This window comes from Phascolarctos cinereus, unplaced genomic scaffold, assembly GCF_003287225.1.
Source record: "Phascolarctos cinereus isolate Bilbo 61053 unplaced genomic scaffold, phaCin_HiC Scaffold_726;HRSCAF=1367, whole genome shotgun sequence".
Classification (NCBI taxonomy): domain Eukaryota; kingdom Metazoa; phylum Chordata; class Mammalia; order Diprotodontia; family Phascolarctidae; genus Phascolarctos; species Phascolarctos cinereus.
This window is the reverse complement of record NW_027556098.1, coordinates 326,234,527-326,306,615: the sequence shown is the minus strand read 5'-3', so window position 1 is coordinate 326,306,615 and position 72,089 is coordinate 326,234,527.

Below are 72,089 nucleotides of genomic sequence, written 5' to 3'. Positions count from 1 at the left end.
TTATGTTTTCTCATCCTCCATTTTCTCACCTGTAAAAGGGGGATAAAAATAACTGTAACCCTTAATTTGCAGGGAGTGTAAGATTATGTATTAAAAGTATTTGGCAAACATTAAATCTACATAAATATCAACTAGTGTTATTACCTAGATAGGGTGATATTGTCTGATGAAATGAACTTCAAAGGAAGGTTGCCAAATGATGGTAGTGGAGGACAAGATTGGAAGGGCAGGAAGGAGGACAATGCTTTCCACTCTTCCCACTGGCTCACTGTATCAAGTGGCATGTCTTTTGCCTCTTTTTGTCTCCCCAGCTCTTAGCACAGCGCCTGGAACAGTAGGTGCTTAATAAATGTTTATTGATTGAGATGAGAGAAAGGGTAGTTAGCATTGTTGAAGATGATCCAAGCTAAAGTGTCATCCAAGGAAGAGACAAGCTTCAGGGGGCTCAAGAAGATGAAGTGAGTATGAGACAAGGAAGTTGAATGCAAGAGAGAATTGAGCAGCAGCACTCTCTATGGGGTTTTAGAGGGCCCAGTGAAGGGCAGAGCAAGATAGGGACTTTGGAGGTACTAGGGCTGGGGTGAACAGAGAAGGGATGAGGGTTTGAAGAGTGGAAACACTGGGAAGAACATTTTACTTAGGTAAATTTTTGCTTAGGAAGTTTTGCTTTTGCAGCCTGCAATTCTGAAACACAAGGAATCAGAGAAGAAAGTTTGCTAGCCATAGGACAGTGAATTTAATCACCTTTTCCCCATTCTTAATGAATTTGCCCCAGATTTGAGAATTCTTCATTTGGGCTCCCATTCCTTCTCCTATCACCACGCCTTTCCATAGACAATGCCCTATACCTGAAATTCACTCCTTCCTCACATATACCTCTTAGATTCTTTAGCATCCTTCAAGATTTATCTCAGGGACTACCTTTCCTTCTCTTTTTAGGTATTTATACTCTGTTATCTCTGAAATTTGTATTTACTTTTCTGAATGTATGTTGCATTTCCCAAATATGATGTAAAGATAAAGACTATTTTTGTCTTTTTTATCCCCAGAATGGACCACAGTGCTGTACCCATATTTAGTGCTTAATAAATGTTGATGGAATTTAACAAATTGTGGGCCACTCGAGGTACTTCAGTGAATGACCACTGCTGGGCAGCCAAGAACCAAGGACAGGTGTGAGGAAAGCCTTCTTACGGCTTCTTTCCATTCTCACTAGTTGAGGGAAAGAGCCAGATTGGACTTTTAGGGAAGGTAGGATGAAAACTGGGGTAAAGCATGCTCAACATCAATGGAGATCGTGAAGGAAGGGCTGTTCTGGGGAAAACTCATAATCATAGCTTTGAGTTCAATTGATGATAATCATGGGTCACATTCATGTAGTAATTCACTGTTTTCTCAAGTGCTTCACTCATAGCACCCTTTTGGATTGGTAGCACAATGTGATGGGGCTTTTCCCCAAACTGGGACATTTTGCATGCTCCCATATATGAGACATGACCCTGGATTGGTGGAACCAAGGCTGAATGCCTCATCTAAACAAACATTATTATTCACATTTTACAGTTGGAGAAATAGAGGCACATGGAAGCTAAATAACTTGCCCCAGGTCACACAGTGGCTGTTGTTGTTCAGTCGTTTTCAGTGGTGCCTAACTCTTCATGACCCCACTTGGGGTTAAAGCTACTGGAGTGGTTTGCCATTTCCTTCTCCAGCTCATTTTACAGATGAGGAAACTGAACCAAACAGGGTTAAGTGACTGGCCCAGGGTAACACAGCTAGATTTGAAGTCAGGAAAATAAGTCTTTCCGACTCCAGGCCAGCAGTACTCCACTGTGCCACCTAGCTGCCCCGGAGCATGCTTGTAATCTCTGCTGGAAGGATGGCTGAGGTTAGCAGGTTGTTTAAGCTGTGATCTGGCTAAAACCACTTTTAGAGACTTAATCCACAGTAAGTCTGATAGGCTTCTGGAAGACTTTTTCTTTTTCCCCCTCGGAGGAGGATCCTAGGCAAATAGGCAAAGCAGCTCAGAGAAAAACAGAGCAAGTCAAAGCTTTTGTGCTAATCAGAGAAGGAGACTCAGCAAAAAAATAAAATTAAATAAAACAAAATCACCCAGTGAGTTGCTTACCTGCCCTCAAGTGACTTACAGTTTGAGGTGGAGGATGCGGGGAGAGATATCTGTCTACCATAGCATGAGCTTTTAAAGTCAGTAATTAGAGGTTCTTTCAGATGTGGTAGGGTAGGGGAGTGAAGTAAAAAGTGTTTCCTCTTCCTCTTTTCCCAATTCCTCTTCCCTCATTGTTTTCTAGTGCATTTTCTCCAATATTCTTCTCTTGGATTCTTTTCTCTCCTTTCTTGACACCTCCTCCTTGGGCAATCTCATTCATTCCTACTTCATTGCCCTGTCTATGGAGGTGACTCCCAAATACATATCTCCAGCCCTGACCTCTCTTCTGACCTCTAGTCTCATATTTTAAACAGTCTCCAGGACCCAGATCCTTGCCCTCACATTCAACCCTCTAAAGCTGAACTAATTGTCTTCCTCTGGTTCTGCAAACTCATGACTCCTTGTGAATGTCCTGTTTCTGCTGGTGATACCACCATTGGCTCAGTGTCTATGTGGAACTACTAATGTTACCTAAAGCTTTCTTCTCCCTCTTCTGCCTCATCCTATCAGAAAACAAGGCCTATCTTTCTTACCATTCTTTTTTCTTCTTCATTCTTTAGGCAGCTAGGTAGCACAGTGGATAGAACATTGGGCTTGGAGTCAGGATGAACTGAGTTCAAATCTGCTGTCAGACATTACCCTGGGCAGGTCACTTATCTCTCTCTGTCTCAGTTTCCTTATCCATAAAATGATGGTAATAACAGCACCTACCTCTCATACATATAAAGTAGCACCTACTTTATAGGATTGTTATGAGGATCAAATGAGATAATATGTGCAAATATGGGTTATTATGAGGGGGGAAATGAATTAATATTTGTACAGTGCTGCCTATAAAGAACTAAATGAATGTTAGCTTTTACTATCATTCTTTATAGATGTTTACTGACTTTATTTTTGTTGCCCTTGCCATAATCTGAGCAATCATTACTACCTGGCTGGACTATTAAGACAGCCTTCTACTAATCTCCTTGCCTCTAGTCATTTTATTCCCTCCTCAATTTGTCTTTCACAGAGCTGCCAGTTCAGGATCATGGGGTCATGTATCTAGAGCAGGAAGGGACCCTCAGAGACCATTCAGTCCACCCTGCTCATTTATCAGAGGAGGGAATTGGGGCCTAGGGAGTCTATGTGCCTTACCTTTGCCCAAGGTCACACTGGTAGTTATCATTATTAATTCTCCTCTCATGGACAGATCTGATTATTTGTGGAAGAGGGGAGTGTCAAACAACATACCAAACTTTCCGGTGTAGTAGATTCAGGACAGCTTTCAGGGAATACTGTCCTTGTGGCAGTCTTGGTCAATTCCTTGTGTAAGGTCAGCATTGGTTTCATCCCCATTAGAGGGACAGCTCCAGCAAAGCAGGGGTGGAGGGTGGGGGGAGTAGACTTTGTTTGTCCTTTTCCCTGAGGTCCTGACATTCTTTAATTTAACTGTTCTCACATGGATCTGGTAGAGATAGTTTGACTTCACTGATGATGGCAATTGAATCTCTTCTCATCTCCCCCACCCATGGTTCAGCAGCTGGGGATGTAAAGGGATTACAGGAAGAACCACAGAGGGCCCTGTTGGTTTGAGCTGTTTTTTAATATCTCATCCAAGTTAATGGGGTTTTGATTCCAAATCGATATGACACACCAGGTAAATTCTCAATAGAAAGGAGAGGATTTTAGGGAGGGTTTATAAGAGGCACCACAATTCATTTCTCTTCCAGCAGAAAGAAGTGACAATGCATGTATCTCGAGGTTACCTAAATCTGGGTTAACAAACCTAGACTTGATGTGTTTTTTTTTTCTTCCTTATTTTCTTGCAAATTCCACATCATCTGATTACAGGGGCAATTGGATTGCCTTAAAAATAATTGTGTGGCCTGGTTTTCAGCACTCAGCGTCCTGTTTGCCATCCTCTGGGTGTCTGCCTTTGTCAATGTCTCTCTCAAAATGTGACAATCAGATTTGAACACAGAACTCTGATGGGATGTGACCATGAGAGACGAGAGTGCGGTTATCACTTTCTTCGCTTTGGAGACTGCGCTTGCATGAATTTTTTTGACTGCCGTACCGTAATGCTGATTCATATAGGGCTTGCAGTCTACTAAAGTCCTTATTTTATTTTTTACTTAAGCTGTTTTCCCATAGTATCTTCTTGTTTTATACTTGTATAGTGAATAGGATTCATATAGTGGAAGGACCATTGGCCCTGGAGTCAGAGGGAGTTGGGTTCAAATCTTACATCTGACACTAGCTATCCAGAACTAGAAAGTTATTGAATTTAGAGTTAAGAGGGACCTTAGTTGCCCTCTGGATGAACCCATATAAGAGAGGCCCCACTATCACATACCTGACAAGTGGTCATTGTCCAACATCTGCTTGAAGACCTCCAATGGGTGGAGGGGAGATCCACTACCTTATAAGACAGCCTATTCTATGGTTAACTTCCCTGTGTCTCAGTTTCCCTATCAGTAGAACAGTCATAATAGCAGTACCTACTTTATAGGATTGTTAGGAGGATCAAATGAGATAATATGTATAAAGTACTTTGTGCTGTAGAAATGTTATCTATCTTGGGACGGACAGCATGGTGTAATGGATAGAGCATTAATCTGTGAATCAGGTAGACAGGTTCAAATACTGTCTCTGAGAGCTACTAGTCGTGTAATCAAGGATGAGTTATATCACTTCTCTATGCCTCAGTTTCATCATCTATAAAATGGGTATAGTCTTCCTAGGGTAGTAGTGAAGTTCAAGTGAGAGAAAGCATTTACTTGTTTTGGAAACTTTACTATACACATGCTAGTTGTTATTAGTTCCAAAAGTCATGATTTTTAAAAAATTAAATTTCATTTAACAAGTATTTATTTTTTCTACCTTCCACCTTCTTCTCCTCTCCTATTGAGAAAGAAAAAAAAAGTCTTTGTGTAGTTAAGCAAAATTAATCTCCCCCCCCCACCTCCACATACACATTGACCATCTCCAAAAATGTATGCTTCATCCTGTATCTCTCCGGCAGGAAGTGGGTGGTATGCCTCATTACTGGTCCAGAGAGCCACAGTTTAACTAGAGTGGACACTCCCTTCATTGATATGAATCTCAGTCTTTGTATACTATCTTGGCATGCTTTGCTCTAGGAGGTGGTCCTTTTCAGTTTCTGTGACCATAAAAGTTAGTCAAGTGGTGACTTAGAGCCAACCTTCAAGTGACAAGGTTCTTTGGTTTTAACTGGGTGCGTCCTTAAGTGACAGACACAGTCCACTGCTGGGCTCCTAACCAAAGCTGTCACCCGGATTGGGCCTACCAGTGCTTATACTGCTGCTCAGGGTCACCTCCAGTGCCACAGTGAAGCATCTACTGAGGCCTTCCTCTCATATTAAAAAAAAAATTATTTATCAAAGATTTTGACAAGCCAAGTGTGTTAAGCACAATTGCCAGTCCTCAAAGCTTGAAAAGTCATAAAGCCCAATTTCAAGCTATGGAGCAGGATCCCATGGCGAACAGGTTGTAAAGTGAATTTGAGCAAAGCAGAATATTGAAGTGAGCAGCTTAATGTGTGTGTTTTAAAGAGGGGTAGGTAAGGCATTCACTGATCATTTGTTAGAAAAAAGCTGGGCTTCAGATGCATTTTGATTTACAACAGAGGCAAATTACAATTCCACTTTACATCTGATGGGCAGAAGATGGGCTCTGCCTCATTAAATCATGAGATTAGTCCCCTAACTTGGTCCTCATTCATGTGAACAGAGGAAAACGCTACAGGCAGAGTTACTGGAGTTTATTTCCAGTGTTAACTGACTTCCTATTTGAACAGCCTACCATGTTGATCTTCTCGCTGTAAGGTCTCTAGTGAAGCAGTTGAAGTTGGTAGTGAAATGAGCACAGAGTTTGGAGTCAAAAGACCTACATCTGAATCCTACCTCTGCTGATGACTACTTGTGTGGCCTTAGGCGAGAATTGGGAAGAACACTGGACTTGTGGTCAGGAGACCTGGGTTTGAATTCCACCTCTGGAACCAATCCCCTGTGCAATAGTTCACAAGCCACTTAGCCTCTCAGTTTATTCATCTGTAAAACAGGAATAATAACTCTGTCTCACAGCATTATTATGAGATAAGTGAGATTATTATAAATGATGCTGGGTCTTACAAATGTTTAATGACCTGTGAGAGATACAAGATGAATAACAGCATAGTTACTACCCTCAAGAAGCACATATTTGAGGGGAGATAAGACAAAGATAGAATGCTCAATCAAGGGTGTGTAGGTAAATATTTAACAAATGGCTTTCAAAAAGTGTACACACAGAATACTTTTAAGTTTAATCTTCATTATTAACATTCCTCCCCCCACCCCATCACTTTCTTAAGTCTAAATAATCAACAAAAACAACTATCCTTGATTTGTTTGTGGATATCCAATTTATAAATGCTCATACTGAAAATTTAACAATCAACTTTTTTTGAGCTGACTCCAGAACACTCTTGCTTTTGGTAATAAAAAACAAGAACCAAAAAACCCAACTACATTATCAGTGTGTGAAAAGATAAAGAGAGAATGTCTATGGTACTTAAAAGTATTGAGAGACTACTGGAGGGGTCAAGGGAATGCTTTATTCAAGACATGGCCTTTCTGTGGAGGTTATTTCCAATTGAAGATTAAATGAGAATACAAACACTAAGTGTGAACTTTCAGTATCATCATCATTATCATTGTAAGGTGTCATTGGAACAACCCCAGTGGAAACTCTTCTATAACACTGATTTTCCTTCTTCTTGATTTTCCTTTTCTCCTCCTTATTTGTTTCCTTTGTTGAATCTTCATCTACCAACTATGGGTACCTCCCAAGGGATATTTTCATTTTCACTGCCCTTTGATTCTAAGGGTTCAAGACTGTTTTCTCTCATGATTTCTTGAAATGTTATATCCAGGCTCTTTTTTTGTCATGGCTTTCTCCTTCATATGCTTTTGTGGGCCATCTTCTCTCTTGTATCTTGCTTAGTGATCTCATTAGCTCATGTGGATTCAATTGTCATCTCTTTGCTGATGATTCCCAAGTCTATATATGTACCCCTAATTTCTCTCGTGGGCTTTAGTCTTTTATCACTAACTGATTTTTGGATATCTCTAACTGGTAACCTCAACACATCAATGGGGATAAAAATTATCCAACCTACAATAAGAGAAACTGAGGCAGAGATCTGAGCCAAAGGCACTTTATTAAAGGGTCCATGGTCCCCTCTAATGAAGTGGAGCTCAGATCTTCCTCACAATCTGAGATGTCCCCTCTTTCCAGGCTCCAATTTTTATAGGGTTAGATATCTAAACATTCAAGAACAGCTGTAGCAGATACAGAATAATTCCATTGGTTAACATATGACACATAGACTAAAATAAGTAAAAATTATCTGTCGGTGAGGTCACAAGTTGGGTGAAGCAAGGAATATCTCCATTGACTATGTGGTCATAAGATGAACAACTGCTCATGTTGGACAAGAGAGAATGGTCTGGAGGTACTAAAACAATTTTGGGGGACTACACGCTAGGCTTGATCACCATGACAAGGAAAAACAAGAGTGGAGGGCCTCTGATTAATTTCCTATGATTTCACAAGTGATCTTACCATCTGTAGCTCACAGCTCTGGGGCCAATATACAGAACTTATAATCATATGAAATTGATTGATACTGATTGGAATAGAGTAGGGGTCTTCAATGAATTGAATTCCTCACATCCCAAAGAGATTTTCATTATCTTTCCTCACCAATTCTCCCCTTATCCCAACTTTCCTGTTACTTTCAAGGGCACTACCATCTTGTAGTCACATAGGCTCCTGACCTTGGTGTCATCATTCAAGTACCCTGGCTCCATCTGATTAATTTCTAAATTTTCATTTCTGTCACCAGACTATCTCTTCATTATCTCTCCATTAACACAACCACCACCTTAGCTCAAGCTCTCATCATCTCTCAGTTGGATGATTGTGATGTCCTTCTATCTGATCTCTCTGCACTCTAGCATGTCCTCTACTCAACTGCCTAAGCGATTTTCCTAAGGTTTGTTTGCCTATGTTACCCATAAACTCCAGCACTCCCTTATTACCTTCAGGAACAAATAGAAAATCCTCTGTTCACCATTGAAAGCCATTTGCAGCTTGTCTTGTTCTCAATGTTCTAGTCTTTTTTACTCTCTTTCTCACATTCTGAGATCCAGCTACACTGGCCTACTCACATATAGCCTCTCATCTCTGTGCCTTTTTACTAGCTATTTCCCATGCCTGAGATGCTCTCCCTCTTCACATTTGCCTCCTGGTTTTATTTGTTACCTTCAAGACAACACAAATATTGCTTGCTGTGTATATGTGCATGTTTGCATGCATGTCTTCCATTAGAATGTAAACTCCTCAAGAGTTTACTCTTCTTTGCATCTCCAGTGCCTGGCATATACTAAGCATTTAATAAATGCTTTTTTTTGCCGACTGGCTTGTGCTACTATCAGCTCTACTGTGATCCTTGACCACCATTGAAGGGTGGACAGACCAGATGAAATAGTAGAAACCACTGCCACTATGATCACTACCTTCCCTCAGACCCTGGTAGGGAAGATTGAAATTGCTCCAACCAAGGTCATTCACCCCGACTCCATGTAGGCCTGTCCATTTTTTTCAAATTTAGACTTTTTTGATTAATAAGGAGGTGAAGCAAAGGAGAAAAAAGGAACCCTATAACAAATATACAAATTCAAGCAAAATTTATTCCTACATTGTCCACTCCAAAATTTTGTGTCTCACTTTTAATATTTAGTCTATCATTTCTTTGAACCAAGGTTTTAAGGCTTTCAAAAGTCTTTTTAGTGTTTTTATAATATTGTCATAGTGTAAGTTCTTCTCCTGCTTCTTCTTATATCACTCTGTTATCAGTTCAAAATAATATTCAAGTTACACCTGTTTCCCCTATCTCTTCCCATTTGTAAGAACTTCTAATTGTTTCCCCAATTATGCAAGATAATAAATCCACCATTCCTTCTATTTTTTCCTGACTATATCTTTCCCAGACTCCTTTTACTTTCTTCTTTTAAGATCAAAACATAAAAATCACTCCTAGGCCCTCCATTTTATTTGACTCCCCCATTACCTTTCATGACATCACAGTTCTCAAAGGATGCTTGTATTATCCTTCTCTCCTCCCCCCCTTGCCATAGGATGCAAATATGTTATCTTTATAAAGTCTTTTCTGATTACCTACTTTATTATCTTTTTAAAGTTTCTCTTTACTTCTATGTTTGCATTTCAAAGTTCCTACTAAGCTCTAGTCTTATCAAGGATCCTTAGAAGTCCTCTATTTCATTAAAGACCCATTTTAATATTGCTTGCTCATAAGTTAATACTCAGTTTTTCTGGGAAATTATTTTTGTTGGAATATCATAGGCCATATTCTCTTCTCCTTTAGAGGACTAGCTACTAAATCTCATGTGATCCTGATTGTGCTTCCTTGGTACTTAATTCTTTTTTTCTAATAGCTTGCAATAATTTTTCTTTAATCTGGAAGTTCTGGATTTTAGCTTTGATGAATTTTAATTTTAGGGCTTATTTCAGGAAGGACCAGTGGATTCTTCTATTTTCATTTTACTCTTTGCTTCTAAGAGTTCAGGACAGTTTTCTCTTATGATTTCTTTTTTTTTTTCCCAGCCAAAGACAAGTTTATTAAAGATCCGCCATATTGCCAGACTCTTGAGGAATCTGAGAGTTTGTGAGGTATTGGCTAGATTCTAAGAATCTGAGCAGTGGCTAGATTATAAGAATCTGAGCCTCTCTTATGATTTCTTGTGATGTTATGTTCAGGCTCCCTTTTTGCCATGGCTTTCAGTTAATCCACTGATTCTTAAACATTTTATCCTTGATGTTTTCAGGTCAGTTTAAAAAAAAATTGAGATACCTTACATTTTCTTTTACACACACACACACACACACACACACACACACACATTCAATTTTTAAATTTTGTTTCAGTATTTGTTATTGTCTTATAGAGGCCTTCATTTTTGTTTATTCATTCTAATTTTCAAGGAGTCTGTTACTTGGGTCAGATTTTGTATCTCCCATACCAAGTTGTTAACTTGATTTCCAAGTCTTTTCTCTATAACTCTCATTTCTGTTCCTATTCTTTTCTCTACTACTCATTTCATTTATTACACCACTTAAAAATTCTTTTTAAAATTCTTGCACCCTTTCTTCTAGGAATTCTAGGCAATCTTTTTTGTGAAAGTAGTGTTTTTCTTTGAGGCTTCGCTATAGACATTTTGGAAGTATTTTCCTCTTCTGAGTTTGTGTCTTGGGCATCCTTGGCCTCATAATAGTTTTTTTAAGTCATTCTTCAGGTGATCTCAGTTTGTCAATCAGTCAATAAGCAGTTAGTCAGTTTGTACTGTCTGTTGCTATACTCTAAGGACCATTGGATCTTTCTATTTGCATTGTAGCTTGAACCCTCTTGGATTCCTAGATCACCAATGTAGAATATCCAAGAAGCAATTGTTTATGTCAGATTGAAATTCAGAAACAGTCATTAGTATAGGGACTATAATTAAACATATGGGTCCTGATGAAAGAGAGAATGAAGAACAAGAAGAGTTGGGGATCTAGGATGGAGCTTTGGGGGATGCTCAAAAGTAGGGGAAATGATCTGGATGAACTTGCAAAAGAGACTGAGGAGTGGTTGGATAGGTGAGAAGAGAATTAGGTGAGAGTAATTTCTTCATAGTCTGGAAAGGAGACTCTCAAGGCAAAAAGGGTAGTCACTAGTGCCAAATAAAGCAAAGAGTAGAACAGGATGCAAACTGAAAAAGAACATCAGATTTGCCAATTCAAAGATCATTGGTTACTTTGGAAAAAGCAGTCTCAGTCAAATGATGAAACTTGACTTTTCAGTATGGTTGGAATCCATAATGCAAAGGGTTCAGGAGTGAGTGAGAAGAGAAATAAAGGCAATACATATGGACATCTATTTCTAAGAATTTGGTTGAAAGAAAAAACAGATAGATGTAGGATAATAGTTTAAGGAGATGGTAGGATCTAGCAGAGTACTTTTTAAGGACAGGGGAGATTTGATCATGTTTGAAGACAGTATAGAAGGAAATGGGAAGAGTTTGGAGATTAGAGAGAGACAGAGGATGATTGATGTTGCTATCTACAGGAGATGATGGGAGAGGATTAAATCAAGGGCATATGTAGAGGGATTGGCTTTGGCAAGAAGAAAGGACACTTCATTGTCAGAGACTGCCGGATAGAATGAGAGAGTAAGGGGATGTTGTCAAGGAATTTTGAGATTTGGAAGGAGAGAAGAGAAACTGATGTCAAAGTATTCCTAGTAAATTGAGGTGAAATCCTCTGCTGAAAAAAAGGAAGGCTTGAGGAAGGAAGGAAAAGTTTGAAACAACTTTTATGAGGAATGAGATAGGGAATCAATTTAAGAAGAATGAAAGGATTGCTTTGCTACCATGTGGGCCCAGTTGAAGTGGATATCTATTTATCTATTTTAAATTTTAATTTTTTGTTTAATGAAAATCTGCTTTCTACTCCCTCCTGTTGAGAAAGAAAGAAAAACAAAACCTGTTAGTCAAGTAAAATAAATTCCTATATTATCCACATTAAAAACAAAAACAAAAATAAAAGTCTTAATTTCTACTCTGAGTCTATCACCTTTGTCAGGAGAAGGGTAGCAGATAACATGAATTTTTAATATACTCAGTCAATATAGCTATGTGACTTCTTCCAGTTTTGTTCAACAGTACATCAGCAGGTGGATGGTGAGAATATCCAGAGATGAGGATAGGTAAGAAATCGGGGTCAGCTGGATAAGAGGTCAAGGGATTCAAGAGTGGGAGACAGTATAGAGTTGAATTTGATAAAATATAGAGTCAAGATTAGGGAGGATGAGAGGTGAAGTCAAAGCAAGAGTGTTGTAGTTCAGTCATTTCAGATTCTTCAGGGCCCCATTTGAGCTTTTCTCGGCAAAAATACTGGAGTAGCTTGCCCTTTCCTTCTCCAGGTCATCTTACAGATTAGAAAACTGAGGCAAACAGGGTTAAGTGACTTGCCCAGGGTCACACAGTAAGTCTCTGAAGCCAGATTTGAACTTAGAAATCTGAGTTTTCCTGACTCTTGGCCAAGGGCTCTATCATGGTATGGGGCTACTTGAGAAAGAATGATCTCACCATCTCTATACAATAGTCATAATCTCTATTCACTAGAAAATTTTGATACTATGAACTTCAAAGGTTTCTGAATCATGGTGGTAAGGGGAGAGTCAGGAAGGTGCAGTGGGGAGCAAGGACACAATTAGGGCTAGGGAGGAGAACCAGGGATGTAGTGTCATGAGTGGGGAGCTTGGTCTCTATGAAAACTAGTAGATAGAATTTGTTCACTATGGAACAGGAATTCCAAGGGGCACAATAGAAGGGGTGGGTAAGGTTGGAATATGACTTGGGTGGAGTAGGGTTGAAAGGATGGACGTGAGACAACAGGAAATGGGGATTAGAGATAGTTTTTTCATAAGTGGTTGGTGATTTATTAATACCCTTGTATTAATAGGCTTTTAAAATACCCTTGTATTAAAAGGCTAGGGAGAGAAACAGGTGTTTGGGAAATTGTTAGCTATAGAGATAGTAGCGAGTGTAGATGAAAAATGAAACTCACAGTCCCCCAGGAGCATTGTAGCTGGAAAGGGGCTAAGGGTGAAGGGCTTTAGTCTTTCTCATTTGTGAGGGAGTGAGTGAATACATCCAGGGAATGAGTGTTACATCCAGGTCCCAGAAGGCAGTAAGATGTTACTGGGGTCAGCTCCAGATGGCTGCTGCTACTTTTTCTCTGGAGTGGCTAGAGAAGAGACAGGGAAGAGGAAGTGGGTAGGTAAGCTTCTTGAGGGCAGAGACTTTTCCCCTCTTTTTCTATTCATATCCCTATTGCCCAACATAGTGTCTAGCACATGACAGAGTAGTGAATGTGATTAGGATTAGTTATCTTTGTGTGTAACTCACCTTTCTGACTGGCGGGTGAATGCAGCTACTTTGTCCCTGCTGGTATTCTGAAGGGCTGGAACCTTTGTGGGTGGAAAGGTAGACTAGAGGCACATTGCTTTTATCATAAGCAACACAAATATGGTCTATTAAAGCATAACCAAACCTCTAGCCCCCAAAGTAAATTGTTACGAATAGTATGTTTTTATTGTTAGACACACAGGGAAAAAAGATAAATAATAATTACTTGTTATTTTATCCAATGTAAATGTTATGCCTATGAATGGACACTTTCCTTCTTGTGAAGAGGCTTTGAAGGGAGACTCATATTGACAATGAGACCTTTGCCTTTTGCTGTCCAAGACATTCTTCTCAAATCTGAACCCCACCTGCCAGGTCTGCTTACTCTGATGAAATATGAAGTTGCTTCAGATGGAGAATCTCACCCCTACACTCTTTTCTGCTGATTAACTTAGTGGCGACATTTAAGCCTGAATGCATCCTCTTGGGAACTGGCGTAGATTTTAGGCAATTTCATCATTTTAATTTACATTTTTGTGGGAAAGACTCTGGGAGGTGATGGCTTTTTAAATCGAAATCGCTGAATGTCCAGGCATTCATATGATAACTGATCTTTCCATTTTTATTTTGCTTTCATGAGTCAAACTTATTAAAATATGAAAATAAAGGTGAAGAAATCCACCATGTCAAATAAAATGCTCCACTGCCTTCTCACTGTCTGTATAGAGATGTTTTCCCATCATGCCTCCATGGTTTTTAAATTAAATGTCAAACATTAGGCAGCTGCCTCAAGAGACTGGACCACTTGGTACAAAGTTGGGACTTGTTGAGCCCAGAATTATATTTGGTTTTAATGTTGATTACCCATAAGATGAGTGTGCTCTCTGAATAGCAAATATTGGATATGAATGTTGAATGAGTCAGGATGGTTTTCACAGGGATCTTGTAATTATTTTAATTCACCCACAGCTGTAATGGGAATAAGGAGGATCTATGCCATTTTAGAATCTGGCTGTTAGAATTGAAGGCATCAGGGAGACTGATCACATAATTGAATAATAATCACATAATCTACCTCTCTCCTTTTACAGATGGGGAAGATGGGACCCAGAGAAGGGAAGTTACTTACCTAAGGGCATGCAGCTGAGTTAATAAATTAATGAAGAAGCATTTATTAATTGCCTACTATGTGCCAGGGGAGAGGGGGTGGGGTTATGTGCACTATAGCAGGGCAGATGGCAAGATGCCTGGGTTGGATGTCTGAATGGGATATAAAACACAGTTGGAGGCAGCTAGAGATAGTTAGGAGGGATAGTTATTTGGTGGCAGAGCTGGTACTATGTCCTGAGTTTCCTGATTCCCAATCCACTTGGAGGACTTCCTCTGGACACACATCTTATCTCTTTAGTAGCCAGCTAAATGTAATGCTTCAAAAATCATAGAGATTTTAGGGCTGGAAAATTATTAAACTTAGGGATTATTTTTCTAGCTTATCACTACCACCACCATCACCACCATCAATAACAGTGAAATTTAGTGAACATCTGCTATATAAATGAGAATTGGTCCCTGCTCTGAAGGGACTTACACTTTCATTTTGGAAACAGGACATAGGAACCATAATATTTTAATGTAATTTTTTAATAAATAAAATTTTTTATTTAATTTTATTTAATAATAAAAAACAAAAAAAATTATTTAATATAAATACATTTATATTATAAATATAATAAATTTATGAAAATAAATTTAGATTTTTACAGATGAGAAAGCTGAAGCTTTGGGAGGTTAAGTGAATTGTCCATGGCTAATTAACTAGTAATTGTGAGATTCCATAATTCTGTGATGTAAATAGGCAGGATAAAAAATTGGAGGCAAGATGTGGTGGTGAGGGTACCAACAGCAGAAACTTATACAACTGGGGGTGGAGCCAAGATGGTGGAGTGAAATCAGTGACTTGCTAGAGCTCTCCTCCAAACCCCTCCAAATACTCATAAAAAATGGCTCTAAACAAATTCTGAAGCAGCAGAACCCACAAAAAGACAGAATAAAACAAATTTCCAGCCCAAGACAACCTGGATGATTGCTGGGAGCTCAGCGGCGTGGGCGCGCAGGCTGCAGCGAACCTGGAGCAGGCCTTAGAGGACTGAATCTCAGGCAGCTGTGGAGGTTTCCAGACTCCTCAATCCACTAATGCTAAAGACAACTTAGAAGGTCAGTGGGAAAAGTCTGTTTCTGTCAGTGCTGAGAAGGAAGGCGGGGTTTCAGATCCATTCCCCAAGAGTGTGGCCCTGGGGGGGCAGCTGCTTCCCGAGCTTCCAGCCCACAGACTGAGGGGGAATCCAGTGGCTGATCAGAGAGGGATTGCAGGGATCTCTTTGCCAGTGCTGAGGCAGGAATCTCTTGCTTTGCCTGTGTTTGGATCTGGGTCACAGTTCTGGGGGTGGTGGGGTGAGGAGGAGCACTGGCATGGTGGAGCTTGTAGTGGCTGTGGAGAGGAACCCTCCTCACAGTTACAGGACAGAAAGGAGTACTTGTGTCACAGGCCAGGAAAGGAGTAAACACCTCACCCCTTATCATACCACCTTGGAAGAACTGAAAATTTACAGGTCCCTACAAGTATCTCTGAAAACAGCTATACAAACCCCTGAAGCTTGGGACAGTACATTCTCCACATTGGAAGCAGACTCTTACCTTAACAAAGAGTTTAAAACTCAAGTAATTGGCTGGGATCATGAGCAAGCAGCAAAAAGAGTCAGACTATATCATCTTACTTTGTGAAAAAGATCAAAATATACAACCAGAAGAAGACAACAAAGTCAAAGCTCCTACATCCAAAGCCTCCAAGAAAAATATGAATCAGTCCCAGGCCTTGGAAGAGCTCAAAAGGGATTTTGAGAAAAGTAAGAGGAAGTAGAGGAAAAACTGAGAGTGATGCAAGAAAATCATGAAAAACAAGTCAACAGCTTGCTAAAGGAGACCCAAAAAAATACTGAAGAAAATAACACCTTAAAAAATAGCCTAACCCAAATGGCAAAAGAGGTCCAAAAAGCCAATGAGGAGAAGAATGCCCTAAAAAGAAAAATTGGCCAAATGGAAAAGGAAGTCCAAAAGCTTACTGAAGAAAATACTTCCTTAAAAATTAGAATAGAGCAATTGGAAGATAGTGACTTTATGAGAAATCAAGACACTGTAAAAAATCCAAAAGAATGAAAAATTAGAAAACAATGTGAAATATCTCATTGGAAAAACAACTGACCTGGAAAATAGATCCAGGAGAGAGAATTTAAAAATTATTGGACTATCTGAAAGCCATGATCAAAAAAAGAGCCTAGACATCATCTTTCAAGAAATTATCAAGGAAAACTGCCCTGATATAGTAGAACCAGAGGGCAAAATAGAAATTGAAAGAATCCACAGATCTCCTCCTGAAAGAGATCCCCAAAGGAAAACTCCTAGGAATATTGTAGCCAAATTCCAGAGTTCCCAGGTCAAGGAGAAAATATTACAAGCTGCCAGAAGGAAACAATTCAAGTACTGTGGAAACACAATCAGGATAACACAAGATTTAGCAGCTTCTACATTAAAGGACCGCAGGGCATGGAATATAATATTCCAGAGGGCAAAGGAGATAGGATTACAACCAAGAATCACCTACCCAGCAAAACTGAGTATAATCCTTCAGGGGAAAAAATGGTCATTCAGTGAAATAGAGGACTTTCAAGCATTCTTGATGAAAAGACCAGAGCTGAATAGAAAATTTGACTTTCAAATACAGGACTCAAGTGGAACATGAAGAGGTAAACAGGAAAGAGAAATCATAAGAGACTTATTAAGATTGAACTGTTTACATTCCTGCATGGAAAGATGATATTTATAACTCATGAGACCTTTGTCAGTATTAGGGTAGTTGGAGGAAAAAAATTATATGTATGTATGTGTAGATAGATAGATAGAGGGCACAGGGTGAGTTGAAGATTAAGGGGTCATATCTGGAGAATAAAATTAAGGGATGAGAGAGGATTATACTCGGAGAAGAAGAAAGGGAGAGGTAGAATGGGGTAAATTATCTCACAAAAAAAAACAGAAAAGAAAAGTCTCTTACAGTGGAGGGGAAATGGGGGAAGGTGAGAGGGAATGAGTGAATCTTATTCTCATAGGATTTGGCTTAAGGAGGGAATAACATACACATTCAATTGGGTATGGAAATCTGTCTTACCCTACAGGAAAATAGGGGAGAAGGGGACAAGAGAGCAGGGGGATGATAGAGAGGAGGGCAGATTGGGAAAGGGGGTAATCAGAAGGAAATACTTCTGAGGAAGGACAGGGTAAAAAGAAAGTATCGAATAAATGGGGGGGCAGGATAGGATTAAGGGAAATAGAGTTAGTTTTTCACAACATGTCTACTATGGATGTGTTTTGCATAACTGCACATGTACAACCTATATGTAGTTGCTTGCCTTTTCAATGAGGGTGGCTGGGGAGGGAGGAAGAGAGAAAATTTGAAACCTAAAGTTTTAAAAAAAATGTTTAAAAAAATGTTTTCACATGCTACTGGGAAATAAGAAATACAGGAAATGGGGTACAGAAGTCTGTCCTGCCCTACAGGAAAATAGAAGGGGAAGGGGATAAGAGAAGGGGAGAGAGATAGAAGAGAGGACAGACTAGGGGAAGGGATATTCAGAATGCATGCCATCTTGCGGTGAGGGGAGGGGAGAGATGGGGTGAAAATTGGGAACTCAAAAACTTGTGGAAGTGAATGTTAAAAACTAAAAATAAACAAATTTATATTAAAAAAATAAAATAAAACAACAACAACAACAACAAAAGAAACTTATACAACCTTGAGTTTGAAAAGTAAAGAGAAAGTAGCTTATTTAAGGAAAAACATTTTTAAAAGTATATTTGATGCTTATTAGGGGTAAACATTTAGCCATCCAGAAAACAGAGAGGAAGGGTGTTAGAGTGAACAGAGTGGGGGACTTAGAATCAGACCTGGGATCACATTCACCACTGACATGTACTAACTATGTGGCCATGAGAAAGTCACTTAACCCTCACCTTCTTCATCTGCAAAAAGGGAGAAAAACAATAATTGCACTACCTCCATAACTAGGCTTTTGTAAGGGTAAAATGATATAATGTATTTAAAGTACTTTGCAAAACTTAAAGTACTATATAATTGCCAGCTATTATTAAAACAGCCATCTAGAATAATGATCCAAGAAACATATTATTATATAGGAGATGAAAGCAAGAGAAAATCATTGGGAATATGGATACAAAAGAGTTGAAAGTCCCTGTAAGAATAGTGTTAGTACCGACTAAGACAAACCTGGGAAGTGCATAAACATAATTATAAAACTTTTATACAAATGAAATCTGATTTAAATAACTGAAAAAAATATGAATTGTTCATGGGCATTCCAAACCAATATAATAAAAATGACAACTCTATTTAAATTAATCTACTCACTCAGTGCCATCCCAATTGAATTACCAAAAAACATTATTTTATTGAGCTGGAAAAAAATAACAAAATTGATTTAGAAGAACAAAATGTTAAGAATATCAAAGGGATGAATAAAAAAAATATAAGGGAAAGAGGTCTAGTAGTGTCACATTTTAAACTGTATTTTAAGGTGGTAATTATTAAAACTATCTGTTACTGGCTAAGAAATAGAATGGTGGATCAGTGGAATAGTGTAGATATATAAAAACTAATAAATGATTATAACAATCTTGTGTTTGACAAGTGTAAAGATTTAAGCTTTTGAAATAAGAATTCATTGTTTGGTTGATTTATAATTCTCAAATTGTAGTACACACAATTCCCAAACTAGGTACAAACCAACATCTTACACCATTTACCAAGATAAGGTCAAAATGGATACATGATCTAAACATAACGGAAAATATCATAAATTAGAAGAACATGGAACATGTTACCTATCAGATTTATTGATAGAAGAAGAATTATGAGTAAAAAGAGATGTACAGCATTGTGAGATATAAAATGGATAATTTCGATTACATTTAATTAAAAAGGTTTTGTATAAACAAAACCAATCTAGTCAAGATTAGAAGGAAAGCAGAAAATTGGGAAAAAATATTTAGAGACAGTTTCTCGGAGAAAAGCCTCATCTCAAATATGTAGAGAACTTTGACAACTTAATAAGAATGTGGGTCATTCCTCAATTGATAAATGGTCAAAGGATATGAATAGGCAGTTTTTGGAGAAAGAAATCAAAGTTATATATGATCATATAAAAATGCTCTAAATAGTTATCGATTAGAGAAATGCAAATTAAAACAACTTTGAGATGCCATCTCACATCTATCAGATTGGCTAGAATGATAGAAGGGGAAAATGACTAATGTTGGAGGGGATGTGGGAAACTTGGGAAACTAATATACTGTTGGTGGAACTGTGAACTCATCCAACCATTTTGGAGTGCAATCTGGAATTATGCTCTGAGGTATAAAACTGTGTATACCCTTTAACTTAGCAATACCACTCTTAGGTCTGTTTGCCAAGGTGATCAGGGAAAAAGGAAAAGAACCTATATGTTCTAAAATATTTATAGCAGCTCTCTTTGTGCTGGCAAAACCCTGGAAACTGAGGGGATGCCCATCAATTGGAGAGTGGCTGAATATATTGTGGTATATAATTGTGATGGAATACTACTAAGCTGTAAGAAATGATGAATAGGTTGATTTTAGGAAAACATGGAAAAACTTACATGAAATAATGAAGAGTGAAATGAGCAGAACAAGAGAACATTGTATACAGTAACAGCAATATTGTTCAAAAGTATATGTGAGAGACCAAGCTATTCTGAATTATATGACTATTCAAACTAACTACAAAGGATCTGTGAAGGAAGATGCTACCCACTTCCAGAGAAAGGCCTGACGTATAGAACTATGTATTGTATAGTTTTATGTATATATGTGTCAAATGTTGGCCTTTTTTAGTGTGGGGTTAGGAGAGAGGGAAGGAAACAACCTGGAACTCAAATATAATAAAAAAGAAGAAAACATTTTAAAAAAAGAATAGTGTCAGCAAGGCTAATGTCAGAATGATTGTGGTCTGTGTCATTGGAAGGAATTTCCACATTAACGAGATTATAGATCAGTTGGGATCTAAACTAGGGATGTTTCCTAGTTCAGCAATAATTATGATAACTCACATTTATAAAGCACATTAGACTCTCATAACTGCCTATACATAGGCTATAGATTTAGAGCTAGGAGGGACCATAAGAAGCTCCTGAGTCCAACCCTTTTATCTTATAGTTGAGGAAATTAAGGCACAGAGTCATTAAATGTCACCCAATTATTAAGTGACTAAAGCAAAATTTGAATTTAGGTGTTCCTGGCTCCAAGTCCAGCCCCTATATATATACATATATATATATACCCACACTCACACACACACACACACACACACACACACACATATATATATATATATATACACACATACACACACACATATATGTACATATATATAACTCTGCTTGAACAACAAAACAGTACTTTGATAAAGCTATGTTGGTATCAAAAGGAAGAAAAGGCAGAAATACATCTTGGGTAGGGGGGATGGATGGAATAATGGAAAGAAGATGGTATTGTTCAATTCCTTTTATATATATATATATATATATATATATATACATATATACATATATATACATATATACATATATATATATATACATATATATGGAATTTTGATATATAAATAGGATATATAATGCAATATATAAAATACATAAAAGAAATACATATATAAAAGAAATTGAACAATAATATATATAGTATGTGTGTGTATATATATGTATGTGTGTGTATATATATATATGTGTATATATATATATATATATGTATATACATGAATCTTCTATGTGAAAAGATAGCCTTAGCTCTCTTCTCCTTCAAAGCAATGTTAATAGGAAACTGAGACCCAAGATAAGCAAGGAGAGGGCAAAGAAGTAATTAGATGTTTTTAATCAATACAAATAACCAGGCCCAGATGAACCACACCCTAGGGTACTGAAAAAACATTTGTATGTTATTTCTGAATTTCCATTTGCTATTTCTGAGGAAGTCAGGAGAATGGGGAAGGTGTCACAGGACTGAAGATGAACAAATGTTCTTATTGAAGGTAAATACTCTAATATCTACTCTAATCTAGTTAGACTGATTTTGATTCCTGGTTATATTATGGAACATATTATTACAAATGTAATTTGAGAGCATTTAAAAAGGGAAGCCAAGATTCTTTCTCTTTCTTTCTTTCTTTCTTTCTTTCTTTCTTTCTTTCTTTCTTTCTTTCTTTCTTTCTTTCTTACAAATATTTGATGGACTGTCAAATGGAAGGGGGATTAGCCTTATTCTCTTTGGCTTCAGTAGATAGCCCTGGTAGAAGTGTGTAGAAATTACAGAGAGATAAATTTACCTTTACATTAAGGAGAAACTTATAGCTCTTCCAAAGTGGAATGATCTGCTTTAGCAGGTAGGAGGTCCTTGCTTGCTGGAGGTCTTCGAGCTGTGGCTGGATTACAATTTGTTGGTAGATATTATTGAGAGGAATCCAGATTGGATTAGATGGCCCTGAGGTACCTTCACACTCTGAGATTTTACAGTTCTATGATGTTATTCTAATTTCCACAACCTTATTCTGATTAGATACCCTGCCTAGTGTTGGCAAATTGAATATTTTATCTCCTATTTCCTTGTATAAATGGTATGTATATCTGAAAAAAGCAGTACACATGGACAGCAAGTTGGGTACAAAGTTGTATAGGAGGAGGAGAGAGGGATGGATTATTTTGGAGAAATTGCAAAACTCCTTTACTGATTCTAAGTTTCCTGTGAAAGCAAGGGACTACCTTTTTGATGCTAATATTCCACCAGTGCATCAAGACCTGGAATACAACTGCCTCCAAAAATGAGTACCATCCAAAGGGCAATGGAAAAGTGCATGGTGGATGCGAGCAGGCTGCTTAATAAAATCAAGGAATGCTAAAGAAGAGCAGGAGGAAGAGAAGACATGTTGGTCACGTGTCAAGGATGAGGATGAGATGTAGACAGTGAGAGTGTTCTACTTGTACCCTTGCAACATCATGAGAAATTGAGGAAGGCCTCCAGCATGTTGGATAACACCATGCCCCCACTGCCACTTCTCAAGGGTAAAGGCTTTTGCTTTGGACATTTACAAGAGTCATTTGGGATGGGCAGGCATGGATGGGATGTGATCTGCCTTAAGGGGGAAAGAAAGGAGAAAAGGAGCAAGCATTTATCAAGCATCTAATACGGGCCTGGCATTGGCGTACATGACTATCGCATACATGACATTCCATTTTCTGTCTTTATACCTTTGCCTAGGCTTTCCCCCATGCCTATAATACTTAGTTCCTCAGTATTTGGTTTCTTCTTCTTTCTTTTTGGAGGTGGTAGAGGTCCTTACTTTTCCATTTATGTGGCTAAAGTCATTTTTACATATTGTTCTCCTGATTCTGCTTACTTTGTTTTGCATTGGTTCATATGCCTTATAGCTCTTTATTCTTCAGAATTCTTGAAATGCTATTTTCACAGATCCTTTGAAATATTTTGGGCTTTGATTGGTTCAGTGAAAATTATGATAGTTCATTTGTCAGTCAATGACTCAATTAACAAGTGTGGATGAAGCACTTATGTCCGAGGCTTTGTGTTTTATACACACATCATAAATAGAAGGTGAATAAATACAATTATACACAAGATGGTAGTGTGGGAGGGAGGGAGGGGGGCCACTAGCAGCTGGGGGAATTTCCTTAATTTCTTCATGTAGAAGATGGTGTTCGAATTGCATCCTAAAGGAAGATAGGGACTCTATAAGACAAAGATGAAGAGGGAGTGAATTCCAGGCATGTACAAAGAAAGGCACAAAGAGATGGGAGATAGAGTGCAGTGTGAGAAGAACAGAGAAAAAGCCAGCTTGGCTGGATCACAGAGTCCAGGAGAAGTAATGTCCAGTGAGGCTGCAAAGACAAGTCCAAATTGAATCAGGTTTTAAAACACATTAGAGTCTGTAAAACTGCTTGTACTATACCGTCCAACACTATGAAGAGGGTAGTGACAATATTATTATCCCCATTTTACAGATGAGTAAGCTGTGGTACAGAAAAAGGTTAACTGACAGGATCATTTAGCTACTAAATAGTAGAGATGAATTTCCAACCTAGGTCTGATTGCAATTTTGGTACTTTTCCCACTGCTCTGAAACAGTTTATTTCTCACAGTGATTGTCTTACACTTCGCTTGGAATAAATCCTCTTCTTTGGATTTATTGCTTTTAGGGCATTTCTTTCTAAAAACTTCTTTCATCTGATCTGATTTCTGATAATGAAAAGCCGCACATAGAGTAGAAATTCTATAGCAAGAAATCATCAACTGTGATTATAGAAACTACTCTCCCAGTGGGAGAATTATGCAGCTATTACCAAAGAATGGCATAATATAATTGCTTGAAATATAAGGAGAAATCAATATTACTTCATAGTTTTGATACACGCATACATACACATGCCTGTTGCATAGAAACCATAGGTCAAGAAAAGAGAGAAAGGACTTAGTTGTGAAACTAGGATACAGGCAAAATAGGGAAACAGAGTCAGTACTTAGTATTGTGCCTTCTAGCTTCCTTATTTTGCCAATTGATTGGTTAATTGCCAAATGCAGATTTAAGTGTACAGTATGTGCCAGGCATTGAGTTAGAGACAAAAAAAATAAGACGGTTCTTGCCCTTGAGGAAATGACATTCTATGAGGGCATTCTTAGGTTCTGTTGAAAGCACTGCCATCTTTCTGGTCATCCAAGATCATGATCTGAGAGTCACCTTTGACCACTCACTGTTCCAGTCAGCTGCTAGGCTCGCTGATTCTCAATTCATAGCATCTCTTGTGTTTGTCCGCTTCTTTCTACTCCCCTCACTACTGCTAACCTACAACGTTGCAACAGTTTCCTGATTGGGCTGTCTGATTCAAGTCTATTCTCCTCTCCAATACTTCCTTCACAAAGTGGCCAAAAAGCACAGCTCTGTGTTACCCCCTTTCTCTAAAACCTCCAATAACTCCCTATTGTTTCTAAATACAAACTCATAGATTTGGCATTTGAAGTCCTTTCAAAATCTAGTCCCTGGCTTCCTTTACAGACTTATTATACATCACTCTTCTTCACATGCTCTGTGATCTGGTACAGCTGCTGTTAGTCAAACATGACATTCTGTTTCCTGTCTCTGTTTTTGCCCAAGATATTCCCCATGCCTAGAATGCTTGGTTATATTATAATTACACAGCATTCAGTTCTCCCCCATTAGATTGTAAGCTCTTTGCAGGTGGGGTACTGTCTTTTGCCCCTTTATATATTCCCAGTGCTTAGTACAGTGCCTGATATATAGTAGGCACTTAATAAATGTTTATTGATTGATTGATTTTTTTTTTGGGAGGGAGAGGTTGTTTTTTTCTGTTTATACATATAGTTTTCCTGATTCTGCTTACTTCACTTTGCATCACTTCACATGTCTGTCCTTGCAGTTCTTTGTTCTTCTTATTCATCATTTAAAAAATAATCAATGCCCTGGCTTAGCTCTTAAGAGATTAGGGTCACTTCTATGCTTTGAAAAATAACTAGAGATGTAAGTCTAACAGAGGAATCCTAATACTGAAACTATCCACATAATACATGGGATTGTGGTGAGGACTGTGTAGTAGATAATGGAGTTATGCCACTCACTAGCTGTGTGCCCTTGGATAAGTCACTTCTCCTTTACTTAATTTCCTCAGGGCCTCAGTTTCTACAATTATAAAATGAATACATTGGTCCAGGAAATTCTTAAAGTCCCTTCTGGCACTAACCCTTTATGCTTTCATGTAGTGCATGTGGAGTGCTTAGTGGTGTGCTATATAGAGTACTTAGCACATAGTAGACCCTGAGTAAATGCTTATTAATTGATTGATATGAGATTAAATAATATACTGCTGCTGCTGTTACTACTACTACTACTACTACTACTACTACTACTACTACTACTACTACTACTATTACTACTATGATATACAAATATACTACAACTACAATGTTCAAATATGCTACTACTACTACTACTATATCAACCATAATAACAAATGTGCCCATTTCCAACAAAGGAAATCATCCTTCTCTGTACTTTGTCAAATGAATTTTTGGCCAGGGAAGAGTCCTTGTGGAGCCTGTGTTCAGGCTTCATTACTATTGCCTGTTTACCAGCATACTCTGAGGCCTTGTCAAACACCAACAGGCATTTTCTCATAAAATCAGAGGATGAGAAAATTAGCTCTTTGCTAATTATTATTTTTTTTTCTCTGCAGGAACTAATTATAGCTAGACTAAATGTGTCCAAACAAAGAAGGAACTCAGGTTTTTTTTGGCATAGGAAACAGGTTCCCCCTTCCTCCCCCCCATCTTTCTGTCTCCTGTACAGCCCATTCTTATGTGTCTGTATACACCCCCACACCCAATTTTCTAATCAGTGATGACTGTCCTTATCATTATTGCAAATTAGGTACACTTTGGCAGTCATTTTTGTTTGTTAACTTGGCTAATGGAAGCAAATTGGGAAGGCAGTTTAGATTCAAACCCTTTAGGAGGAGGATGAAATGGCATTGTTCAAAACATCAATGTCATGGCAGAGTGCTGTAATTTACTACGTTCTGCATGACCTGTTTTCTTTGCAATGGGCTAAGTTAACATGCCACTTCCGTACATTAGTGACATTGCTCTAATTGCATTAACCATTTTATTAGTAATTATACCTGATTGATGAAAGATGTACAATAAACCACATAGATGGCTTATTAATAATGTCATTTATGAACATCAGAATGGACAAGTAGAGTTAAATAGGAAGTCAGGTTTAGTACAGAAGCATCTTAGTATTCAGAGGGTATCCACATATTCTCACTGAGATTTAGTCAGGTCCCTGAAATAACAATAGAAACTATTCCGTAGACCAATTTTAGAATATATTTGTTTAAAGGACCAGTTTTTCTTGGTAGCATCTGAAGATGGTGGCCTTTTCACTAGTTATGGGATTAGACAATGTTTATGATATGCAGAATCCAAGAGCTTAAAGGGTCCTAAGAGGTCATTGAGTTCAACCCCTACCTGAAGTGTGAGTTCTCTCTGCAGCATTCTTGACAAATGGTCCCCAGTCATTGCTTGAATAGATTAAATCACGTGCAACTCAACTACCTTATGAAGCAGTTTGCCTTATTGTTGAATACCTATAATTTTTTTAAAACATTTTTTAAAAAGTAAACTTAATGAATATCAACAAGCATGAACATTTCAATAAACAAAGAATAAAAAAGAGCACTACCTATAAAATATGACTATTAGGTACAGTTTGGCATTTTAGGTGTATTTTTCCTTCACAACAATAGTAGCAAAACTGTCTTGCTTGTCTTTTTCCTTTCTCTACTTCCTTCTGCCCTCTTCTTACATTATAAAAAGTATTTCATTGATTCTCTTTTATTCTTTTTGTTTGATTTTTAAATTAAATTAAAATTTTTAATGAATAGAAGTCTAGTTTTTTCCCTTTCACTCTCTCCCCCAAAGTAAAACAAATTCCTTGTAATGAATATGCATATTTGGTTTAGTTTAGAAAAAAAGCATATAATATATACATACCCACATACAAACATACATATATAAATATATATGTGTATCATATATATGTAAATGTGTATAAGTACACATACACAGTTATATGGTGCTGGTCAGTCATTTCAGTCGTGTCCAATTCTTCTTGACCTCATTTAACAAAGATACTGAAGTGATTTGCCATTTCCTTTTCCAGTTCATTTTACAGACGAGGAAACTAAAGCAAACAGGGTTAAATGACTTGTCCAGGATCACACAGCTAGAAGTGTATGAGGCTGGATTAGAACTCAGGAAGATGAGTCTTCCTGACTCCAGGTTGGACACTCTGTCCATGGCACCAGCTAGCTGACCTCTGTGTGTGTATGTATACATATACATACATATATACATACACATACACATACATACATACATACATACATACATACATACATATACATATACATATCTATCTATCTATTTATATCTATCTTAATCTATGCACTGAATCTCTGTTAGGAGATACATAGCATGCTTTATTATCACTCCTATGGAATCATGGATGCTCATTGCATTGATCAGTGTTCTTAAACCTATAAATGTTGGAATGGTCTTCCTTATATTGAGTTAAAATCTTCGCTATACTTTTCACCCACTGGTCTCAGTCCTATGCTCCAGAGCTAAGCCAAGTAAGTATAATCCCTCTTTCAAATTGCAGCTCTTTAAATATTTGGAAACAATAGTCATGTCTCTCCCCAAATCTCCCTTTTCCAGCAGGATATCTCTATTTCTTCTCATTGATTCTTATCAAATAGCATTAAGTTGACGAGGTTTCTAGTCTTTCACTCTTATGCCCTCCTCTGGTGTGAGCCAGCTTGTCAAGGTTCCTTTTCAACCCGGACGTATATAAATAGACAGAACAAGCCCACTTTCATCTGACCAGGGCCGAGTGTGACATCCATATCCTGGTTCCATACACTGTACTTCTAGTAATGCATCAAATTAACTTTTCTGGCTTTTGCATCATATTAATGACTCATACTGATTTTAAAATCCACCAATCCCCTCCAATATTTTTCACATGGAAGGTAGAATTGATTATCTCTCTTTTGCAGATGTGAAAATTGAGGTTTCAAATGAGGTTGAGCAACTTCAGCATCACACAGCAATGTTTAATGTTTCTTGTTGAAGATACTACAATTCTATTTTATTTGGGGGAGGAATTGAGAGAGGGAAGAGGTTAGTCCTGTGATTCAATCAGTGTTGGACAGGCCTGATACAGAAACTCCTTGCACTGATCCAGAGTGGCAACTTGTCTGTAATTTATAGTCTTAGAAGGCTGTTTGGAGAAATAAAAGATTAAATAATCGCTCTTGGTCACAGAGCCAGTACGTGTTAGAGGCATGCCTTGAATCCAGGCTTTCCTGGCTCCAAGGACAGCCCTTTATCCATTGAACCACTCTGCCTCTCATAGTTCTTGTGTGTAAACTAATGCCTTGTCATCTTTTGGGGTTGTCATGCCCCATCCTTCCTTTCCATGACAGTGTATTCTCTTTGATCCAGATTTTTGGTGTGAGAATAATCCTTAAATGCCTTCAAGTTCAAGAATGTCTTGGCCTGTCTTTTGATAAGAACAAGGCATAAAAATACTTAAATTTAATGAGGTAGAACCACAGAATTGATAGTCATAGACGTCTTAAAGGGTAGCTAGACTGATGTGCCAATCACCAGGTTGAACAGCAGGGACCATCACTATTCTTTGCATGAAACGAATTGAACACATACTGCACCAGATGAATCAGATTCATTTCTTTGGAATACTGAGTTGCAGACATATTAAAAGTTCTGCAGCCCTCAACTCTGTACCCAACTAGATGAGATAGAGATCTGGACATTACCTTCTTTGAACTACTTTTCTTTTTTTTAAAGCAAAAATCCTCTTCTTCTGTTCCTTATTGAATATTTTTGTATTAGTCATGTTGTAAAGAAGAATTAGAACCAATAAGAGGAACCATAAGAAAGAAGAAACAAAACAAAACAGAAGAAAAACAAAAGAGCATATAGTATGCTTTGATCTGCATTCAAACTCCATAGTTCTTTCTCTGGATGTGGAAAGCATTTTCCACCATGAGACTTTTGGAGATATCTGAGATCCTTGCATTGCTAAGAAGAGCTAAAGTTAGTCATCGCACAATGTGGATTTTACTGTGTACAGCATTGTCCTGGTTCTGCTCACTCAGCATCAGTCCATACAAGTCTTTCCAGGTTTTTCTGAAGTCTGCTTGCTCATCATTTCTTATAGCACAATAGTATTTCATTACATTCATATGCCACAACTTGCTCAGCTATTCCCCAATTGATGGGCATCCCCTCAATTTCCAATTCTTTGCCATCATAGGAAGAACTGCTATGAATATTTTTGTACATGTGGGTCCTTTTCCCATTTGTATGATCTCTCTAGGATATAGCCCTAGAAGTGCTATTGCTGGGTCAAAGGGTATGCACATTTTTATAGCCCTTTGGGCATAGTTCCAAATTGCTCTTCAGAATGGTTGGATCAGTTCACATCTCCACTAACAATGCATTAGTGTTCCAATTTTCCTACATCTCCAACATTTATCATTTTCCTGTTTTGTCATGTTAGCCAATCTGATAGGTGTGATGTGGTACCTCAGAATCATTTTGATTTGCATTTCTCTAATCATTAGTGATTTAGGGCATTTTTCCTTTGAACCACTTTTCAAAGAAACAGCTGGTGAAGAGAGTTTAGAAGTAGAGACACAAGCAAGAGAGATTCAGATGAACAGAAAAACAAGTTGTTAATCATATGGGAAATGTTGTTACCTGTGAAATGCCCTCCCTCACCTCCCTTTTTTACGTTGAGGTTTATCTTTTGGTCTAGAGGGAAAAAATTATTTCCTTCCTTTCAGAGGATTCAATACAAACCTATCATAGGGAAAAAACACTAGGTTCAGAGTCAGAAGACCTGGATTCAAATTAGCCCATTGAAACCTCAATTTTAACATCTGTAAAAAGGGGTAATCAGGTCTATTTTGTGCTACCTACCTTACAAGTTGAGGTTCTGTGAAGAATGCTCTTTAAAACTGCAAAGTGCTATAGAAATGTGAGTGATGAAACCTATTATCACTGCCTATTGAACTTACAGTCTTCCACCATAATAATGGATGATGAGAGATAACATTAATATGTCAAATTAAGGTTTGCTGAGTTCTTTGCATATAGTACCTTATTTGATCTGGCTGTCACCTATCGTTCCAATCTTCCCTTATGGTATTCTGATTCACGTACTCTTCATTCTAGTCATATTGGACTACTGACTGATTCTGTATATAACATTCCATCGCCTGATCCCAGGCCTTTGTGCACATGATCCTTCATGTCTGAAGGGCATGCCTTTCCCCTCTTCTTCCCACCTGAGAAAAGTTAAGACTCATACCACATCTCAGGTCGTATCTCTTATAAGAGGCCTTTTTTAATCTTATTGGTTGTTTATGTTCTTTCTCTCTCAGAATTAATGTTTCATCACTTTGGCAATGGGCATCTGGTGAATGTGTAGACCTCTTCAGTGTGGAGGATGCTAAGATGGAGCTGCTTCTGGGAGAATCATAAGGACTGAAACATTCGTGGACTGTTTTGTAGCTGATTTTGGTTGGCACATCACATGGTTGAGGGAAGGTTTTTTCCCCCTCTCCCTATTGTCTGTTTGGCAGAATTGTCAGCATCTACAAAAAGGCCTGAGTCAGCATCAGCAGTAGCTTTTATTGTGTTCATGTCTGTGTGATGGAGGTGACTGCTTCACTAATAGCTTTCAATGAAAGAACCATGCTGTAAAAGAAAAGATTCTGGGGATGTCCCTTCCCTCCCACTCCTAGGCCATGTATCACCAGAGAAATGGATCTAGGTCCTGGACCTTTTCCATCATTATTTTCCATTTTAGGTGTAGGGAGTCCAGGAATACAGGTCATCAACACTCTGAGGGGCACCAGTCCTGGCAGTGATACCACCTTTGGATGTGAACTTGGTGGGATCAGTGCTATTTAGAACTAAGATAACTGTGAGTTTCTTCAATGACCCCTCCTCCCAAGGTAGTGGGAGACCTTGGCCTTTTTGAGCTAAGGTCTTTCCTAGGTCTCAGTTTGACTGAGGCAACACCCATTCAGTGATTAAGGCTAGGTAAGAAATAAGACAAAGAATGGCCTCTTTTTCCTAGTCAAAAAAAATCAGCCTGGGAGGGGAAGACCCTCAGTATTTCTGGTCAAAACGGAATGAATTGCTTGCTATTTACACTCACTCTGGCCATAGATGGAGGTTGGGCCCAAACAATGGCCAAGTGAGGCTTGGTCTGGGACCTATTGTTGGTCAATCAATGAGAGCCAGAGTGATTTGAATTAAAGATGATCCTTAAGAAAGAAATCTAGCCTGTAAACTCCAAGACATCTTGTGAAGTTTCAGAGCTCAAAATTTATATTCCTTTGGGCAAAGCACCTGCAGATGAGGGTATGATTCCCTATGTGGACAGAGGGACAAGAAGGAGGGAGAAGAGAAAGAGAAAAGGAGGGAAAGAAGGTAGGTCAGAAGGAAGGAAGGAAAGAAGAAAGGAAGGAAAGAAGGAGGGAGTTGTGTTGCTCAACTAGAACTGGCCAGTTGGGTCCCTGTTGGGCTACCCATTCACTGGAGGGCTTTAGGTGGAGGCTAGAGGACTCTTTGTTAGGAAAGTGTTCTTGTGCAGGTAGGGGCTAGTATAGACCATTGTGAGAATTCTCTAGCTACAGGAGGAAGAGGGAAGGTTTGGATACTTGGGACCTTCTCTAGAATCCCGTCTCTAACATGCGCAGCAGGTGTTCATATGGATTTTTGGGGACTTAGAGGCCAGGCTGTCCCAGGCTGACACAGCAGAAACCACCAGTGGCCCAGTGGCCTCTTTTATTGAGCTTCAGCCTTTGCAGCCTGGGCCTCAGGAGGCCTTGAGCTCTTCCTTGAGGAGGCAGTTTGCTGATTCTGGGCTAAGGTCAGTCACAAGGAAGTTGAATTGAATGATCACTGGTACAAGATTGTATTCTGATACCATCAGCAAAAAGTTGAAAAGCAGTCCTTGTGGAGCCCATCAAGTCTAGAATTGTCCTTACCTTTCTGCCATTGTTGCCTGGGAACTTGAGCTACTCACAAATTAATGGCTTTCACCACTAGCTGCACTTATTTTTTTCTTTGCTCTATTAGAGTCATAGGCAGCAGCTGTCGCTAATCACAAGGGCATGGGGCTTCTCTGAACACAAGATGTCTCTTATGTAAGAAGAGGAATGGCTCTGGATAAGTGATCTTGGGTATATTAGGTCATTATCACCTCCTTCTAAATCACCTCCTCCTAAGACTTCTATAATAGCCTCCTAATTCCCAGACTTTAGGCTTTGTCCTTTCCAATTCATTGTACAAAGGAACAGCTGATTGCTTTAAAGCTTCAAAGATCTATAATTTCATCAAGTGTGGGTGCCCCCTCTACTGAGGGGAGATTGTGACCTGAGTATAGCTTGTAGATGCTCCTTAAGAGTTCCTTTGACTGAAAAATGTATTACATTTTAGCCTCTTTGGTGACAAGGCTCAATGAATTTAGGTCAGTTGATCCTTGGCTGACTGTAACCAGACCAATGTATGAAGACTTTCTGTCTTGGTCAACAACTCAGAACTTTGCTCTCTGTTGGCATAGCCCACATGGAAGTGAGATTTGATTTATTCTGCTTGGTCTCAGAGAATCGATGGACGCAGATTTCATTGTAGTAAAAGGATTATGGTAAATTTCCTGAAAGTTTATTTTTGGCCTTTCCTGTGAAACAAAAGTAATGCTGATTATAAAAATGATAGTGATAATAATAGTAACAACACTATATTTCTGTAGTACAACCACCTTAAAATATTTTTGTCCATATAGATCTTTTTTCATTTATTTATCTATCTATTCATTCATTCATTCATTTATTTTGGTTAGGCAGTGGGGTTAAGTGACTTGCCCAGGGTCACACAGCTAGTAAGTATTGTGTGTCTGAGGCTGGATTTGAACTCAGGTCCTCCAGAATCCAGGTCTGGGTGCTCTATCCACTGTGCCACCTAGCTGCCCCTGTAGTACAACCACCTAAAGACGTAGATGCTATAAGTATTATTATCCTCATTCTTTGTAAGAGAAAACGGGTCCATAGAGGTTACATGGCTTGCCTGTGGCCACAGAATAGGCATCGTATCCTAGATTTGAAACTACCTTCTTATCTTTGTTTCTACCTGAGGACCCTGTGCAGAGTAGGCATTCATTAAATATTTGTTGACTGATTTGTAGTTGTAAAGTATAAGAACTATCCTCAATACAGAGTATAGTGGGTACAGACTAGCCTACCCTGCTCTCATCTCTTTTCACCACCAAAGCTGCCATGTAGTCCTGAATTAGAGATATTAACAAAATGAGAGATCAACAAAGATTCCTTTCACTGGAAATTTTCAAGTATACACTGCACAATTACTCGTTGGGAATTCTACTGAGAGAGCTTCTTTTGAGGGGTGGGGTTGATATTGATGACCTCTGAGGTTCCTTCTAATTTTGATATTTTGTCATTGTGGGATGGATGGATGAATGGACATGAGCCTACATGGGTAAATTCCAAATTAGCTTGTGTTGTTCCAATGGAGATGACACCATTCTTGAGTGTGACTCAGTCTTCAGAGAATCAAGATGGGACAAGCTAGCCCTGGAAACATGAGTTTAAATGTTGCTTGGGAAGCTCTGGTCTTACTTCATCTGTGACTGGGTCTTTTATATGAACTTCTAATTTGCTTATCTTACTGTGTTACTTCTAAATTTATTTATTTTTGTCTTTGTAAATGCATTCTAGAAAATGCACTCTTGTGGTCTGGAACATGTGGAGATAAGAGCTGGAGGGGAAAAAAAACCAAACATATTTGACATAAGCATGAAGATAATGTTGGCAGCAGTAGAAGAAAGGGGATGGATTTACTTTTGACGGATCTCTAAGCACAAGGACCAAGCAAAGTCTAGGAGTTATGGTGCCTCAGGTGGCGTTTTGATGATCAGTTCAGCCTTAGAAACTGGAGAAAGGTGAAAATTCTAGGGCCCAAGATTCTTATTGACTTTTAATGAAGGAATTGATGGGCTGGTAAGATGAGACAGCCGAATAGATAGTTGGAATAATAAATAGATAGATACAGACAGACAGAAAGATAGATAGATGGATACAGAGAGATAGAGAGAGACAAATGGATGAATAGATAGATAGATAAATAGATAAAGCATTTCCTAGCCACTTATCATGTGCCATGTTCTGTGCTAACTGCTGAGAATACAAATATAAGTAAGCAAGACATTTTCTGCCCCTCAAGGAGCTTATATTCTAACAAAGGAAGACAATACACAAAAGAGAATTCTAAGGGGGTTATTATAGTGAGGTGATGAATAGGATGTGGTGTGGAGACCTAGATCCTAGCACATTAAGGTTAAAGATCACCATCTAAGCCAGGTAATCCAGACATAGAGTCAAAGATGGGCTGGAGCTAGCTCCTACTTATGGGCAAGCACTAGTTGTTAAATTTTCATTGTGAGTATTTACGTCTTGGAAATTGTTGAACACTACACATCGAGGCTTGATTTATTGTTTTGTTGACTATCTAGACTTGGAAAAGTGATAGAGAAAATGTTAATACTGCAAACTAAACTTAAAAGTGTATAGTAGACACCTTTTTTTTGAGAGCCACTTATTAAGCATTTATCAATATAACCATGGATAGAGTTCACAGTTGCTACATAGGGGGTTAACAGAAGAGGAAGTGATGATAGGGGAAAGATGAGAATGATGGCTGAAATGTAAGCAGCATAAGGGGATGACTAGGAAGTGAGACCCAAGACCTAGAGCCATATTCTTCACAGTGCTTTGCCATGGGAGATATGGAATGTGTTCTATTATTTGCTCGATAGAAAAGGAATGAGGTACCATGACCTTGTCAGAGACCATGTGGTCTCAGAGTTGGAAAGGCTCCTCAAGACTATTGAGTCCATCCCTTACCTGAAATGTGAATTCCTTTTATAGTACTCCCTAAAAGTGGACATCCAGTCTCTGCTTGGACCCCTTCAGTGATGGGAAACTTTTTCTTAAGACAAAGGATTCCATTTTGGGATGGCTCTAGTTATTGTAAAGTTTCCCCTTTTACAGGGCTGAAAACTCTCTCTGTCTCTAACTTCTAGTCATAGCTCCTTGTTCTGTCCTCTGAGGCCAAACTAAACAAGGCACATCCCACTTTCATGTGATAACCTGTCAAGTAGTTGACTAGAATAGTGTGAAGAATAACCAATACATAACTAAGAAACCCTTTTCTTATATGCAGCACCATATAAATGCATAACTGTCCTTTTCTAATAATAATTCCAGGAGATGGAGAAGAAAGAGAACGGCTATGCATGAAGGAAAAAGATAAGAACAGAGAGATAAAGGTTATTTTTTTTTCATGGTACAGGCTTTAAGGTGAGGAAAGGAAGCTTGAAATGGATGCTATGAATTTAAATACAGGAGCTAGGAAAGGAAATCAAGGAGAAAGATCACTTACTTACAGGGTTGAGTGGAAAAAAAGTGATTTTAATAGCATCATCTGGGACTGATGGAAGAGGCTATACACTATAGGGCAGAAAGGTCAAGTTGGGAGCTTCCATGGAAGAAAGAGAGAACCATAATGCTGAATAAAAGTTTTAGAAGTTTGAGGGAGGTATGACGCTTAAAGGCATAGATACAGAAAAAGCCAACAAAAAGAAGACGAGAGTCAATTTAATAAATAAGCAATTATTAATACATGCTAGACACCATGGTAGCACTGAGGTTACAGAGAGAATCTCAAAACTATACCTGCCTTCATGGAGCTTGCAGTCAACTGAAAGACTGGCAGTTTTTTAGTAGAAAAAAAGAGGAAATGTGATAAGCTTCAATGGGAAAGAGAATGCCACCTAATTATCACATGAGAGTTAAAGGTTCTTGAGATTGTCACGTTCACTTAGGTGGTCACCTATTAAGGGTTACTATTAACATTGGCAGATATGCTCATGGCATCCTAGAATTTATGACAGACCTGGTAAGGAGTCCAGAGATCATGTAGGTTAGCCTCCTCCTTTCAGGTATGGGGAAACTGACTTGCTGAGGATTACATAGGAAGCAAATGACAGAATCAGATTTTAACTCAGGTCTTTGGATTTCAAAGTCCATTATAGTAGCGGCTATGAATCATCAGGGAACAAAGTTGCTGAGGAATGGGTTTACAAGTGAAGAGAAATCAAGTGAAGGGCAGTAATGCACCTCTTGGAGGAGGCTCATGGTAAGGAAGCCAGAATGGAGACTTAAAAGCTCAAGGGAAGAAGATGCTAAACTGCTGCCTGGGAGTGGAGAGGGGTAGGAGGAGACAGAAACAAATGCCTATCTCACTGCTACTTTTGTTCATGTTTTCCTGTAGCTCCTCCTTAAAGATTCTGCCCAACATTCTGGAAGCCTTCCTCTCAGTGGGTACCAGTTCAGAACTTGGTTTGCCCATCTCTTGCTGTCCACCTCCTTTCCCAATTATACGTTATACATTTACTGGATTATATTTCTTCTCCAATATATTATGCATAAATCATAATTGGAACATATTTGAGAGAAATTAATTTCAATGCTGTGCCATTTGATTATTAACAATAATTTGTAATATTCCCTTATCTGTAAAAAGGCTAGCTTGGAGAGGAGCCTTCCCTGGCTAAAGAATGTTAGAAGCATTTCAGCTCTGCTCATGGCATTGGGGCAGGTCCCTACCCTACTGGGAAACCTGATTTCTATTTAAGGCATAAACAGGAAAGAGCTCCTGTCCCTCCTCCCCTTCATTAAAGTTTAGGGCAGCGCAGCTCAGGAAAGAAGGAAACTAAATCAGAGAGAACCTGGTTGGGGTTCCATTCTATCCACTGCACTAGCTACCTGTTTTGGGCCTAGCTTATTGTCTATCTGTAATGTGTCCAAGATATGCTGATGAGCTCAATGAGTTATTTATCTAATTGCGTATAAAAGTTTGGATGATATTTGTTTTAAGTATTTGAAGGGTTGTTTCTTGGGAGACGGATTCAATTTGTTCTAATCCGCTCCTGGAGGAATTAGGAGCAGAGGGTGGAAGTTGCAAAGAGATGAAATTAGACTTGAATAATTAGAACTAATTAAAAGTAGAATGGGCTGCCATGGGACTGCCCTTTATGAGTAGTCTTCCAAAAAATTTTTTGATGATGGCATGTTAGGTATGTTGCAGTTGGATTTCCTTTTCAGGTATGGGTTGGACTAAATCACTACTGAGATCTCTTTCAACTTCAGAATTCTAGGATACTACTGACAAAAAAACCCCAGCAGAGTCTGCATCTATTTGGTAAGAAAGTAAAAAATTCGGTGGATGACATGGTTTTGGATTCTTTTTTGGTCTCCAGAAAACAATGCTTGTCTATGTTGATGTCTTTTTATTTATCCATTTCTCATTGCGTGTATGTGGCATTAATAGTTCATTTGAATAAGTCAGATGACAGCTGCTCTAGTGGAATGCCATGCCATGTTCTCATCTTTACGTTTTCTTTGGCTTGGTGTTAACTATAATCTTTGCTCTAACAAGTTGATGGTCTTAACTATACATAGTTGATCACAAATGAATCTCACGTGGGTAAAAGTAATTTCTTATTGATAAAAATACAGTCATTCTTTTCACAATGTTTTATCTCTAAATTATGCCCACCACCTTCCAACTCTTTTTAGAGGAATACATTCTTAAATAATAAATAAATATTAATACTTTCTGAGATTATATGCTTCAAAATGGCCCAAAAGCCATTTAGGTTGATAATAGAATCCGTAGGAGAGCTATTAAGTCCAGGAGAGCATATGGGAATAAGAATGAAAGAACTACTTGTTAAATAGAGAGAAATAAAAACCTTAAGTCATGCCAACAACTCAAATTTTCTTAACTTGTTGCATCAAATGTCTGGAGTTTCTTTCTTTTGTTTTGGAAGCTTTGAGACCAGAAAGATTTGGATTTTTCTGTCTGATAAAGACAATGTTTGAAAATGATATAATTGAGGTGGTCAAATTGGAATATGTTCTAAGCATGGTAACTGGCATAGAGGAACTTGGAATTATGTTATCTCAAGAATAATTAAAAACTGGAGATATCTAGTATGAAAAAGGGAAGACAGTATACTAATGATTACTGTCTTTAAATATTCAATGGACTATGAAATGCCTAGGAATTAAAGTTATTTTGCTTTTTACTGAGACTGAAGAATTAGGAGCAAGGGGTAGAAGGTGCAGACAAGCAGATTTTGGCAGATTTGTGGAAAATTTTTCTAAAATTAGGCTTCATATTTGTGTATTAATTCATTCAACAAGAATTTATTAACAATCTACTAGGTGCAAGTTACTGCTCTAGGAACTGGAGAAATAAATAATAATAGCTAAAATTTGTATCTTGTCTACTCTATGCCAGACACTATGCTAAGAGTTTTGCAGTAATTATCTTGTTTGATCCTTATAACAACCTGGGGAGGTAAATGCTTTTATTATTCCTATTTTACAGATGAGGAAACAGAGGTAAATCAAGGTTAAGGGACTTGCCTAGGGTCACCCAGCTAGAAAGTATCTGAGGCTGGATTTGAACTCAGGTCTTCCTGGCTCTAGAAGTGCTTTAACCACTGCACTACCTAGCTGCCCAAAGGAAAAAAAATGTTCTTGCCCTCAAGGAGCTTACATTTTATAGGAGGAAACAATATATTCACATTCAATTTAAAATGTGTAAAAGTGATTTTTTCTAAAGTAATTTTTTTTTGGGAGCGCACTAAATATATTGAAGATGGCAGTGGTCTGAAAGTCCTCATAGAAGAAGTGGAACTGGGGCTGAACTTTGAAGGAAGCTAGAAAATTCTAAGGGGTGGAGGTGAGAGGAGAGTGCATCCTATGTTTGATAAAGAACCTCTGGAAAGGCATGGAAGTGGGAGGTGTGATGCTAGGTTCAAAGAATATTAATTAGGTCAGTTGGACTGAGCACAAAGTGCATGAAGAGTGCTGTTCAGTCATTTCTCTTTGTGACCCCACTCAGGGTTTTCTTGGCAAAGATACTGGAGTGGTTTGTTATTTCCTTCCCTAGCTCATTTTACTGAAGAGGAAGGTGGGGAAAACAGGGTTAAGTGACTTGCCTAGGGTCACACAGCTGGTAATCGTCTGAGGCCAGATTTGGACTCAGGTCTTCCTGACTCCAGGCCTCTGTGTCACCTAGCATTAAGAGTAACAATATAAAATCAGTCTGAAAAAATAGGCTGGAATCAGTTCATGAAGGGCTTTAAATGACAAATAAAAGAGTTTTAATTTTATCTTAGAGGTGTTAGGGAGCCAAGGAAACTTCTTGAATAGGGTATTGGCGTGATTTGGATTTGTGATTGAAAACTCTCTAAATTGAGAACTGCTAAACATGCAGTTTAGTAGCTGCATGGAGGATAGATAAGAGCATTGAGGGAGATATTGGAGGCAGGGAAACCAATTAGGAGACTATTGGAATATTCAGTCAACAAATAGGTAAGAGGTCCTGAGGGCCTGAAGTAGCATGTAAGTAGAGAGAAAGCAGAGAATAGAAAAATGGGATGGAGACAGGATCTGGTTTAAAAATGCTTTCTTCACAACATCCCTAGGCAATATAAGCATAGTCATCTTCTTTTCACATATGAGAAAGCCAAGGATTCAAGATAAGTGACTTGCCCATGTTGACATAACTAGTATGAGATCTAGGTCCTGAGTTCAAATCCATTAATACTCTTTCCATTAGGTCATGTGCTTTGATGCAATGAGTGCCTTCAGAGGTAGTGAATTCCCTATCACTGGAAGAATTAAGGCAGATATTGGATGACCACCAATTAGGGATGTAGAGGGGTTTCCCAATGGACTAGATGACCTTCCATTTATTCTTTATATATCCTGTATATACCTAGTTATTTGCATGTTATTCCCCCCCACCCCCATTAGAATGTAATCTCCTTTTGCATTTCTTGGTATCTGCAGTGTCTGGTATATAGTAAACATTTGATAAATGTTTGTTGGCTGACAGTCCCATCCTAAGATTCCATAACTTTAAAATTTCTAAGGCTCCAGGGATACTTTCCCATAAAACTTCCCTCACTATTACCTAAGATTTATTTAAATGGGAACAACACTTTTTATTCTACCATGAGATCTAGAGCTTAAAGTGAAAATCTCTCTCACAGTGACTTGGATTCCTACTAAGGTGTACATGACTGATGTAATAATAGCTAACATTTATATAGCACTTTGTTTTACAAACATCTAATTTGAGTTTCACAACAACCCTGGGAGGTAGGTGCTATCATTACTCCCATGTTACATATAGGGAAACTGAGATGGGCTTGCCTAGGATACACAGCTAGCAAGTGTCTGAGGGTGGACTTGAACTCAGGGTTCCCTGATTTTAGGCCCAGGGCTGTAACCACTGTGTGACTGGCTGCCTCTGAAACTTTTATAAGGACAGGTTTCGGCAAGGAAAGGTTAAGAAAGAAAGGGTGGAGTGGGAGGAATGATGGCAAAGATATTGGATATGTGCAGAAGGGTTTCAGAGGCACCAAAGCAAAAGGGGGATTGGGAACTCTGGGGATAAGTTTCATTGTCTTCATAATTTTTACAGTGATTGACCTCAGCTGTTCTATCAATGAGATACGATTTACCTAGGGTTGTGGGTCTATAGTTCATCATTTTAGCTTCTTTGAGAACATCCTGCTTTCCTTCTTGCCATACTATATGCTCCCTTCACTCCCCACTCCAACTCCAGAAAAGAAAACAAAGCAAAACAAAACAGTCCCCTCCCCAAATTTTACTTATAATCTAATCAATGTCTTTCCTCTGTCTATTCTTTCTAAAGGCTTGAGGCACAGAGATGTAGCTGGAAAATGAATAATCTATCTGAGAGACAATCCATTTTAAAAGCAAAGAATAAGTATAGATTTACCCATGAGATATTGCGGCACTGATGCAGTCATTCCTCAACATGTATTGATATTAGTGAGCCATTGTCAGCCGCCTTCATACAAACCAGCTAATTTATATTCTGAAAATATGAAGCTCCATCTGGCAGCATGTTGTATGGATGATTGAGGAGTTTCTTCTCGAGATCCTAGCAGGAAAGCTAACTCTACTTCTGAAGCAACTGCTGAGGAAATGCATGCTCTCCCATTGTGGAGGATGGAAAATGGGACATTTTGCTTGATGGAAGCAAGAGAGTAACACACTTGAGAAGTGAAAGAATCAGTATAGGTTAGTGGAGGTGTGGCTAGACCACAGTTTGAGAAATACCTGGAATTCTGGTGGAATACAAGCTTGGTTGGAGTTCCTAGTGTGACACTGAGACCAAAAAAAGCTAACAGCATCTTAGACTGGTCTGACAAAAGTCCGGTGTCCGGGATCAGGGAACTGCTGGCCACTGCCCTGGTGAGGCCACAGCTAGAGCAGTATGTTCAGTTCTAGGCACTGTATTTTAGGAATGTTATTTGACAAACTAAAGTGAATCTCAACGAGGCTGAACTGGAGGATGAGAAAACCCTACTGTACAAAGATTAGATAACAGAACTACTTAATAATGGAAAGAACACTGGTTTTCAAATCAGAAGACTTGGGTTCCAATCTCATGTCTACCACTTACTACTTACCCTAGGCAAGTCATTTAACCTCCATGGACCCAAGTTTCCATAGCTGTAAAATGATAGGGTTGGACTTCATGACCCATGAGATCCATTCTAGCTCTGGACATATGATCCCAGGAACAGGGAATGTTTAACCTGGAGAGGATAAGGGGTACATGGGAGGTGTCTTTAAGTATGAATGGTTATTACCTGGAAAATGATTAGACTTATTCAGGCTCCAAAATGCTGAGAAATAGTAGCAATGATTGGAAAGTTTAAATGGGACGGAAAAAGTTTGATGCAAAGAAACACTTTCTTAGGTGCAGCGAAGTGGCACAGTGGAGATAGAACACTTGCCCTGAAGTCAGGAAGACCTGAGTTCAAATCTGGCCTTAGATGCATGATACTTGCTAGCTGTGTGACCCTGGGCAAGTCACTTAACCCTGATCGCCTCACTCCCCCCAAAAAAACCCCACTTCCTCATGAAGAAGGAAGGAAATAAGCATTTTAAAATTTCCAACTATGTGCTAAGCACTGTATAAATATTATGTAATTTGATCCTCATAGTAACCCTGGGAGATAGTTGCTATTATTATCCCCCATTTTATAGTTGTATAAATTAAGGCAGATAGAGGTGACTTTCCCGGGGTCACACAACTAGTGTCTGAACAGTTCAAGTCTGGTCACCCTGACTCCATAATTAGTGCTCCATCTAGTGCTTCATAATTAGTTATTAAAAAATATCCTGGGAGACAGATATTCCTCCTTGATTCCAATTCAAGAAGAGGCTGGCTGAACAATACCACTCTAGGTCTGTATCCCAAAGAGATCATAAAAATGGGAAAAAGACCCACATGTACAAAAATATTTATAGTAGCTCCTTTTGCAGTGGCCAAGAATTGGAAATTTAGGGGATGCCCATCAGTTGGGGAATGGGCTGAATAAGTTGTGATAGATGAATGTAATGGAATAATATTGTTCCATAAGGAATGATGAGCAGGTGGACTTCAGAAAAACCTGGAAAGACTTGTGTGAACTGATGCTGAGTGAAATGAGCAGAACCAGGAGAACACTGTGCACAGCAACAGTAACACTGCGTGATGACCAACTTTGATAGACTTATTTCTTCTCAGCAATGCAAGGATCTAAGACAACTCTAAAAGACTCGTGATGGAAAATGCTATCCACGTCCAGAGAAAGAACTATGGAGTCTGAATGAAGATTGAGGCACACTGTTTTCTCTGTCTCTCTCGTTTCTTCTTTCTCGTGGTTTTTCCCTTTGGTTCTAATTCTTCTTCACAACATGACTAATGTGGAAATATGTTTAATATGATTATACATTTATGGCCTGTATCAGATTGCATGCCATTTGGGGAGGGGGGGAGGTAAAGGAGGGAGAGAAAATTTAAAATTCAAAATCTTAAAAAAGTGAAGGTTGAAAACTAGAAATAAATAAATAAATACAAAACAGAAAAATATACAAAACATATATATGTATATATATATATATATAAATATGTAAAACATATAAAACTTTAAATCGCTAAAAAGAAGAGGCTGGTTGACTACGTGTCAGTGGTGCTGTAGAAAGGGATGATATTCAAGTACAAAGTAAACTCTGAGGTTTGAGATTCATTGGCTTTTCATACCAGGAAGAATACTGGCTCTGGAGTCCAAGGACTTGGGTTCCAATCTTGCCTCTTATTCATACTACCTCCCTGGACCTCACTGTCTTCATTTCTAAAATAGGGGATTAGATTAGATGGCCTCTGAAGTCCTTTCTGGTTTCTGGACCTATGATGCTATGATTCTAATTTTGTTTTGAAAGTTAAAAGACACAATGGTGCGATCTTGAATGATCGTACTGTTTTCCAATTTACACTAACCTACCTGAAGGGGAGAGAGCTGGCATTGGTCTGGTGAGTTTACAGCTGCTTCAGATCATATCATGAATCATGCCAGAGCCAGAATCAATTTTTGCTTAGCCTCAATCACACGGTCATTTTATGAAAAATTGTTTTGAAAAACTTTATGCATATCATTATAAGAAGGTAGAGTTTTTTTTCTCTCTCTATAGGGGCTACATTATGCATAATGTCAGAGAGGGCAAATGTTTAAATTCCCCTGTTATGCCCATATTGCTGAAGATCCTTTCTGTGTGACTATCCCAGCCTAATAACCATTAATACCAATCTCTATCTGCTATCTACTTTAAATGTGGAGAAGTGGGTATTAGGGTAAGGGAGAAGAGAATAAGCATTTATTAAGTGCCTACTATCTTCTAGTCATCATGGTAAATGCTTTGCAAATTTCTTCTTTGATCTTCACAACAGCCCTAGGAGGTAAACACTATTATTATCCCCTTTTTACAGTTGAGGAAAACAGGCCAGCACAGAGATTGAGACTTGCTCAGAGTTACACAGCTAAGTGTCTGAGGTTGGAGTTTAAATTGTCTTCTGGCCCATCACTCTATCCACTGCACCAGGACCTGCCTTATTTTTTTAAGGCCTTATTTATTACTATAAATGTATGTATATGTATGCATATATTATATAGTCAGCAATATTTATTCATTTCCACAGATAGATTTCCATTCATGTCCAAGGATGATGCTAGTTGTTTCAAAATTCTAAGAAGCAAACATATCTTTATATGCATCATAAAGAAGGATCATAGAAATCACAAGCCAGAAACTATGATATGAATCATGGCAGTTACAGTTTAATGGGTCCTACAGAGATGCCCAAAGATTTCATCGGTTAATGGCCACCTTACTGGCACTGAGCCTCTCCATGCCTAGTTGGCTAGTCCTTGGGTGGCAGAAATTCTTTCAATATGATTATATTTGGAGTCTTTCCTGCCTTGTAGAACTTATACTCCTCTGTAAATGCCTTTGGGGACTCAGCATCACTTTTATACCATGAGGAGGCATTGGAGTAGGACTTTTGTGGAGCAGGAAATAATCATACCCATTAAAAAGCTTGTTTCCTCGCTAAAGGTACAAACCTAAAATATATGCAACAGTAGAACATGAGATGTTATATAATCTATGGAATCTTGTGGTTGGCTAGGTGGTACAATGGACAGAATGATGGGCTTGGAATCAGAAAGATCTGAGTTCAGATTTGGCCTCAAACACTTACCAGTTGTATGACCTCGGGCAAGGCACTTGAACTCAATTTCTTAAACTGTAAAATAGGGACAATAATAGTACCTACCTCCTAGAGTTGTTGTAAAGATCAAATGAGATAGTATCTGTAAGATGCTTAGCACAGGGCTTGGCATACAGTGGGTACTTATTTCCTTCCTTCCTTCCTTCCTTCCTTCCTTCCTTCCTTCCTTCCTTCCTTCCTTCCTTCCTTCCTTCCTTCCTTCCTTCCTTCCTTCCTTCTTTCCTTCTTTCCTTCCTTCCTTTCCTTTTCCCCTTTCCTTTCTTCTTTCCCTTTCCCTTCCCTTTCATTCCCTTCCTTTTCCTTTTCCCTTTCTCTTTTCCTTTCCCTTCCTCTTCCGTCACCTAAAAAGTAATGATGAGTACCTACTCTTTGCCTAGGACTATGTTGGGTGAATTGGGGTATACAGATAAATGATAAGATAATTGTGTATACATCCATATGTTATGTGTATGTGTGTATGCATGTATTAAGTTCCCTATCCTCAAGTCAAGGAGAGAAGCCACATGAAACAAAACAGAATAATGCATGACATACAATTGTTTGGTTCAGAATGTATGTGCTATAGATATTTAGAGGATGGGGAGATTATAGGGAGTTGCTATACTCTTGAAAGTTTTTTTTGTAGCAGTCGTGAAAGAGATAAAGTTTGAGCTGAGTCTTAAAAGGTAAGTGGGATTTGATTAGTTAGAAGAGTGAAAGATTACTTTAGACTGTCTGAATTTAAAATGGCTCTTTGGGAGTTGACTTATCCTAGAGCTCTCTCAAAAAAGTTGTATATGAAAATTTGAAACCATTGCTTTCTTATTATCTTAATAAATGGATCTGTGGCAAATCTTGGCAGGGGTGAGAGGACAGTGATACTATGGCCCTCATTTAGCAGCCCAGACTGTGGTCATGGCAATAACATTCTGCCAGCATATAGCAATTTGGACAACACTGGCATCAGCAGGATGAAGGAAAATGTTGGTATCTCAGCACTGACACACCTATGGTGATGAGTCAGTGATGCTGGCAATGGCATCCATCTGATAGGCAATAAGTCTGTTAATCCCTTTATCAAGACAGTGGAAAGGGCAGAGCTCTCCTACTTTTCAGATCTCTGTAAGCTAGGTGGATAATAGTGTGAGCCCCAAGCTGCTTTGGGCAGGCCCTGGGAAACATCTATGGGACATGAGGGTTGAGTAGGCTGGAAGCATCTGGGAAGTGTGCTGGCAAATCCTAGCTGTCTGAGAGGCCTGGAAGCAGCATGAGTCCTAGACAAATGGGCAGACCAGTAAGAGGGATAGGGTCCTGAAATCTCTTTTTTGCTATTTTGCTATTTTGCCCCCTTGGCTTTGACACAAGAATGAGCTGTTGTGCTGTGAGACTGGGCAGGCCTAAGTTAGCCTCCTCCCACTCCCTGCAAATACTCCCACAGTGACAGCTTGCACTATCGAAAATTAAGAAGTTAATGGAACAGACTTAGGACAATCTGAATTAACTTTCCCCCAAGAGGGACTGATCTGGGACCCACTCTGGTGGACCCTTTGGTCAAGGAGGATATAATGCCAGCCTTAAGACTCTCGTATTGAGTTCCTGAGACCCTAAAGAACTTCCTTGCTCATTGCTTCATTTTGGTGGCTTTTAACTACTTTTATCTTTCTGTGAACTGCTTTCTAACCACTTTGGGGCTATTTTTTACCTTGGGGGATTCAAATATATTTTAATTAAAGAGACTGATTATTTGAACCCTTAGGTTCTAGATGATGGACCCAGACTTTCAACTTGAGTGAGAACAGAGAAGGAGAGGATGTTAGGCGTGGCCAGGTAGAATATGAAGGTGACTGCTCTGGGCTTTCAGAGCTTTACAAGAAGTTTACACAACTGTTCCTACTGGACTCTACTAGCAAGAAAAACAAAGAATAGAAGATTTGCACTCTATACTTTCAGCAAATATGGAGGCAGGGGTAATTTTGCAATGACTTGCATAGTGGATGTAATGTTGATTCTATTTCTGTCATGTCCAAGAGATAATTATCTATGTTTAAATTTCAGGATTTCTCTTAGAAGAGAAGGTAAAGGAACCATGTGAATAATTTTCCTCTCTTAAGATTCTCAGGGATAATGAAGAGGAATTTCAATGTGGAAACAAAGAATGGAAAGGCTCTGAAAAGGCAGAGAGGAATCCTGAGGAGGCTGGAGGAGGGAAGAATGTCAAACTGGAAAATAGGAAGAAGGACAGACCAAAGGAGAATGGGATAGGGGATAGTAAACTGCTTCTGAAGGTTTTAAAACTTCCAGTGAAAGGAATCCCCCTACCCTTCCATGGCAACCCATTTATGAACAGCTAACATATACTTTGCTAACATCTCTTAGTCAGGAATACATAGCACCTGTGATGGTGAAGAGAGATGAGGGAAGGAAGGGTATGTTAGTTTGTACCCACCACATTCTATATTTAGGATAATTCTTTCTTATACTTTGCAGCTATAAATCGATCAACAAATATTTAATGAGTGTCTACTATGTACAGGATTCTCAGGCAGAGACAAAGACAAGAAGATGGTTTCAAATCTAGGATTTGATGCTAAGTCATGTAACTTCTCTGAATCCATTTTCTCTTTCAAAAAATGAGAATAATAATACTTATACCATCTCTCTCTCAAGGTGGTTGTGCTACAAAAATCAGTTGTTACTATTATTATTATTATTACTATCATTTTATTAATTATCATTATTATTATTTTTGTTCCATAGGAAAGGCCAAAAAACAATTCAGGAAATTTGCCATAATGTAAGCAAAGATAGAGGGTTCTGCATGCTTTATGCTGTTTAATTGAGCGAGCATTTATTAAGTGCCTATTATGTATAAGCACTGTGTGACACCAATAATAAATTCTCTGAAGTCAGAAGAAGGAGGGATCACAATGAGATAGAACAGTCTGGGGTATCTTCATGGGTGGGATTTGAACTAGGTCTTGAAATACAGGCAGGATCTTAATAGTTGGAGAGTCAGGGAAGGAGTCTTCCACAAAAGACCAAATGACCTAAGCAAGGTTACAGAGGTAACAAGGTACAAAAACAGAGACTGCATCAATTGGCTACACTGGAGGGCTCATTTTAGAGAACAATGGGCTAAAAAAAGCTTGTGGTGGGCCTTGAATGCCAGACCAAAAAGCTTACATTTATCCTGAAAGTAATAGAGAATCATTCTATGTTTTGCATGGAAAAAGCAAAATCATAAAATGCATGAGGAATCATGAAATTACGAGGAATGGTCTCATGAAATCACTTTTTTAGGAAGATGAACCTGGTTCTAGATCTAAGGCTTGGTCTTTCATAGTATTCTGCTGAACATAGGAAAAAGAGAACTAATTATATTCCTCTTGGGGAAGTGAGAAGATTAAAATTGATCCTGTATCATTTTCTTATTGATCCTATTTCCAGTTAATTGATTTTGTCCTGTAATTGACTTTGTCCTATGAGTGCTTAAGTCATGGGTCTCTGTCTCTGAACTTAGTTGAGAATTCAACTGGCCTGTAATGAATTAAGTTTAGAAAGCCACTTCTCTTGCTAATCACTGTTGTATTCTTTCCTCAAGGATTTTGGATTAAACCTTGGGAGATGCACGTGAACTCATGGGAGTCGTGTCTGGTATCTTTATACCACCAAAGGATGTCTAGTTTGCTGTCCAAAAGGCTAGTTGGTTATATTTTGGCCTTGCACTGGATTCAAACAATAAATACGTCTAGTCACTGGAGGGAAGGAAATGGTTATTGCTAGCTCCTAATCACCAAACTTTAAACCAACCATATTGTTTCCTACACTTCAGCTCTGCAACCAGTCATGTTACCCTCAACATCTATCCTGTCACCTATCTTGTTCTGTTCTTTGTTCTGTACTCCCCAAAACCTATAAAAGGGGTGCTATCCATCTGCTTGGAGTCTTTGGCCAAACATACCTCAGTTTACCTTTTTGTTAAATTTCACTCATGACAGAAGAGAGAAAAGTCCTTGGGTTCTTCAGATGAACTGTACAGAAAAATGAAAAAAATGTATACTTATATTTATATATACCTATCTGTGTCTAATGGTAACCATCTCTAGGGTAGGAGGAGGAGGGAAGAAAAAAAGGGAAAAAAAAGAAATTTACATGATAACACTGTTAGTACATTTGGAGGGAATAGTAAGTTGTACATAGTAGATTTGCAGTTTCATGTGCAAACATCTTTTTTATTGTACTGTATAATGGAAATGCTTTTGTTCTGTGAATTGAAAATAAAATAATTTTTTTAAATGGGGTACAGCTATAATCTTCATATACTATTAAAAAGAAAGTAGCTTTGGCCCTTTCATCAAATAATAAAGTCTCTGAATTTCCCTTAAGTGGAAGGGACCTTAAAGATCATCTATAAGCATTGATCTATTACAAATCCTATGAGGAAAAAACATGGCTTCCCTTCACAATATTGCCAACAGGTGATTGCCCAGTCTCTACTTAAAGACTTCCACTTCTGAACAGGTATAATTGTTACCAAATTCTTCCTTCTATTGAATTGAAATCTGCCTCCATTGGTTCTCTGAGATCAAGCAGAGTAAATGAAATGTCAAGAATGGGCTATGTCAAGAAAGCAAAGCTCTGACTGATCCACTGAGATGGAAAGTCTTCATGCTGGCCTGGTGACGGTCATCCAAGGATAAGCCGACCTACATTAACTGAGCCTCATCACTAGAGAGGCTAAAAGGTAATATATTTTTAGCCATAGGAACTCTTTTTTTTTAAAATAGCATCTTATTTTTTCCCAATTAGATGTAAAGACAATTTTTAAACATTCATTTAAGAATTCTTTTGAGTACCAAACTTTCTCCCTCCTTCCCTTACCTCCCCCCTCCCTGAGATGGTAAGCAATTTGATATAGGTTATACATGTGCAATCATGCAAAACATATTTCCACGTTAGTCATATTGTGAAAGAAAAAACCCACAAAAATAAAATGAAAAATAGTGTGCTTCCATCTACATTCAGACTCTATTAGTTCTTTCTCTGGATGTGGAGAAGATTTTTCATCATGAATACAGAAACTCTTAAAATGCATGTACAAGTTATACTCAGATCATAATCTCCCTCAGTAGAAGGGGCAACCACACTGATACAGTCATGGGTCTTGAAGCTTTAAAGCACTCAGCTGTTCCTGTGTACAGTGAATTGGGGAGGACAAAGCCTAAAAGGCTGGGAGTTAGGAGGCTATTGTGATAGTCCTAGGAGGAGGTGATTTAGAAGGAGGTGATAAGGACCTAATATACCCAAGATCACTTATCCGGGGTCTTGTGTTCAGAGAACCCCCATGCCCTTGTAACTAGTGACAGCTGCTGCCTATCTAATAGATCTCAGGAAAAAAAAGTATAGTTAGTTGTGAAAGGCATTAATTTGTTAATTGCTCAAGTTCCTGGGCACCAATGACAACAAAGGACAACAATGTCCTTATGATAAGGACAATTCTAGACTTGATGGGATCCACAAGGACTAATTTTCACATTTTTGCTGATGGCCTCAGAATATAATCTTCTACCAGTAATCATTCAATTCAACAAATAGTTATTAAGCACCCAGCATATGAGAAGCATGATACTTGGCACCAGGTATACAAAGATTAAAAACAAAACAGTCTCTCCCTTGAAGACTTTACTTTCCACTGGGGTATATAACATAGGATGATAGGATGCTAGACCTGTAACTGAAGGGACCTTAGAGACCATCTAATCCTACTCCCCTACTTTACAGATGAGGAACTGAGACACAAAAATATTAAGTGACTTGTCCAAGGTCACACAGGTAGTAAGTAGTAGAGCCAAGGTTCAAACTCAGGTCTTGACTCTAAGTTGTCATCAGCAACTATTGATCATCTACTACAATACAATTGAACATTCTTACCCCTATATCATTGTGCCTTCTATTTTCATTTATATAAGTAAATGTAATGGGAAGTGTGTATACTCCGGCTCCACTCTCACATGACAGCCTGATACACTGCATCCCCAGGATTTTGGGGTGTCTTAGGTATTTAGAGTATCTCTTTTCTCCACCATCAACTCCATCACCATTAACTGTGTCCCTCCAATTTAGGGGGCCAGTGACTCTTAGTTCCATTTAACCACTTAACCCCAATTGTCTTCTTTAAAAGGGTATTTATTTCATTTGCAATTAGGTGGCACAGTGGATAGAGTGCCAGACCTAGAGTCAGGAAGACCCATCTTCCTACTAGCTGTGTGACCCTTGGCAAGTCACTTAACTCTGTTTATTTCAGTTTCCTCATTGGAAAATGGCAAACCACTCCAGTATCTTTGTCAAGAAAATCCCAAATGGGGTCACAAAGAGTCGGGCATGATTGAAAAATGACTGAACAATCCAGTGGTCAACAGAAGAAGAAATTGAGGTCTAAGTAAGTTCTCCAAGAATCTCTGATTCCATCAGTAAAGGAAATTCCCTCCATTGATGCAGCTCACAATATTTCTATGATTTAGTAGGTAAGTCCTAGGAAGTTGCCTGAAACAAATAGAAGTTAAATGATTTACCCACCCTCAAGAAGCTACTAAATGTCAGATGAGGGATTTGAACCTAGATTTTTCTGGCTCTGGGGCTAGCACACTACCTACTGTGCCATGCTTTCTCTATACCCCAGGTCACATAGTGAGCTGGAACTTGAACCCACATCTCTTGCATCCCAGATCAATGCTTTTTCGATAACCGCATGCAAACAATATTGTAACTATTAATTCCTCATGGAATGTATGACACTACGTATTGCCTGTGAGATATAAAGTACAAACAATCAGGTTCAAAAATGATCCAACCGGCTTATAAAACAGATGGCTCAGACTGAGGTCAGAGACATAACAAGCACTCAGGAGGGCAGATGGCGACTCAGGACAAGCCAAGAGGAGTAGGAACAAATTCAATTAAACCATCCATTTGAAGTTACCCAAGATTAACTCTAAAGTCTACTTGTACATACAGGGCCTATTATTTGTACTGTAAACCCCAGAGGAGCACCTGACTATGCTCATAGCTAAGAGGTTTTGTCAATTTGTTTTCTGAAATACATGCGGTGACCATGTTTTCTGAACTTCAAACTGGGACATGATCTGTAAAAACGAGAGAGAAAGAGAGAGAGAGAGAGGGAGAGAGAGAGAGGAAGGGAGGGAGGGAGGGAGAGGGAGAGGGAGAGAGAGAGAGAGAGAGAAAGAGAGAGAGAGAAAGAGAGAGAGAGAGAGAAAGAGAGAGAGAGAGAGAGAGAGAGAGAGAGAGAGAGAGAGAGAGAGAGAGAGAGAGAGAGAGAGAGAGAGAGAGAGAATCACGGAAGACTTGTGGAAAAAGTGACAATGAGGTGGGCCTTGAGGCAATTTAAAATTCACTTTTTATTTAATTAGTCACAAAACTCTTTCCTTGTAACAATCCGGTGAGGTCAGAAAGATAAGTATTATTATAGCTATTCTATAAATGTGGGAACTTAGGGTTATAAAGGATAAGGGACTTGCCTGTAGTCTCACAGATAATAAGCATTAGAGGCAGGCCCAAAGACTGGGGCTTCTGATTCTAAACCAGCGCTGATTTCCATGGCATCCCATGAAGGCAGATGTAATCTGGAGTTCATGAACTTTAAAAAAAATTAAATTAACTTTATTCCAATATAATTGATTTTCTTTATAATCCTATGTACTTTATGCATTTAAAAATATGATTCTGAAAATATGATCCAGAGGCTTTACCAGAGTGCCAAAGGGATCCATGACACAGGCATTAAGCACCCCTGTCTGAGAAACGTTTCTGGTGTGGCAAGTTAACTTGTTCATACTTAGGAAGTTAAGAAGAGATGTCCTTACACTCTGTGATGATGACAGACATCTAGGTACATGTTACACAACTGGAGAGAAGAGTAAAATAAGATAGAAATGTCTGTTTGCAAAGGAAACCCATCTTCTGAAACTGGGGGTCAGTTCAGAATTTTAAATTCTATGCAATCAAGTGAAAATACAGAACTTGACAATGTTTTAATGCCTTAGGGTGCAATGTGGAGGGCAATGTCACATCTAAAGAATCATGTACATGCCTCTAGTGTATTCCCAGTATATTCTTCTTTGTTTCTTTATCTTATTCAGAAGATGAAGATAATGGCTATCTTTATAAAGAACCTTAGCTTCACATCTCAGTGATCTTACTTTATTAGAGAGAGAAGGATAATTTTAATTTGAGCTCTTATCTTGAACTATAGAATGTTAGAATTGGACTGGATATTAGGGCTCATCTATGCCAACACTCTCATTTTGAAAATGAGAAGTTCAGACTCAGAGAACTCAAGTGAATTGGTCAAGGTCAAACAGTTGAAGAAGGCAGAGCTCTATGGGGTCTGGAGGAGACTGTCTGGGGCTTGGCTGCAAGAGGACCCATGTGCTTGGAAATTTAGAAATCTTTGCTTTTTAATCTTCTGGGTCTTTTGAATGATTGCCTGAGTTATCAAGGTGTAAGAGATAATCAGCAATGATGTACAATATTAATAGACTTTATCTACTTGCTAAGCATTTCAAAGTAGTAATTTTGCTTTGGGCATGTAAAAAATATTGTGTTCTCTAGTGGAATGAGTCCCATACCAGGAGTCAGAGACCATAATTTGAATTCTACTTCCAATATTTACCAGCTGTGTGATTATGTGCAAGTTACTACATTTCTTGACATTTAGTTTTTTTCAAAATTGTAAATAGGAATAACTCAGACTACTAGAAGTGTGTTGTTAGATGTTTAACAAGTAGCTTTCTGAAAAAAAAGGTACACGTGACACACTTTTAAGTTTAATCTTCATTATTAAAATTTTCTCCATCACTTCCTTAAGTCTTTGAATCAACAAAACAATAAACTGAGCCCAGTGTCTGAGGCCAGATTTGAACTCATGAAGATGAATCTTCCTGACTCCAGGCCTTGCACTCTATCCACTGCACCACCTAGTATCTGTGTGACTCTGGGCAAGTAACTTAACCCTGTTTGCCTCAGTTTCCTCATCTGTGAAATGAGCTGGAGAAGGAAATAGAAAACTACTCTAGTATCTTTGCCAAGAAAACCCGAAATGGGGTCAGGAAGAGTCAGACACAATCGAAACAATTGAACAAAAATAATTAAAATAAATACCATTAATATGTGTACATACATGTGCATATGTTCATATGTATACATGCATGTGTGTGTGCGTGTGTGCATGTGCGCATTCATGGCAAAGGCAGGTTGACCACCAAAGCCTTTGGGATTTGTACTAGAAAATTCACATGACAGCATTTGGGGTTTGGAGGAGGAAGACATTTTCACCCACTGAGTCAAATCATGAGAAACTTTTGAAGAGAGAAGAAGGGAGGAGTGGTGGTCATTTCATGGTAACAGTAGGAGATTAGAAGGCAGCTGGTCATCTGCTGGCATTTCTGCAGTTTTCTTCCATAACACTGGGTGTGATGGCCTCCATGTAAGTAGACAAACTGGGAGGTGTGTGTGACTATGTGTGTTTTATTTTGATCTCTAGCTCACCCAGGAGCAAGAGAAGGGAGAGCAATAAGCCTTTGGTGAGAAGAACAATGGGCCAGCCTGGCTTCCGTTTGTGCTTTTCTTAACTGCATTCTGTTAAAGCACAGATTTTATATTACTTTTCATAAACACTTGGGGTCAACCCTGTCCTGTTTCTAGGCATCCCTTTGTTTGTGGCTTGAGGTGCAGAGCGTGCAAGAGAAGGGCACCTTTCCTACCAGAGGACTGGGACCTGTACATGAAGCCCATTGTTATAGAGTTAACTCTCAACTGGGGGCATCAGCACAAGTAGTTTCATAGCTATCCTTCTAAGTGCAGAATCACTATGAAATCTACTTCACAGATGTGAGTACAAGTTACATAGGATAGATTAAATTCATGTTATTGGAAGGCAGATACGTCTATTGCTCTCCTGATTTTGTCTATTTAATTTTTGGTGTACAGAACCACTGACATGCAACAGGAAAACAAAAGAGAGTGATGTAGGCTGTAGTTTATTCATTTATCTTTGAGGGGGTGAATGAAGGAACTAAGGGAGAATAAATGTCCCTGTCTTATTGAGAGAGGTGATACAGTTAGAAAGATCCTGGGATCTTAGGTAAAGAGCTGGATGGTATCCAAGATCAGTAGTCTGGCCAAGCTTCCAGTGCCCTCAAGAGAGATTAAGTCACTTGTCTGAAGTCACACACGTAATAAGAGGCAGTCAGCACTTGAACCCAGGTTCTGTGATACCAAATCTAGCCATTTCCTTTATATTACGTTGCCCCTTAGAAGGTCTCCCTCCTCCCTGAAAATTCTAACAACAGCAGCAGCAGCAGCAGCAGCAGCAATAACAAGGAAATCCTGAAATAAATAGGGGGGTGAAGGGGAATTAATTAGGATCATTAGCATATATTACTCAAATAGTGCTCATGTCTGGGAGAAGTGAGAAAAGATCATCTTTGCCTTCTGATTGCCATTTGACTAAAATCTGCATATTCATGCTCATCTGGTAGATGAGCATGAGCTATGGTCCTTATGCCACATATGCAATTTCAATCTTCCCTTTTGTGCTCCTCTTAGTAAATCTTTCTAACACTGTCTGGAAATGGCATGGTTTAGATGGAAAATATGTCATGCTTTCCCTGCTCTATTTCTCCTGGGCCCCTTCCCCTCCTACTCCCCCCTCCCCCAATTTTCATCTCTGCTTATTGGCACCCTTGTCATCCCATCTATCCCGGTCCTGTGGTTGATCACAATAGGCAGCATTGTTTTGCTTGTTTAGGCTTTATTGAAAGATACACAGAGATCTAGAAAAATCAACAGCCTCTAGTTGGCTGTAAGCAGTTAGATCTACCCTGAATGATTTTCCTGGGTCCAGAAATGTTCCAACCCTGAGCAATGTGGCAGCCACTGCCAGGAATTTGCTCCATAGAGAGATTACCTTCTCTTCATTTTGCAAACCTCTCCACTATACTGCTATGGATCCTTTCTCGCATTGGTGAATTCTTCACTGGGCCTTGATTTTGGGGGAAGAGTACAGACCAGTTATTTCTGATATAGGTGCCATGCCACCTTGCCCCCCAGACCCCCATTTCACCCTTTCATGTGTTGTCTTCCACCATTAGAATAGAAACCCTTTGAGGGCAAGGACAACCTTTATTTTTGCTTATATATTTATCCTCTGTACTCAGCCCAGTGCCTGGCACAAAGGGAGGATGTGTTTATGGCTTAAATGGGGTCTTTGGGCAAAGAATCACATACACAGGGGACAGCCCATGCTCAACTCTGAGTGTTGTTCTGTTCAGCAGAGTATTTTCTCCAAATATGGCCCAGTGCTGGGTGCTTTCTCAGGCTTCATTGAGACCGGCAGGCCTTGAGAAGTTGTAATGACTTCTGAGCTGGACCTACTTCCATCACAGTCCACCCAATGATTTCTGGCCAGGCCCCAGAAACCACTTGGATAAAGAGCCAGGCTTCCAATGGCGGTGGATAGGCAACTTCCAATGCTACTCTAATTTGAATGTCCTGTGGCTAGACAAACAATCATCACTGAATGCTTCTGCAATCCTAGGCCTAAATGATCTTAAGGTAGTGGACTGTGCGTGCTGAGGTGAGAGACTGTATGTGCATATTAGTAAAGCAGATTCAGGGAAATAGCAGTCAGAAAATTGAGCAGCTAGGTGGTTTAGTGGTTGGAGCACTGGGTTTGGAGTTAGGAACATCTGAGTTCAAATCCTCAGATATTTATTAATTGTCTACCCTTAGACAAGACACATAATAATAAACATTTTTACTGAATGGTTTTTAGGTTTTCAAAGTATTTTACATAATTTAATTGAACGACACAACAAACCTGGGAGGGAGGTACTATTATTATTCCCATTTCACAAATAAAGAAACTGAGGCATAGACAGATTGTGACTTGCTCGTGGTCACATAGTTACTAAGTGTCTGAGATAGGATTCAAACTTGTGTCTTCTTGACATAGTCAGAAAGGCAGCTAGGTGACATAGTGGTTGGAGCACTGGCCTGCAGTCCGGAAGACCTGAGTTCAAATGTAGCCTCAGATAACTGACTAGCTGTGTGACCTTGGGCAAATCACTTAACCTCTATTTGCCTCAGTTTCCTCATCAGTAAAATGGGGATAATAGCACCTACCACTTAGAGTTGTGAGACTCAAAAGAGATAGTATTTATAAAGCACTTGTCACGGTGCCTGGCACAGAGTAAGTGGTATGTAAATGTTAGCTATTATGATTACAAGCTCTATACTCTATTTATTAGGCCATTTACCTGCCTTAGGTGCTGCTAACCACTCTGGGTCTCAGTTTCCTTATCTACAAAATAGGTGGACTTCATGACCTCTAAGGGCTCTGTCAGCTCTAAATCTATGACCTTATGAAATACAAAATACAGTAATAGGATTTAACACAAGGTTCAGCATAGCTGTGACTTCAGGAGGAAATCTTCCCATTGCTGTGAACTCCCCTTATAGACTTCTTTTAGAAGTATTCTTTGTTCTAACTCCTCTTTTCCTGATTCACTTAAGCTCTAAAAATATTTCTGTCAGTTCCAGTTAAATAATTGCACAAAAGCTTATCTCAAAAGAGCTGAGTGTCTCCTTTAATGACCTGGAGAACTTACTGTTGAGGAAAGAGGAGTTAGGTATGTGTACTTTTGGCAACATAACCTGTTTTACTGAGTCCCAAGATCAGATAAAACAATAAGCAAGAATAGCAAAAGGAGAGAAAGAAAGAGAGAGAGAGACAGAGACAGAGATAGAGAGACAGAGAAAGAAAGATAAAGAGAGAGAGCACACACTTTATGGATGTAACAGTTGAAATGATATGAAATCTAGATCTCTGGTTTCGCAATTCATTGAGGAAAACATCTTAGTGGGGAAACAAAATTGTGACTATAAACTGCTCTATTCTTTTAAAAAAATTAAGGACATTTTTCTCAATCATGTGTAAACAAAAACATTTTAACATTCATTTTTTAAAATTTGAGTTCCAAATTCTCTCTCTCCCTTCCTCCTGTCCTCCCTCCTTGAAAGGGCAAGAAATTTAATATAGATTATGCATGTGTAGTTATGTAAAACATCTCCATTTTATGAATTGTTCTGTTCTTGTAGTATCAGCAGAGACCCTGGAGAGAAACGTGGGATCCCAGGAAAACCCATCTCTAATGAGGACTAATAAGGGACAATAATGGCTAATAATGATAAGAAGACCAGTTTGAAGTAGGGTCAATGTAAGTTGTATTTCAAAAGCAATGTAATTCTATCACTGTACAATTGGAGCAACTAGGTGGTATGGGCAGCTAGGTGGTGTGGTGGATAGTGTATTGGGCCTGGAGTAAGGAAGACCCATCTTCAGGAGTTCAAATCTGGCCACAGACACTACTAGCTGTGTGACCCTGGGTAACTTGCTAAACCCTGTTTACTTCAGTTTTCTGATATGTAAAACGAGCTGGAGAAGGAAATGACAAACCATGCTAGTATCTTTGCTAAGAAAACCCCCAAATGGGATCATAGACAGTTGGACACAAATGAAAAGAAACAAGATGATACAGGGCAGGTGTGTACTGGAGCCTCAGATCTAACGGCTTGACACAATTGTTTGATTTTCAGTGTGAGTATTTATATCCCAGAAATCATCAATTGCTACAAATCAGTGCTTGATTGTTTTATTGATTGTCTAAATTTAAAAAAGAGTTAATAATAGAGGTTAAATTTAAAAGTACACCACACATCCTCTCCCCCCCCCGCCACATGGTTATTAACTATTTACCAGCACACTCCTGTATTGCTCTATAAATATTGTCTGAGTTCAATGGGTGTGTGGGAGAAGGCTTAGGGAGTGAGATCATCAAACTGGAGGCCTGGTGACTGAAAACAACAACAACAACAAGTGCTACTACTATTAGTACTACTACTACCACTACTATCACCACCACTGCTATTACCACTACCACCACTGCTACTATTAATACCTCTACTACCACCACTACTACCACCACCACCATCACTACTACTACTACTACTACTACTACTACTACTACTACTACTACTACTACTACTACTACTACTACTACTACTACTACCACCTGGCATTTATATAGTACTTTAAGATTTCAAAGTGCTCTATGTCCATTATCTCGTTTAAGCCTTACAAGATACCTGGTATAAAAGGAGAAAGAGTTACATTGCTAGAATCAGAGGACTTAGAATCTAATCTCAACCCTGACATTTAGTACCTGTGTGACCTTGGTCAAGTCATTTAATTTGCCTGGGCCTTAGTATTCTCATCTGTAAAATGAAGATATTGGATTAGATAGCCTAGAAGGTACTTTTCAGCTGTAGACCTATGGTCCTAATGGGAAACACTAGTCAGAGGCTTTAAGAGTCATGATTTAATAGCCAGAAAAATCAGAAAATGTTTCCTCTTTACTCCTTCTCCCTACTTTCTAATACAGATCTCTTTTGTTTTTTGTTTTCAGTCGTTTCAGTCACATGTGACTCTTTGTGACCACATTTGGGGTTTTCTTGGCCAAGATCCTGGAGTGGTTTGCCAACTGAGTCTCCAGTTCATTTTACAAATGAGGAAACTGAGGCAAAACAGGGGTAAGTGACTTGCCCAGATAATAAGTGTCTGAGGCCAGATTTGAACTCAGGTCCTCCTGACATCAGGGCTGGTGCTCTATCCACTGCACCACCTAGCTGCCCCTAAATACCCTCTCTTTCTATAGGTAAGTGTGTGTTTAAAGTTAGTGCTTCCCTGTGCCTCATCTCACTAACAAGTTGTGTGGCATTGAGCAGATTGCTTCATCTGTCTTGGACTGATCTCATCTGTAAAAAGGAATGGGTTAGATTTCCAAAATTCCTTCCAGCTCTAACAATTAGGAATCTAAGAAAGTTAGGAGATCTGGATCTGTCCTTAACTAGACAACTGAGGGAGTGGATTGGATGATCCCCAATGTTCCTTCCAGCTTGAATGTTCTATTATTCCACGAAACTTAAAATACCCCGTGTCTCAAACCAGGTTAATTCCATGTTGCCTGATGGAACTAGGCTCAGTAATAGTTTGTACCCTTAATTCTTTAAACATCACTTCTGCCATCCTATTTACATGAGTAATTTGCTTTACTTGTGAAGAAAGTCCTGATTTTGGGGAACATAAATTAATAGGATGTGTTGTCCTAGGTCCTGGGAGTGCCATATGATGACTTATCTGAAGATATTTTCAATCCTGTTGGAAGTCAGTTGCTTCACATACTGGTCCCCAGCATAATGCCTTGCAAGAACTTTGGATTTAACACTTTCCACTTGTAGACACAAAGTCACTGGGGAGAATGGGCTCAAACTTTGAGAGCACATGTGTCCTAAAGCTATCTTTCCTCAGGGTTTCTATGTTTTCCACAATGTTTTTCTGTCTCCTGATGAAGAGGTTCCTGTAAGTCATTGATGCTGGGGGAAATTACTTTCCACTCTGACGGGCACTCCAGACCTGCCAATCTTTTGAAGTTCATAAGTTTTTACTTGGTAAGTTTTACTTGGAGTAGAGCAAATTGATCTCTGTCCTCCAAGGCAATTCTGTCTCAGAAATATTTTCAACATTGGATTTGACCAGTACTCAATCAGCTTTCTGGTGGACTGTGAGCTTCTGACCTGGCTTACTATTTTATACATAGTCCAAGGTGAGGGAAGTGTGACTCTACAGCAGTGGGTCTGAGCCTCAGTTTCTTCATTTGTCAAATGGAAACAATACTCTTATGATAACCCACATGGTTATTATAAGGCTATGCAAATAAAGTTGTATAAAATCAGATATTATTAACAATAGCAGTAATAAATAACAAATTGACATGTAATTTAAAAAGGAAGGCAGTGTGGTGTAGGGTGAATAGCTCTCCTCTAAGTAAGGAAGACATGGATTGAGGTATCATATGGTGTTGATTTTCAGAGGCAGAGACGGATCTTCACCAGGAGTTCCCTCCACAGATGAAACTCAGGTCAGACAAACAAAAAAAAAAGATATTTTATTGCTGCAAAGAGATTCATGTGTATACAATATATGCAAAATGCTATATGCATGACTGCTAGTAACAGAAATGTCATTTTACATGTACGTGGCTTGGCATGTAGCAAGTACTTAAATGTTTATTGAGTGACTGACTACATAGTAACTTACAGCTACAAATTATTTTACATCCATGATCTCATGTGATACTCATAATGCAGAGAAGTGGATGTTGCAGGCATCCTTAATTACATTTTTATAGAAGACAAATATCCAGTAGCATCCTATTGACTATGCCAGGATAGCTAGGTGGCTCAGTGGATAGAGCTCCAGGTCTGGAGTCAGGAAGACCCGAGTTCAAATCCAGCCTCAGACATGTTGCTAGCTGTGTGACCCTGGGCAAGTCACTTACTCCTATACTCAGTTTCCTCACCTGTAAAATGTGCTAGAGAAGGAAATGGTAAACCACTCCAGTATCTTTGCCAAGCAAATCCCAAATGGGGTCACAAAGAATCGGACATGACTGAAATGATTGAACAACAAAAACAACAACATCGGGTTCACAGAAATCAACACAGAATACCTCAAGGTGAAGTTGACTAACACGTTATCCTGGTTACAGCATGAGATCTGGGAAGATTGATCAGAATTTTGACATGGAAAGAACTGACTTTTAGCTGAGTGTGGATTGTGACTGAAAAAGTCCAGCAATGAAACATTTGGGAAATCCAGCAGCTGAGGAGAAAAGGACATAAACATAAAAATCTCTGAAAGGTACTGTAGTTTTTGAACAGACGTAGAAAAACCTATGGACTCTTCAAATTCATTACTTCTTCCAGGACACTGGCTCCTACTAGTCTGTGTTCTAATTCTCTGAGGAATAAATATCTCACTTTCAAACTTACCATTCTCCCCAGATGTTCTGCATTCCAATACACTGAGCCTGCTCTGGTGAAATTTCTCCAATTTTTGTAACCATCAGTGAAGTGGAGGCAGTGATGAAAAGGAGGGATCCCCTGGAGGTGGCATGATCTACAGTGATTCTTAAACTGTGGGTCAAGACCCTATATAGGATTGCGTAATTGAATGTGGGGGCTGCAAAAAAAATTGGCAACAGTAAAAAGTTTCTGGATGCATAATGACCAAATTAATTAAAAATCAAATGCATAGGTGTTTCTGGCAGCACTTGTCCATGTTGCATTGTGAGAATTCACTGCAGCCTTGGTTCTGAACACACAACACGTGCGCTTTGCAAGGCACATGCCACACAACGCCAACAAACATTACCAGAAATACCTCAGCTCAGATTTGAGACTATTGTGCTGTTATGGATTGCAGTGTTTTTACTGTACATACAAAGGTTTCTGCTTTTATAGAAATATAATAGTTTAATTACAGAAAGTAAATTATTTAATATTATCCCACCATCATTCCTCAGCATGTAAGTATCAGATTAGTATATCTTTGGATTGTATTGTGTTAGAATGTTTGATTTTAAAAATTACTATTATTTCTTTCTTTTACAGAAATATAAGTGTTTAATTGCAGCAAGTAAAGACAAAAGCCCTTTAATAATATTTCTCTACCATCACTGCTGTATGTGTGTGAACATTAATTTTTTAAATTAAGCACAAACAAATGTAACTTCATAAACTAAAGCTAGTATTTATCTGAGAAATTATTAGGAATATTTACTTATATTTTAGAACGAAATTTTTTTTTTGGTTATGGATAAGTGGCAAAATTTAGACAGAAGAGGTAAAAATACTGATGATAATGTAGCGAAGTCTTTGCTACCAAGTTGTAGAACACCTTAACTGACAAGAAAAAGAAAATACATTGAATCATTTTTGCAATGCAGACTTACTTCTAATAATGATAATGGTATGAAAAGACCTCTTTCCTTAATTAGTAATGAAGCTTTGGCTGTGGAAAGCATGAAATCAGTTAAACTAAAACATGCATTGTACTACAATAAACCAAAGGAGTATTTTGAACAACTGTTTTTTTTTGTTTTTTGTTTTTTGGGTGAGGCAATTGGGGTTAAGTGACTTGTCCTGAGTGAGTGTTAGGTGTCTGAGGCCGGATTTGAACTCAGGTCCTCCTGACTCCAGGGCCAGTGTTCTGCCTGCTGTGCCACATAGCTGCCCCCTTGAACAGCTTTTAAAATCTTCAAATAAAGAAAAAGAATGTTTTGAGAAATTTGTTATTGTCAATAAAAAGTATTTACTTATAGCTTATGAAACTTCTTATTTAATTGCAAAAACTAAAAAAGCCCTATGTGATAGGAGAAGATCTTGTGTTATCTGCTATTAAAATGTCAGAAATAGGTCTTGGGAAAAAGTATGGGTATGGAATTTGTAAAATTCCTTTATTGAAAGATACTGTTTCTGAAGGAATTTCTGAAATTAGTAATGACCAATTCCATCAGCTTATTACCAGGCTTAAGGGCAGCCCAAAGTTTGCAATTCAATTAGATGAAACAGCTGATATTTCTAGCATGGAACAGTTGTTACTTTATGTAAGATATGTTTATGAAGGAAGCATACATGAAGAATTACTGTTTGTCACCTTTTGGAAGGGCATACAAGAGGGAAAGATATATATCTTAAAGTTGATGAATTTTTCACAAATGAAAGTTTACAGTAAAAACATTGCATTAGTCAGTACAGATGGCATGGGAGCAATGATGGGTGAGAATGTTGGATTTAAAGCAAAAGTTAAAGCTGGTGGCAATGAATATATCACTTTTACTTACTGCATGATCCATTGGGAGGCACTCATAGCCAAAAAAAATCACCAGAGTCAGATGTTGTGCTTTGTGATACTAATCAAAATCATTGACTTCATTAAAAGTGGTGCCTTTAGCACCAAACCTTTGGAAAGACATGGACTCCAATTACAAAAGCTTATTACCACATTCAGAGGTAAAATGGTTGTGAAGAGGGTGAAGTTTAAACAGATTATTGAAATTGAAAAATGGAGTTGTATTTTTGACCAAGCAGAAATCCAAGTTTGTTAATTTTTTTCATAATGACTTACGGCCTTCAAAACTGTGTTGTCAGACATTTAAAAAAAGAACTCAATGATTTAAACATGTCACTTCAAGGAAAAAATTGTAACATATTTATGTTAAGAGATAAAATAGAAAGCTTTACTAAAAAAGTTAACATATGGAAGAATAGGGTGGAAAATGGTTCTTTAGAAATGTTTACAGCTACAGATGATTTTATAATTGAAAATAACCTTCCCAAAGATTTAATTATAAGAGTTATAATTGATCATCTGAAGTGCCTGGAGACACAGTTTCAGAAATACTCCCCTTCAAATTTTGATTCTAAAAAAACTAAGTTGGGTTCATAAACCACATTCAATTGAAATAAAAAAAAGGTCTATCATCTGTCATTAAAAGTTTAAGAAGAATTTGCCGAGTTATCAAGCAACAGGTTTAAAACTTGAGTTTCCGGAAAAATCATTAAATGAATTTTGGCTTGGGATTAGGACAGAATTTCAAACAATTTCTGAAATAGCCCTAAACATACTTCTGCCATTTTATACCACATATTTATGCAAAGTGGTGTGTTCTCAGCATTGATGATTATAAAAGCAAGATATTGATCAACTCTGAAAAATGTTGAAGATGTTCTAAGTCATGCTGTATCAAATATTCCACCAAGATTTAATTCTTTATGTAAAAATAAACAAGCAATCCATATCATTAGTATGCAAATTAGATGGTAAAATTATACATATACCAAAGAAATGTTTTTAAAATAAATTTCTTCATAATTTATTATCAGCAAATGTTTCATTTGTATACCTGTTTTATTTATCTATATACCTGGGGTTGAGTAAAAATTTCTCAGGCAAAAAGGGGTTGGGAGCAGAATAAGATTAAGAAGCACTGATCTAAGGGAAGGAGTTACAACTCCACTGTCTTCTAGTTGCATAAACTTTGGGAAGTCCCTTAAGCTCTGTTTTCCCTTTTTTTAAATGAATTTTTTTCTTTTTACCAGAAGCTCCTTGAAGAGAGGGGCTATTTTTTGTTTTTGTTTTCTATTCTCAGTATCTGCCACAGTGCATGGCACTGTCCTATGCATAAAATAAATGCTTAACTAAAAGAAATCACTAATGCTCCCTCCTTTTAAGGTTATATTTTATTTTCTTCAATCTTCAAAAATTTACTTTCTCACTCTTTCATGACAGACCCTTCCCCCAAATGAGAATGAAAGAAAAATAAAACTCCTATTATAAATATTGAAGAAAATTAATACTATGTTGCATTATTTAATAACCAATATTACTCCATGAGCTGTCTTTTCCATCATTTTGTCAGATGCAGCTTCTAAAAAGCAGGAAGTTTCTAAAGGGCATGATCTAATAATGTGATTGCTCCCAGATCCCAAAGGATCTGCTTCTTAACCAGGTTGGGCTGGGCCCCTCCTAAGTGGGACCATCACTTTGTAGAGAATTAGCTTGAGCTAGATCCTCCTTAGGGAACAAGTTCCCTTTCCTTGCTTTTTAATCAAAGTTAGGGGTGACTTGGTCTACATGGAAGAAACTAAACAGACTAGGGGGGAACTTGATTGAAATGGATTTTGTTTTTCTAACTGAGATTCTTAGAGGCAGCTGAGTCTCATAAAATAATTAGCATTCCTTAAGTGTCAGAGAGGGGTATGGTCATCCATACCTGAAGGTCAAGCCATCTACCAATTAGGATTGCTTTGCATTTGCCGAAGGAGATCCAAATGATGTCAGGCCAATTAGAAGGAAAACACACCTAGGTTTAAAGGGCCCTGTTGGCCTTTGGTCATTGAGAAAGGCCAATGACCCAATTTATTAGTCACTGCTAGCCTAACAGTATTGTTTGCTAACCACAACAGATTGATTGTGCTTGGAACTTTGTCTCTCAGAATTTCTATCATGACACCCATCCTTTATTAGCTGATAGTATGCCCCTGTTAATAAATGATATTATGCTCATTGAATCGCCTCAGTTTGCCCTTGTATTAAATTTCATTCACAACAACGTGTATAATCAAGCAGAACAAATTACCATGTTTACCATGTCTAAAAAAGGCTATGACTCATTCTGTGCTCTGAGTTCTATGCATCAAGTCAGTCCAAAAAACATGAACTACAGTCATGTTATGTGACAAAGCAAAATGTTCAAAAAGTAAAAGGGGATAAACAAGAAAACTTCATTATGCTGAAGGGACCCATAGATAAAAACCAACATAAATATTAAGGTGATATGCTGCAAATACATTACCATCCAAACTCATCAAGTAAACACTGATTTACAACAATATGTAGTAACAACAGTGACAGGAGATTTCAATGTCCCTTTCTCAGTTCTGGATAAATCTAACAGGAAGATAAAAACAAAAATACGAAACTGAACAAATTGCTGCAGAAACTAGAGCTAAATGACTTATAGTATCTTCCAAATGGGACTACAAAAGAATAAACGCATTCTTTTGTGGAACTTTTACAAAAATTTACTACATATTATGACACGATATTTCAAACAAATGTGAAAAGGCGGAAGTAGTAAACATATCCTTTACAGACCATAACATGAAAATAGTCATTGGTTCAGGAACCACAAGCAAAAGCCACCAACCCAAATGGAGACTTAACAATGCAATTATAAATAATGAGTCAGAGAATAAATCATAGAACAGTTAATTATTATGTGAAAGAAAATAATAATGATGAATCAACATACCAAAATCTCTGGGATGTAGCAAAGAATGGCCTCTTACTTAGTTAAAAAAAAATCAATCTGGGAGGGGAAGACCTTCAGGGTTTCTGGCCAAAGCAGAAACAAATGCTATTCACATTCACTTTGAGCCAATCAGAGCCCAGACAATCACCAAGAGGGGTTTGATCTGGGACCTATTGTAGGTTGATCAATGGGAGCAGAGTGATTTGAGTTTAAGGCATGGTCCTTAAGAAAAAAGGTTTCAGTGATCAAAATTTATATTCTTTTGGGCAGAGAAACTGCAGGTAACCATATGTCGACAGAGGGAAGGGAAAGAAAGAAAGAAAGAGAGGGAGAGGGAGAAGGAGAGGGAGGAGAGAGAAAGAGATGGATAGATAGATAGAGAGAGAGAGTGAGAGACAGACAGACAGACAGAGATAGAAATAGAGACACATGCACAGAGACACAGAGAGATGGAGAGACAGAGAGAGAGGAAAGAAAGAAGGAAAGAGAGAGCCATGTTGCCTAACTGGCAAGCTCCAGTGGGTTCCCCAGCAGGGCCACTCTTATTTCTACTCACAGAAGTTGTTGTTTGTCCTTCACGGCATGAACCTGACATGCTTACCAAGTTCCAATAATATTGTTGTGATGCAGACACTGCTCTAAAGCAGTGGTTCTCCATGTACGGTCCATGAATCCTGAGCCCCTTTTATGGGGTCCATGAGGTCAAAATGATTTTCATAATAATACAAAGCTATATTAATTTATTATATAGTAACTATCAATAGATATAAACCAAATAAACAAAAACTCTGAGGTCCTCAATAATATATAGAGTACAAAGGAGCCTGAGACTAGAAACTGAGAACAGCTGTTCTCAGGAACAAATTTAACCCTTTTATTGTTGATAGATAGCCTCCCCTCTCCTGCTTCCAAAAACTGAATCATAGATCTATAGAATTTTAGGGCCAGAAGGAACCTTTTAACACAGAATTCTAGATCTAGAAGGTAATTTAGAACATGAAATATGGATTGTTAGGGCAGAGAACATCCGTTATTTGAGCATTTTCCTTATTTTAAGCACATCCCTTATTTGATGGATTTTTAGAGCTGAATGATACCTTAGAAAGGAAGCATGATGGGGCAATGGGAAAGTGTACTACCTTGGGACCCCAAGAATAATTGGACAAGTTGCTTTGCTCCTGTGGATCTCATTTTCTTCATCTGGAAAACAAAGCAGTTGGTACAGAGGTGTCAGTTGGCCAAAATTCCTGAGTGCTGTTGAACTAGATTAAATTGTAATTGGGAAGTGTTTGATAAAATAAATAAAAATACAATACAATATAGGTAATGTCAATGTATGGTTTTCTAAGCCAATATTAGGCCTCTGGGATCAATTTTTGTTTAAGTTTAATACCTCTGGATTAGAAGATGCCCAAGATCACTTCCTTGGGGAGAACTCTGATCTTATGAGCAAAGAACATCGGATCTTGAAGAATATTATCTTTCAAAATGGATTTTTAGATAAAAGATTAGATCTGGAAGGGACTTTGGAATCTAGAATGTTACAGCACAGATCACAGAAATTAGAGCTGGAAGGAATCCTAGAATAGGGAATGATAGAACTGGAAGAGGTCTTAATGATTTCTGAACATCCAAATTTGCATAAAGTAATACAACTAAGAAACCTAAACCAACTCTCCATTATGTTCTAGTATGGCAAACAACGCCAGCACTGGACGTTTTATTATCATTGAGTGTTACTGGCTGTACAACAAACTGCAGGCTATTCAATAAATTCTCAGGTCTGCATTCATCACTTCAGCAATTCATAAAACTATGACATTTAATGCCAATGCAAATAAACCTGTCATACTCTGACATTGTATTTGAAGGAGTTGATCGAACATTGATTGGGTGACTTTGCTGAATATAAATCAACTATTTATTTAGAGAAAACTGTTGACTTAAGATTAGTCAATACATATTCATAAAATATTGGTGAGGTAAATTAACCACAATAAATTACCAACTAGGAATCATTTGCATTATGCTGAACGTGGAGGACAAAAACTGTTTTCCTATGGATTCAATGGAATAAATGTTTTACTCAGCCATCCCTGAGTAATTTCAAATGGACCCTGGATTCTATTAAGTAGCATCTCACCCCAGTTGTAGGAAGGTACAGATGTCAGAAGGGCAGCCAGGTATGTTATAATGTCTGAATATTTTTATTCAAGGAGCATGCATAAAAATAGCTTTTTTTGGCTTTTACTAACCTAAATGAAGATTTAAGATAAAAAGTGCTTAACATCAGTTTTTGTCCTTGGAGTTCCCTGGACACATCCTGGGGCCAGTTTAGGTCGACAGACTTGAGCTACTTGATTAATCAGACATGAATATAAATGGGTGGCCAGAACTATTACCACTAATGACAGAGTATAATTTTTATATAGAGTTTTACACACTGCTTTATGTAAGTTTTCTAATCTAATTCTTCCATTGAAGCTTAAAGTCACCACCTAACTGATGTATACTTAGAAAATTCAGAACCTTTGGAATTTTCTATATATCTACTACCTTAATTTATTCTACAATTATTGAGTACGTGATATATTCTGGGTTAGGTATCTATATCTATATCTATATCTATATCTATATCTATATCTATATCTATATCTATATCTATATCTATATCTGTATCTGTATCTGTATCTGTATCTGTATCTATATCTATATCTATATCTATATCTGTATCTATATCTGTATCTATATCTATCTGTCTATCATCTATCTATCTATCTATCTATCTATCTATTTATCTATCTATATCTTTTACTGGGGTGGCACCAATAAACAAGTAAGTTTATTTGAAACAAGGAAGTCTACATAGGAATACATACTGAGACAAACTGCAGAGGTTAAGTACTATAGGAGTTCAGAGATTTTGAATATTACAGGGCCAAATGTTCAGAAAACCTTGGAACTTGGAGGGGTTTTAGAGGTTTAGTTGACTCTGTATTTAGACAGGACTCCCTGAAAAGTATTCTTCCAAACTTGTCTTGAAGATCTTCAGGAATAGGGACCCCACTACTTATTAAAGCCACCCAATCTACTTTGGGAAAGTTCATATTGTTAGGCAATTTCTCCTTGCCTTTGTCCCAGATCTTCCCATGTACAAACTTGACAGAATCATAGAAACTTAGAGATGTAAGAGAGATCAGAGACCATTTAGTCCAACTGTGACCTAAGCATAAATACCTTCCACAATGGAAAAATACTTTAGACTTTTCTTGTGCCCTTCAATGAGGCCCACTGTCTCTCAAGACAACTTATTCCATACACTCAAAGAGTTATCAAACAGCCTATACCCTTTGATGCAGCAATTCCACTGCTAGGTCTGTTTCCAAAGATGATTAGGGAAAAAGGAAAAGAGTCTATATGTTCTAAAATATTTATAGCATCTATCTTTGTGGTGGCAAAGAATTGGAAATTGTGGGGGTGCCTGTCAATTGGGGAATGGCTGAATAAGTTTTGATATATGATAGTGATGGAATGCTACTGTGCCATAATATAAGAAATGATGAGCTTGATGATCTTAGAAAAACGTGGATAGACTTGCATGAAATAATGAAGAGCAAAATGAGCAGAACCAAGAGAATGTTGCATATGGTAACAGCAGTATTGTTTTAAGAAAAAACTTTGATCAAATAAGTAATTTTGACTATTATAAACTACCAAACTAACTACAAAGGACATACAAAGGAAGATGCTATTTGCATCCAGAAGTACATATAGAATGATTTTACATCTATACCCATATTTGTATCTAATGGTAGCCATCTCTAGGGTGGGAGGGGAGGGAAAAAAAAGAAATTCACGAGATAACTTTAATATATATACTTAAAAGGAATAGCAAGTTGTACAGAAACAATTTGCAGTTTCATGTGCAATCTTTTTTAAAATTACACTGTTATAGAAATGCTTGTTTTATTCCATAAATTAAAAAAAGACAGCTCATTCCACTTCTAGTTATGTCTAATTATTATGAAGTTTCCCCCTAGACAATGCCCAAATTTGGCCAGTGGTGACCTCCACATATTGCTCCTGGTTTGCTGACTGGGTCTAAGATGAATGAATGAAATTCCTGTTCTATATGATAACCCTTTAAATGCTTGAGAATAGCAATAATGTTTCCCTGAGTATTCTCTTTTCTTGTCTAGATATCTCCACTTACTTTAACTAATTCTCATAAGACACAAATTCAAGGCACTTCCCTCTCCCTCCCCCTAGAATGATCTTCTTAAATACTGATCTTAGAACTGAACATAGTACTCCAGGTCTGACTTGCTCGAGGGAAGAATATGACTGGAATATCATGTCTTTATCCCTGGATTTTCTTAATTTCCCATCAGGCTGAACTCCTATGGACTGTTCTTTCATGCCCCAGGCAGCTCATCATTCCTTCAGCCCTGGAACCCATGCCCTTGGCCCTCTCTCTGCTTGGAGGGCTCCTTCCACTACCTTCATTTAAGGAAGGCACCCAATCCAGCCTTCTCTTCATTTCCCACCAGGTGGTATTTCTCTGAACTTTTCCCTCATGCATTCTTCCCCCCTTTCCCTTGTCTTTTCAGCTTTCTTTGATGTATTACATCTCCACTAAATGTTAGCTTCTTGAGGCTTGGGATTGTCTTTATTTTTTATTCGTATTTGTATTCTCAGCTCTTAGTTCAGTGCCTGGCACATAGTGTGTGCTTAATAAATGCATATTGACTGACTGACTAATTGTGCCTCCTTCAACATAAACTAAGATGGCATTAGAAATTTTGGCTGCCTAATCACACTTTGTACAGAGCCTGCAGTCATATAAAAATACAATGCTCTCTAGCATTATTTTCATTCTTTAGCATTTACAGAGGGATTTCTACATTAAAAATTTAGTAAGAACAAACAACCATTTCTCCCAATACCTCTGAGGCTTACTCTCCTCTACACTTCAGTCTTTGGGGAAATAGGCTCAAAACTTAGCTCATTTCCTACGTAGCATCGATCCCACCAAGTTTATGTTCAGATGTGGCATGGTTGCAGGGTGAATCCTCATAGCAACTTCAGCCAATCTGAGTTCAAAAGGTCACTCATTGCTCCGTAGGTTATCAGTGCTGGGCTGGCCACTGGTTGGCCAACGCCAAGCTTAGAACCCATCCAGGCTTTGGAACACCAGGATGCCAGAGCACCCTCATGACCTTTCAAAACTTACAGGGTCTTGAAGGCTCCACTCCTTTATCTAGAACAGAAAATATAGTGAAGAGGATAAAGAGACACCTGTTCCTTGGGGGCCATATGGCCTCATTGAGGAGAAGACTGCAAAGACTTTCCTGTTATCATGTGGTCTTTCACTGGACACTATGAATAAAGGAGTCACCAATATCCTCTAAGAGTGATAAGAAAAAGAGGCTTCCCAGTTCTATTTTGACAGGACCATGATGTAATTTCACATCTGTATTCTATTAGTTGTCCTTGCTTCTGTTTTCTGTAATCTCTATCTCTCATCCTCTCTGTCTTTTATCAAAGTTGGCTGGT